Here is a 72089-nt window from a genome sequence, read left to right as displayed (position 1 = left end):
AGTTGTGTGAAAGTTAGTGTATAAGCTAATGATCCATCATGTATGACATTCCTGGGAGTGTGTAAACTAAAATGTTTAATTACCTTATCGTTTTTGTATGTTCTCTATAGTTATGTCCTTGAAAATGTATCAATAGACCAATTCGGCAAATTTTGACAGACTTTATACAAAATTATGTGCCGTATTGTAATGCTCCACTGGATCAATCTGAAACTTTACACACACTGCTGCCATCTAGTGGTCAAAATATGTCACAAACTGCAATATTGTATTATGGCTTTTCGCTTGCATTTCAAAGATGAAGCCCCCCCCCAAAAACACGTTTGTTTATATTATCTTTTCCCAGATCTAATATGTTATATTCTCCTACATTCATTTTACATTTCCACAAACTTCAAAGTGTTTCCATTCAAATGGTATCAAGAATATGCATATCCTTGCTTCAGGTCCATTTTGGGCAGAAATGGGAAAAAAAGGGTCAGACCATTAAGAGGTTAATTGACAATATAGTGAATATTTATTTTCTACACGAAAGAGTAAAGCAGAGCACACAAGATTCATTTTGCATTTCTCTTCTATCAATATTCTCACTTGAATACCTACATGTTTAATTTCTCTCGTCTGAAGCACTTCATTCCAAGGGTCATTTTAAGGATGGACAAGCAAGCTATTTAATTAACCATCCTTTAGGTTGTTAAACAAAAAAAATGCTGAACAGAGGAATCCAGCAGAAAGTAAATAGCAGCTCTTTATTTCACAATCTCATATACCGTGGGGCAAAAAAGTATTTAGTCAGCCACCAATTGTGCAAGTTCTCCCACTTAAAAAGATGAGAGAGGCCTGTAATTTTCATCATAGGTACACTTCAACTATGACAGACAAAATTAGAATTTATTTTCCTCCAGAAAATCACATTGTAGGATTTTTAATGAATTTATTTGCAAATTATGGTGGAAAATAAGTATTTGGTCACCTACTAACAAGCAAGATTTCTGGCTCTCACAGACCTGTAACTTCTTCTTTAAGAGGCTCCTCTGTCCTCCACTCGTTACCTGTATTAATGGCACCTGTTTGAACTTGTTATCAGTATAAAAGACACCTGTCCACAACCTCAAACAGTCACACTCCAAACTCCACTATGGCCAAGACCAAAGAGCTGTCAAAGGACACCAGAAACAACATTGTAGACCTGCACCAGAATTGGAAGACTGAATCTGCAATAGGTAAGCAGCTTGGTTTGAAGAAATCAACTGTGGGAGCAATTATTAGGAAATGGAAGACATACAAGACCACTGATAATCTCCCTCGATCTGGGGCTCCACGCAAGATCTCACCCCGTGGGGTCAAAATGATCACAAGAACGGTGAGCAAAAATCCCAGAACCACACGGGGGACCTAGTGAATGACCTGCAGAGAGCTGGGACCAAAGTAACAAAGCCTACCATCAGCAAGGGCATTGAAGATTAAACGTGGCTGGGTCTTTCAGCATGACAATGATCCCAAACACACCGCCCGGGCAACGAAGGAGTGGCTTTGTAAGAAGCATTTCAAGGCCCTGGAGTGTCCTAGCCAGTCTCCAGATCTCAACCCCATAGAAAATCTTTGGAGGGAGTTGAAAGTCCATGTTGCACAGCAACAGCCCCAAAACATCACTGCTCTAGAGGAGATCTGCATGGAGGAATGTGAAGACTTACAGAAAACGTTTGACCTCTGTCATTGCCAACAAAGGGTATATAACAAAGTATTGAGAAACTTTTGTTATTGACCAAATACTCATTTTCCACCATAATTTGCAAATAAATTCATCAATTCACAATGTGATTTTCTGGATTTTTTTTCTCATTTTGTCTGTCATAGTTGAAGTGTACCTATGATGAAAATTACAGGCCTCTCATCTTTTTAAGTGGGAGAACTTGCACAATTGGTGGCTGACTAAATACTTTTTTGCCCCACTGTACATGACAAAAAAAATAAATCATACAGCATACATTGTGACATATCAACATATGTTACAGTGGAGAGTTGAATAGAGTTCATTTAATGACCGAGTGGCACATCTGTCTTCTCTACGATGTGTTTATCTGAAAACGGTGTCTTGTTTTGACTCCTAACATCCTTGATCAAACCAGTGATGTAACACCTGCAGGAAACACAACAAGACAAGGTCAATTGATTCATAAAATAACTATCTGCAAATCATATTCTAACAGTTAGGGCTCAGAAAAGGATAAATACTAAAGTATATATACAAACGAAAAAACTAAGCATTACACTGAACAAAGCATGCACATCCATGTATTGTGTGGTGTGTTGAAATATGCATAGCCAAGTCAAGTAAATGTGCATAACCAAGCCTAGCCTGATCTTCTAGATCTGATAAATATCCAAATGCATTCCCAATAGCATAATAAAAATAGAACAAGAATGTAAATATCTTCTGGTTATACCACAGAATTCTAGATCACTCCCTTGAGCAGAAATTTTGTAGACATTTATGAGCTGTGTTCGAATACCCATGCTAACATACTGTATACTTAATGAGTATACAGTCCATACTATTGGTTCATTTTAGTATACTGTAAAGGAACAGTATGCTTTCAGTTGAGCGCACTAGCGCTTTGCCCGTCTACCGGAAGTTGATGCTGTTGCTATGCAACCTCTTGCCAGCATAACAAATGACTGGTTAGACATTTTAAGACATCGGGTGTGTTCTTAAATTTAATCTGGAGTTCCAGAGTGTGCTCGTAAATTCAGAGCATTTCGCTTTAGGAGCGCACACTGGACGTTCGGGCCGAGGAGTAGGGCTGATTTGAGTGTTCTGACCTTACAACGGCAGTCAAGCACCCAAGCTAACATTGGCTAGTTTGCTAGCTACTTCCAGACACAAATGAGACCACTCGGACCATTTTACTTGCCCTAGCAGAGCTGGTTAGGCTGTTTTCATGTTATCCAGAGCGTTGGTGACTGTAACTGCTGCTGGCAACAATTTAATTATGCTTTTTTGATGATAACGGCCATATTGAATGGGTGTTGAGCACTCGTAAATTCATTATTCTGCGCTCTGGTACACTCAGACGAGAGTGCTCTTAAATAGGAGTAGATAGCCAGAGTGAATTTACGAAAGCACCCGAATGTCCATTGAGAACGCACAACAACTATACCATTTAGCTAAGCTAAGAATGATGGGAATAATCAAGTCAATAAACGTTGGGTGGTTGATTAAATAGCCTATAGTTAATATCCTGGCAAGTTTGATGTATAAGTAGCTAGCTAACAACATACCAGTACAAACTGCTGTAATGATACGCTATTTGGTTCGTAAGGACAGCGTAGCTAACAAATTGTCAGCCAATAAAATGTAAGGTAACTCATTTGAAAAGTCATTACATTGTTCAACATTTGTCAATTAGTTAAAGGAATGAACTTGTATCCGCTCTAGTTGTACTTCGACTGCATATTTTCCGCCATTTCCTTCAAATCTGTAAAAGACGTGAAGCCACGCCCATTTCCTGAAGAATTGCATTTTGGGCCCTAAAGTACAGAAAGTGTCTAGCTACCGGCACAATCTCACCCTCACAGCACGACAACAGTGTGATGCAAAGGCTATATTGGATGCATTGGAGAATTACTTCAAACCCGCCAGAAACGTAATTTACGAGCGGTTCGTTTTCGGAAGCTGCAAACAGGAAGAGGGTGAGTCAGTACACAACTTTGTAACCCGTTTGAGAAAGAAATCTGCCACTTGTGAATACAGGGGATTGAAAGATGAATTGATTCGTGACAAAATAGTGCTGGGAATTGCAAATGAGGATACACGCCGGCGTCTACTGAGAGAGAGAGACTTAACATTAGTAACTGCCATTGAAATGTGGCGCACTGCTGAAGTCACTGACATGAGAATGAGAGCAATGGAAATCAAAACCCCACGCTCCGACGTTGATACTGTTCACGCTGTTGCTAGGCAGACATTCAGACTAAACCAATCGAGGCAGAGCAATTCACCACGAACGGTGAACACAGAGAGCCCCGTAGCATGTAAATACTGTGGGAATACACACACACACACACACGTGGCAAAGAGCACTGCCCTGCCTACGGAAAACCATGCAGAGCTTGTGGAACTAATAATCATTTTGCAAAAGTTTGTCTCAAAAGCAAAAGAAGGGTGAGTGAGGGCAAAATTCACTGTGTTGATGATGTCACTCAATGTTCAGAGCAGAACAGTGAAAGTGACATTTACATGTATGAATCCATTGGGGCTACACTCAAGAGGGAAGAAATGGTTTGTGACACTACGATTACACAACAAGCAACAACAATGTCAACTGGATTCTGGTGCTACATGCAACGTAATGAGCTACAAAGACAAAATCAATCTGGCACCTGACACACATCTATTGCCCAGCGATACTAGACTAAAGCTGTACTCAGGAGAGCTAATGAGCTCTATGGGCACCTTTGAGACCGAATGTGTTATTCGGGGACGCAAACACAAGCTGGAGTTTGAGATTGTAAAAACCAGTCAACATCCTCTCCTCTCAGGCTCTACATGCGAACGCCTGGGACTGATGCAGTTCACTGTACCAAATGACCTGCACATTGTGGATCATGTCCAGCATGGACCCGTGTCCAAAGAACAACTACTCAGCAGATATGACGATGTATTCAACATGCCCGTTGAATCTGTGCCTGAGGAGGTACACTTTGAAGTGGATGAGAGCATCACTCCAGTCCAGTGTGCTCCTCACAATGTGCCCAGTGCAATGAAAGTGGCTGTGAAGGCCCAGCTGGACAAGTATGAGGCCGATGGCCACATGACATCTGTGACTGAACCAACTGACTGGATCAGCAATATGGTCATAGTGAAAAAAACAGAGAAGCTGAGGGTCTGCATCGACCCAAAGCATCTGAACCAAGCACTGAAACGATCCCACTACACATGCCGACATTAGAGGATGTCCTCTATAAGCTTCTCAAGACCAGGATTTTCACCTTGGTGGATGCCCGAGATGCATTCCTTCAATGCAAGCTGGATGAAGAAAGCAGCCTCATGACTACCTTCTGGACCCCCTGGGGTCGGAAACGCTGGCTCAAGCTCCCGTTTGGTGTCTCAGTGGCGCCTGAAATATACCAATGTAAGCAGCACGAGTTACTGGCTGGGCTCAAGGGCATTGAACCCATCGCCGATGATGTCCTGATCGTAGGCTGTGGTGACACAGACGAAGCTGCAGTTCAAGGTGAAAGACTTCCATGGCCACATTCTCTCGGCAAAAGGCCTGAAGTCGGACCCAGACAAGGTCAGAGCGATCCTCGACATGCCAAACCCGTCTGATGCAAAAGGTGTACAGCGTCTCATCGGCTTTGCAAACTATCTTGCAAAGTTCATGCCACACCTATCAGCAGTCTGTGAGCCTCTGCGCCGGTGGCTAGACAAAAACTCACCATGGCACTGGCTACCCAAGCACGAGGCCGCAGTGCAGGAGATGAAATCTCTGGCTTCATCCATGCCAGTGTTGCGCTACTACGACGTCATGAAGCCTGTAACAATCCAGAGCGACTCCAGCCAAAGGGGACTTGGATGCTGCCTTATGCAGGAAGGCCAGCCCGTTGCGTTTGCCTCGAGAGCGCTCACCCCCACCGAACAAAACTATGCACAAATTGAGAAAGAGTGCCTCAGCATCGTCTTCTCCTGCCAGCGATTCCATCACTACTTATATGGGCGAGACCTGGTCACCGCTGAAACTGACCACAAACCACTCATTGCCATATTCAGTAAACCTTTCCTCAACGTGGCCAAGAGGCTTCAAAGCATGCTCCTGACTCTGCAAAACTACAGCCTGAAGGTCATTTGCAAGCCAGGACCAGAGATGTACATCCGCGACACACTGAGCAGGGCAACAACACAATGTACAGGCAGAGGCACTGTCTATCAGCGGCAGGCCATCTGTTCGCTACAGCAGGAACAACAAGATGTTCAACAGATCAATCAGGCAGACTACTTAAACGTCACAGATCACCGCCTAGCCCAGATAAGGCAACACACTGACAAGGACGAAGTCACTGAAGTCCATGGCTCTCGCAGATTGGCCATACCTGAAAGAGGAGACACCTTTCACAGTGAGAGAATACTGGACCTTTCGAGATGAGATCAGCGTGCAAAATGGCATCTTGTTCAGAGGTCAGAAGGTCATTATTCCCAAATCACTACGTCCAGAGATGCTTACCAGCATACACTCCAGTCACGTTGGAGGTGACGCATGCTACCGCTAGGCTCGTGAAACATTATACTGGCCAAACATGCAAGCAGAAATTAAAGACTTTGTCAGCAACTGTACCACATGCAACGAGTACGCTCATGAACAGCAAAAGGAAACCATGATGTCACACGAACTGCCCACAAGGGCCTGGCAAATCGTCAGCATGGACTTATTCAGCCACAGACAAAAGGACTATCTTCTCATCGTTGATCACTACTCTGACTTTTGGGAAATTTAACTGCTCCCTGACTTGTTTGCAGAGACGGTCATTAAGCGCTGCAAGGCGCAGTTTGCAAGGCAAGGTCAGCCTGACAAGGTAATCACGGACAATGGCCCACAATTCACTGCACAGTTCAAGCGTTTTGCTTCAGAATGGGAGTTCGACTACGTGACCTCCTCTCCAAGACACCCAAAAGCAAATGGCAAGGCAGAATCAGCTGTCAAGATTGCAAAAAACCTGTTAAGCAGGGTCTTGCGCGACAGCAACGACCCATGGAAAGCGATCTTACAGTGGAGGAACACACCCACCGAAAACATGGACAGCAGCCCAGCACAACGCCTTCTGTCCAGACGTCTGAAGACTACCATCCCTGTAGCTATCAAGCTACTTGAGCCCTGCGTCATGGTTGGCGTCACGGACAAACTGCGTCACAGAAAGCAGCTCGCTAAGTGCTTCTACGACCGGACTGCTCGAGACCTACCAGAGCTGGAGGTGGGTGAAACGATAAGTATGAAACCGCTGCCGGGAGACCACACAGGACTTTGGAGGCTGGGCACATGCCTGCAGAGAGTTGCACCACGTTCTTACCTGGTGGATGTTGGTGGCTCCCTCTATCGTCGCAATCGGGTGGATCTGCGCGTAGCAGAGCAGACAAACCAGAACACGCCATACACTCACCTAGATGAGCTGGATCACAGTCCAGGCCTAAGGGTAAGGGGCGCAGAATTGAGACGTGGGCCAACTGAAGGTGAGGCTTCTACCCCACCAAGCTCTCCAGCTCGTGCCCCTAATCCTACCCCTGTCAGAGCCAATACTTACTCACGGGTGGGTCGGCTGTGCAAGCCACCGGACAGGCTTACTCTGTAAGCAAGGGACTGTTAACTTGCCCTCGGTTAATTCAAATATATATTTTTTCTTAAATAATTAAATTAAATTAAAAAAGGAAGATGACAACTGAAGTAAAAATAAAATGTTACGCTTTTTCTATTGTTATGACCTGACTGTTAAGAACTTAATGTTATGCCTTTATGTTTGCACTTTCTATTGAAAGGGATGATGTTACGGAGTCTAGTTGATAGGTAATCGACTAGCCGGACTGTTCCCCGGACTCCAGTTGTAGGGATTTGTACAATGCACAAACAAGGCTATTGAACCTGACATTGGTGTCTGTCTTTATTCCTTTATCCAACATATCATACAGAAACAGTGTCCTCTGCGTCTATACCTCATATTTTGGCGAATGTAGTACGACATCCGGGAACTTTTGGCATACCAACTACATCATACTATGACCAATAAGCATACTATATACTCAATTCACATCACAAATAGTACGGTTTGTATGAGTATTCGAACACAGCTAAGGTCTATTTATTCTACATCACTAATTTAACCCAGTGTCCTGTGATACAACTGGGTGTTCATAACTACCAATCATTAATGAGTACCTTACCGTGTGAGCCTTTGCACTGTTTGAGCACCTCATTGAAACCCTCGCACAAGCTGAGGTCTGCCTGAGTGGTGGCGCAGTTCAGGAACTGTCGCACCTCAAACATGCATGGGCCCGGCTGGGAGGAGACAGGTTGAGCGGCCTCCTGTAATGGCACAGACACACACACACACACTTGTCAAAGATACTGTAGCCATCTGCACTACTGTAAACAAGTATTGATTTGACTTCAGTGTGACAGTCATTATCTCCATGCTAGCTCAGATACATTATGCAACATTTCCACCTGTCCTTTATATCTTTGACATAACAAATCACATTTTATGTCATATGTGCCAAATACAACCTTTCAGTGAAGTGTTCACTTACAAGCCCTTAACCAACAATGCAGTTAAGAAAAAAAACGTTCAATTATTTACTAAAATAAACTGAAGTAAAAAAAAATGAAGAAAAAAATAAATAACTAATAATTAAGGAGCAACAATAAAATAGCAGTAGCGAGGCTATATACAGGGGGTACCGGTACAGAGTCAATGTGCTAGGGCACCAGTTAGTCGAGGTAATTGAGGTAATATGTACATCTAGGTAGAAGTAAAGTGACTATGCATGGCTAATAAACGGAGAGTAGCAGCAGCATAAAAATGGGTGTGGGGACAATGCAAATAGTCCAGGTAGCCATTTCATTAACTGTTCAGGAGTCTTATGGGGTTAGAAGCTATTTAGAAATCGTTTGGACCTAGACTTGGTGCTCCGGTTACCGTTTGCCGTGCGGTAGCAGAGAGAACAGTCTATGACTAGGGTGGCTGGAGTCCTTTTTGGGCCTTCCTCTGACACTGCCTGGTATAGAGGTCCTGGATGAGAGAGCCCCAGTGATGTACTGGGTCGTACACACTACCCTCTGTTGTGCCATGTGTCACGGAGGCCGAGCAGTTGCCATACCAGGTGGGATGCTCTTGATGGTGCAGCTGTAGACATTTTTGAGGATCGGAGGACCCATGCCAAATCTTTTCAGTCTCCTGAGGGGGAATAGGCGTTGTCGTGTCCTCTTCGACTGTCTTGTTGTGTTTGGACCATGATAGTTAGTTGGTGATGTGGACACCAAGGAACTTGAAGCTCTCAACCTGCTCCACGACAGCCCCGTTTTCTGTAGTCCACAATCATCTCCTTTGTCTTGATCACGTTGAGGGAGAGGTTGAACGTGTTCACCCTCGCAAGGCTGCAGGCCCAGACGGCATCCCCAGCCGCGCCCTCAGAGCATGCGCAGGCCAGCTGGCCGGTGTGTTTACGGACATATTCAATCAATCCCTATACCAGTCTGCTGTTCCCACATGCTTCAAGAGGGCCACCATTGTTCCTGTTCCCAAGAAAGCTAAGGTAACTGAGCTAAACGACTACCGCCCCGTAGCACTCACTTCCGTCATCATGAAGTGCTTTGAGAGACTAGTCAAGGACCATATCACCTCCACCCTACCTGACACCCTAGACCCACTCCAATTTGCTTACCGCCCAAATAGGTCCACAGACGATGCAATCTCAACCACACTGCACACCGCCCTAACCCATCTGGACAAGAGGAATACCTATGTGAGAATGCTGTTCATTGACTACAGCTCGGCATTCAACACCATAGTACCCTCCAAGCTCGTCATCAAGCTCGAGACCCTGGGTCTCGACCCCGCCCTGTGCAACTGGGTACTGGACTTCCTGACGGGCCGCCCCCAGGTGGTGAGGGTAGGCAACAACATCTCCTCCCCGCTGATCCTCAACACTGGGGCCCCACAATGGTGCGTTCTGAGCCCTCTCCTGTACTCTCTGTTCACCCACGACTGCGTGGCCACGCACACCTCCAACTCAATCATCAAGTTTGCGGACGACACAACAGTGGTAGGCTTGATTACCAACAACGACGAGACGGCCTACAGGGAGGAGGTGAGGGCCCTCGGAGTGTGGTGTCAGGAAAATAACCTCACACTCAACGTCAACAAAACTAAGGAGATGATTGTGGACTTCAGGAAACAGCAGAGGGAACACCCCCCTATCCACATCGATGGAACAGTAGTGGAGAGGGTAGCAAGTTTTAAGTTCCTCGGCATACACATCACAGACAAACTGAATTGGTCCACTCACACAGACAGCATCGTGAAGAAGGCGCAGCAGCGCCTCTTCAACCTCAGGAGGCTGAAGAAATTCGGCTTGTCACCAAAAGCACTCACAAACTTCTACAGATGCACAATCTAGAGCACCCTGTCGGGCTGTATCACCACCTGGTACAGCAACTGCTCCGCCCACAACCCTAAGGCTCTCCAGAGGGTAGTGAGGTCTGCACAACGCATCCCCGGGGGCAAACTACCTGCCCTCCAGGACACCTACACCACCCGATGTGGTGAAGGCCATAAAGATCATCAAGGACAACCACCACCCGAGCCACTGCCTGTTCACCCCACTATCATCCAGAAGGCGAGGTCAGTACAGGTGCATCAAAGCAGGGACCGAGAGACTGAAAAACAGCTTCTATCTCAAGGCCATCAGACTGTTAAACAGCCACCACTAACATTGAGTGGCTGCTGCCAACACACTGACAGTGACTCAACTCCAGCCACTTTAATAATGGGAATTGATGGGAAATGATGTAAATATATCACTAGCCACTTTAAACAATGCTACCTTATATAATGTTACTTACCCTACATTATTCATCTCATATGCATACGTATATACTGTACTCTATATCATCGACTGTATCCTTATGTAATACATGTATCACTAGCCACTTTAACTATGCCACTTTGTTTACATACTCATCTCATATGTATATACTGTACTCGATACCATCTACTGTATCTTGCCTATGCTGCTCTGTACCATCACTCATTCATATATCCTTAGGTACATATTCTTTATCCCCTTACACTGTGTACAAGACAGTAGTTTTGGAATTGTTAGTTAGATTACTTGTTGGTTATTACTGCATTGTCGGAACTAGAAGCACAAGCATTTCGCTACACTCGCATTAACATCTGCTAACCATGTGTATGTGACAAATAAAATTTGATTTGATTTGATTTTGATATCCTGGCATCACACATAAAGGAGTGCAATTACCTGATAGAATATTTCAAAGTTGCATAATGTTGCTTGTTTACTGACGAATGTCTGGTTTGGCCATTCCAAGTACCATGCTGTATACTTTCATGGAAAATCAAGGCACATTTAAATTATCAATACATTTCTGCATAATGCACCTTTTGAATTAGTACTGCAGAGATTTCATAGAACAGTATCGACAAGCTATCTTTTATGTTCCTTGTTTACTGCATCTAGGGCATTCCATTGCTATGGCTAGGCCACATGATGTTCTGCTTCCAAAACCTCAATGGCAGGCTTATATGATATAATACTAAGTAATCAAATTCATCAACCATAATTGTAGAAATACCAGAACTAATATTGTTGGAGTAATGCCACTTTTGAGACATCCCATGGGCCAGACAATCCTTTAATAATTTGCTTCATCCAAAACTCTTTCTAGCTGTTGTAATACTGTCAGCGCCAGATTCAATTGCCTCAGTCGTCATGTAGTCAATGTCTGACATCAAGGAGTATAATGTGACACTTCTTAGTGAGTGAATGGGTCGCTTGCGTGACCTCACTTAGCTGAAGGGAGGAGTTTGGGCTTTCTAGGACAGGTCTAGTTCCATTTTAAGAAAAGCTTTCAAGAAATCAAACTGTGATATATCAAACTGCGACGTCACATTGTTTAAAGCTTATTTCCTGCAATTCTACACATTTTGTCATGGGGTGCAAAAGAAAATGTTTTAAAGCACGTTTTCTTGCAATTCTATACATTGCAATGTCTAATGTGTGTCATATGATGTGAGTGACAAAAATTACAACAATATCTACGGGCTAAAAAAACATTTTTTTTAGCCGACATGGGCTAGTTGATCTGGAAATTTCTGACAAGTTATAAATAGCTCTAAGGTATGCAATGACTAACATGACAAGAGGAACTGATGATGCACTACCCAATTTCAAAATTGCACCGTGTGCATTTTACTATTACAACTTTCAAGAGTAAGTTTAAAGCCTGGGAACCACTGATCTACATGATCATCACCAGACTCTTCATCAACCATCTCCCTGAACACCTTCCTCTGATCAAGCCATGATTTGTCCCTCTCCATCTTCGGAGAATGCATGCATGCAAAGACTTGGCCTCTATTGGTTAGTAAACAGCTGATCTCTAATCTTATACCTCCACATTGGTTGTTATCACCAAGAACGAATATGTGCAGGAAAACAGTCTGACTGACAATAAGAAACAGCAATTATTTAAAATTGATGGCATAATTTGTTCTTTGGTTTATGCAAACTTTTCGAGCAAATGCTGACCTTCTACCCACTGCCCTTGGGGTCAAGAACTGAAAAATGACCCACAAATGTAGCTAAGGACCTTTGTGATGCAGACAACTATTAGGAAAAGTGTCAGTCATATGGCACTAGTTTTAGGGCTGTGTTTCTAAAACAGCTGTGTGTCATTCAATTACAATTATGCATATACACTATAACCAGGTAACTGCTATACAACCGAGGCTGTTAACATTTTAATAAACCGGCATCTGACCTAGTTTCATTATCGTTCAAAACTCATTACCTGGTTGGTGCCGAAGAACGACTGGCACTGCGACTTCCTCTAGCCATTTTTTTATGCAGATAATATGTTCTTTACAACTTCAAACTGTTTCTGCCAGGATCGTCTGGTCCTCTTCTGAAGCCTCTCGTAAACGCAAATAGAACGTATGTTAGCGCGCACATGTGCCAATGACATTGTGTGGATTGCGCATGGGCAGACATACCGGTAAATTCTCACTCATGAGTAGAGGCGATCACCTATTTAATGAAGTTCATGTACGTTTTTATATCACATAACAAACAAAATATGTAGTTTGTTCATTCTAAAACTCTGACAACAGTTTTAGAGAATGGTAAACAGATTATGAAAATGTTCTACTAGACAGTTCTCTGGCTAATACGATGGCAAGCATGACAATCTTTCAGTGACGTTCCAGTGTCCCCAAATATCTGTTGGACTGCCAATCGTCAACATTTTATGCCGTTACAAACAAAGTGTCTTTCTACATGTAACATTTCAACAGACAAATTGTAGAACAATATGACAATCTTCTAACCAATATCCATCGGTCACTCGCTGATGTATTGCCTTTGGCCACATGATGGCGCTGAAATTCCATCAGAAATTAAGTCAACCCTCAGCAATTGATCGAACTATGATTAGAATGAAGATTACATTTCCAAGTTCTCTGTTATATAATAACTCCCATCAGTTGTTAATGAATTATCATTTATTTTTATATAGACAACTAATTAACTAAACAATTAAACAAATCTGTGAGTTCTGTAAAACCTTAATTGAACGGAATATCATCATCATGCAGATGCAGTCGAGTCAACAATCAGTAAGGTGGTGGCAAGAATACCTCAACTGCACAACTTTAATATGGCCTGACATGTTCCCCAACTTTGGCGACTACTAAATATGCTTCTACTTTCAGAACTACTGACTAAAAAGTATACAAAAGTACTGGAGAACTTGTCTTGTTTATAGAAACCCATAATGAATGTGATGTTTATGGTGTGCTGTACTGCATTCCCCCACATGAAAAAATACTACAGTTTACTATAGAATACTACAGTACTTACAATAGAATTCTATAGTAACATTTTGTATAATGTAGAATACTATACTACACACTGTAGTATCCCTCGATCATGTGTAGTACTTACTATATCATTTCGTAGTTTAATGTAGAATACCAGAGTAAATACTACCTTATAATCGTCAAAAAAACACTGAAGTAAATACTACAGTAATGTCCGCAAAAACACAACACTTTTTAAAACTATGATACATACTACAGTATTTAATTTGCATATACCTCCCCTCCCCCATATCAACATTTGTGCCACCATTAAGTGAGACACCTCCAGGTAACTGATAAAATAAAGGAAAGACCACCATAACTGGCAGCTTCATTAAATAGTACCCACAAAACACCAGTCTCAACGTCATCGGTGAAGAGGCGACTCTGGGATTCTGGCCTTTTAGGCAGAGTTGCAAAGAAAAAGCCATATTTCAGACTGGCCAATAAAAAGAAAAGATTAAGATGTGCAAAAGAATGCAGACACAGAGGAACTCTGCCTAGAAGGCCAGCATCTCGGTGTCGCTTCTTCACTGTTGACGTTGAGACTGGTGTCTTGCGGGTACTGTCCCGCTAGCGGGACAACTTACGGTGAAACTGGAGGGCGCGCAATTCAAATAAATAATCATAGACATTATGGATATTAAACATTTAGGTACATAAAAGTGTCTTATATCGGTTGAAAGCTTAAATTATTGTTAATCTAACTGCACTGTCCGATTTACAGTTGCCATTACAGCGAAAGCATGTAGTGTCTAAAGGACGGCGCCCCACATCACAATGTTTTTCCACCGGCACAAGTTTCATAAATTCACAAATAGCGATTAAATATTCACTGACTTTTTGAAAATCTTGCTCTGATTTGTCATCCAAAGGATCCCAGCTAAAACATGTAGTGTAGTTTTGTTAGATAAAATCCTTCTTTATATCCCAAAAAGTAAATTTAGTTTGCGCCATCGATTTGAGTAATCCACTCGTTCCACATGCAGAGAAAGAATCCGAAAATCTACCGCTGAACTTTGTTTCAACAAGTCAAAATACATTTCTACTTACTCCTCAGATACCCTAAAATGTAGTCAAACTATAATATTTCTTACGGAAAGACATATGTTCAATAGGAAACCAATTTTAGCAGGTGCGTCTTGTCTTCATCACACGCCCAAACACGAATTTCCAAGACTGTGTCCTTGTACTAAAACTCCTATTTATTATTTGTTTTGGAAGTTACAAGCCTGAAACCTTGAACATAGACTGCTGACACCCTGTGGAAGCAACAGGATTTGCATGCTGGGAGCTAGAATTGCGAATGCCCCTATACTTTCCATTGTAAGAGCACGGTCTCAAAAACAAAATTCTGGTTGGTTTAATCTTTTGATTTTCTCCTACCATATCTATTGTGTTATAGTCTCCTACATTATTAACTTGTTATGGATGCAGGGGCAGTATTGAGTAGCTTGGATGAAAAGGTGCCCATTGTAAATGGCCAGCTACTCAGTCTCAGTTGCTAATATATGCATATTATTATTAGTATTGGATAGAAAACACTCTGATGTTTCTAAAACTGTTTGAATTATGTCTGTGAGTATAACAGAACTCATATTGCAGGCAAAAACCTGAGAAATTCCATTTCCTGTTTGTATTTTTTCTGGGGGTGGCAGATTTTCAACCAAGCTCTCATTGAAATTACAGCGAGATATGGCTTAGTTTTCACTTCACTGGCTATGCAAAATCACTTGATGTTTTTGGAACTAGTGAATCTAATACGCCAATGTAAACTCAGATTTTTTTTATAGAAATATGAACTTTATCAAACAAAACATGCATGTATTGTGTAACATGAAGTCCTATGAGTGTCATCTGATGAAGATAATTCAAGGTTAGTGATTAATTTTATCTCTATTTCTGCTTTTTGTGAATGCTATATTTCGCTGGAAAATGGCTGTGCTTATTGTGGTTTGGTGGAGACCTAACATAATCGTTTGTAGTGCTTTTGCTGAAAAGCATATTTGAAATCGGACACTTTGGTGGGATTAACAACAATATTAACTTTAAAATGATATAAGACACATGTATGTTTTAGGAATTGTAATTATGAGATTTCTGTGGTTTGAATTTGGCGCCCTCTATTTTAACTGGTAGTTGCCATATCGATCCCGTTAGCAGGATTGCAGCCATAACAAGTTAACATTTCTACAAACTTCAAAGTGTTTTCTTTCCAATGGTACCAATTATATGCATATCCTGGCTTCAGGGCATGAGCAACAGGCAGTTTACTTTGGGAACGTCAGTCAGGTGGAAATTGAGTTAAAAGGAGCCCTAAGAAGTTATCTTCTTTGGGCTGAGATCCCGCTAACGGGATTGATATGACAACAGCCAATGAAAGTGCAGGGCGCCAAATTCAAAACAACAGAAATCCCATAGTTAAAATTCCTCAAACATACAAGTACTTCACACCATTTTAAAGATACACTTCTTGTTAATCCCACCACAGTGTCCGATTTCAAATAGGCTTTACGGCGAAAGCACCACAAACGATTATGTTAGGTCACCGCCAAGTCACAGAAAAACAGCAATTTTTCCAGCCAAAGAGAGGAGTCACAAAAATCAGAAATAGAGAGAGAATTAATCACTAACCTTTGATGATCTTCATCAGATGACACTCATAGGACTTCATGTTACACAATACATGTATGTTTTGTTCGATAAAGTTCATATTTATATAAAAAAAATCTCAGTATACATTGGCGCGTTATGGTCAGTATTTCCAAAAACATCCGGCGATTTTGCAGAGAGCCACATCAATTTACAGAAATACTCATAATAAATGTTGATCAAAGATACAAGTGTTATACATGGAATTTTAGATCCACTTCTCCTTAATGCAACTGCATTAAGAAGATTTACGGAAAAAGCAAACCATGCAATAATCTGAGTACGGCGCCATAATAAATAGATATGCTGATAGTGGACAACCTTGTTTTACTCCTCTTGACAGTTTTATACTTTCAAAGAAGTAGCCATTATTTACTATTTTCCACTAATGTATGTCATCATGCCCATGTAGTGTTCTGTGCCTGGATGTGCTCCTTACAAACAAGCGTGAAAATTTGTCAACTCTCACCGTTCTACCTACCAGAGATTCATCCCAATTCTGCTAGTGGCTTGTGGCTATCAAGAATGATACAGTGACCAAAGATCATCATAGGGATTGTCAGGCTAAACTTACGGTGAACCCATTTCGACAAGAGCTGAGAAGGGATGCGATACCATTGATTTTTTTCCCCCTTCACAACAAAACGGAAGATTCTCAATTAGAAGAAACTTAACATTAGCTAGCTTGGTAGCCTAGCTGGAATAGCTGGGTAAGTTAACTAGCTAGCTAACGTTACAGTCCTCTATTGAACTCTGAAAGCCATCAGCTAAATCATAAACGGTTGAAGTCGGAAGTTTACATACACCTTAGCCAAATAGATTTAAACTCAGTTTTTCACAATTCCTGACATTTAATCCTTGTAAAAATGTCCTGTCTTAGGTCAGTTAGGATCACCACTTTATTTTAAGAATGTGAAATGTCGGAATAATAGTAGAGAGAAGGATTTATTTAAGCTTTTATTTCTTTCATCACATTCCCAATGGGTCAGAAGTTTACATACACTCAATTAGTATTTGGTAGCAATGCCATTAAATTGTTTAACTTGGGTAAAAACGTTTCGGGTAGTCTTCCACAAGCTTCCCACAATAAGTTGGGTGAATTTTGTCCCATTCCTCCTAACTGAGCTGGTGTAACTGAGTCAGGTTTGTAGGCATCCTTGTTCGCACACACTTTTTCAGTTCTGCCCACAAATTGTCTATGGGATTGAGGTCAGGGTTTTGTGATGGCCACTCCAATACCTTGACTTTGTTGTTCTTAAGCCATTTTGCCACAACTTTGGAAGTATGCTTGGGGTCATTGTCCATTTGGAAGACCCATTAAGCTTTAACTTCCTGACTGATGTCTTGAAATGTTGCTTCCACATATCCACATAATTTTACTCCCTCATGATGCCATCTATTTTGCGAAGTGCACCAGTCCCTCCTGCAGCAAAGCACCCCCACAACATGATGCTGCCACCCCCGTGCTTCACGGTTGGGATGGTTTTCTTCGGCTTGCAAACCTCCCCCTTTTTCCTCCAAACATAGCGATGGTCATTATGGCCAAACAGTTCAATTTTTGTTTCATCAGACCAGAGGACATTTCTCCAAAAAGTATGATCTTTGTCCCCATGTGCAGTTGCAAACCGTAGTCTGGCTTTTTATGGCGGTTTTGGAGCAGTGGCTTCTTCCTTGCTGAGCGGCCTTTCAGGCTATGTCGATATAAGACTCGTTTTACTGTTGATATAGAGACTTTTGTACCTGTTTCCTCCAGCATCTTCACAAGGTCCTTTGCTGTTGTTCTGGGATTAATTTGCACTTTCGCACCAAAGTACGTTCATCTCTAGGAGAGCGTTCATCTCCTTCCTGAGCGGTATGATGGCTGCGTGGTCCCATGGTGTTTATACTTGTGTACTATAGTTTGTACAGATGAACGTGGTACCTTCAGGCATTTGGAAATTGCTCCCAAGGATGAACCAGACTTGTGGAGGTCTACACTTTTTTTTCTGAGGTCTTGGTTGATTTCTTTTGATATTCCCCTGAAGTCAAGCAAAGAGGCACTGACATTGAAGGTAGGCCTTGAAATACATCCACAGGTACACCTCCAATTGACTCAAATTATGTCAATTAGCCTATCAGAAGCTTCTATAGCCATGACATCATTTTCTGAAATTGTCCAAGTTATTTAAAGGCACAATCAACTTAGCGTATGTACATTTCTGACCCACTGGAATTGCGATACAGTGAGGTATAAGTGAAATAATCTGTCTGTAAACAATTGTTGGAAAAATTACTTGTGTCATGCACAAAGTAGATGTCCTAACCAACTTGACAAAACTATATTTTGTTAACAAGAATGTTGTGGAGTATTTGAAAAACGGGTTTTAACGCCTCAAACTTCCAACTTCAACTGCACATTCAAAGTGGAACTGACTGTGTTTGAACTACTTTGCAGATATGAAACAAACAGAATCATAATATCAGTCAAAATATCAAACTACCACATTATGCTACAAAATCAACTTCATAAGTTTAAAATTGAAAAAAAGGGGTGGATCCTTTTAAGCATACATTTAAACAAACAAAATACATCCTTCTGGTGCCTGACATTTCAGCGGTAGAAAATGGGACAATCACCCGGGACAACGAGCGCAGCGGTAGAAAATGGGACAACGAGCGCAGCGGTAGAAAATGGGACAACGAACGCAGCGGTAGAAAATGGGACAACGAACGCAGCGGTAGAAAATGGGACAACGAACGCAGCGGTAGAAAATGGGACAACGAACGCAGCGGTAGAAAATGGGACAACGAACGCAGCGGTAGAAAATGGGACAACGAGTGCATAGGTAGAAAATGGGACAACGAACGCAGCGGTAGAAAATGGGACAACGAACGCAGCGGTAGAAAACGGGACAACGAACGCGGCGGTAGAAAATGGGACAACGAACGCAGCGGTAGAAAATGGGACAACGAACGCAGCGGTAGAAAATGGGACAACGAACGCAGCGGTAGAAAATGGGACAACGAGCGCGGCGGTAGAAAATGGGACAACGAGCGCGGCGGTAGAAAATGGGACAACGAACGCGGCGGTAGAAAATGGGACAACGAGCGCGGCGGTAGAAAATGGGACAACGAACGCAGCGGTAGAAAATGGGACAACGAACGCAGCGGTAGAAAATGGGACAACGAGTGCATAGGTAGAAAATGGGACAACGAACGCAGCGGTAGAAAATGGGACAACGAGTGCATCGGTAGAAAACGGGACAACGAACGCAGCGGTAGAAAACGGGACAACGAACGCAGCGGTAGAAAATGGGACAACGAACGCAGCGGTAGAAAATGGGACAACGAACGCAGCGGTAGAAAACGGGACAACGAACGCAGCGGTAGAAAATGGGACAACGCAGCGGTAGAAAATGGGACAACGAACGCAGCGGTAGAAAATGGGACAACGAGTGCATAGGTAGAAAATGGGACAACGAACGCAGCGGTAGAAAATGGGACAACGAGTGCATCGGTAGAAAACGGGACAACGAACGCAGCGGTAGAAAACGGGACAACGAACGCAGCGGTAGAAAATGGGACAACGAACGCAGCGGTAGAAAACGGGACAACGAACGCAGCGGTAGAAAATGGGACAACGAGTGCAGCGGTAGAAAATGGGACAACGAGCGCGGCGGTAGAAAATGGGACAACGAGTGCAGCGGTAGAAAAAATGGGACAACGAGCGCAGCGGTAGAAAATGGGACAACGAGCGCAGCGGTAGAAAATGTCCATCTCGTTTAGAACCCTTCCTACACCAGTGACAGACCCCTCTTTGGGCACTTTGTACATACTGTGTGGAAAATGAGCTCCACATCTGTGTCCTTATGCTCAGAATTGGTGTCCTCATCATCAGTAATGTAGTCAGGAATAGGGAATAGGTGAGGGAAATCATTCAGTTTACAAATGATAATTAAACCCCAATTAAAATTTGTCAGAGAAATTCTATAGGAAGAGAGAGACTGTAGATTCTTCCAACAACAGCTTAATTATAAGATTTGCAAAAATGAAGCAATCAACATCACCAAGAATGGTTCGGCGTTGAAAGCTTAACAAACATAGCCGGGTGTCTGCTTTTATAGAGAAAATATACATTTACATTTGACATACAGTATATCCATCTTATAACTTTTGTCATCACGGTCTTAATTACAGAGATCAGTATCTCAATGCATTCTTAGTTTAATTTATTATAAATCTCGCAGGGTGTAGACCTCCACAATCAACAATTATACCCCAAATAAACAATTTTGGGGTATCAAGTCTACATCAATTACAGGCACAGTTGACCAACCCCTTCTCCTTCAAGGCACTCATTCTTCCGAACGTGTCTTCATTGTCTTCTTCAGATAGCTTCACAGTTCGTCTTCCCAATGGCATACATGTTCAAAGTGGATGGCCCATGATAATGTCCCGATTTCAATGTCTGAGGAATACTCAGATTTTCCCCAAAATACTAATGTCTCACCTGTGTCTCCACGGCCTCTACCACCCATTATGTTTTGTCCATTTGCCAACCAGTATACCAGCAACATGAGAGAAGTTTGGAACGCATCTCTCTCCATGCTCCCTCCACGTGGACTCATGGCACACTCCTGAGAGAAAAGGCATGAGAGAAAAGGCAGTTGATAGCTCCGACTAGGATGCTGTGTACAGGTTGCTGGCTTGGACTCAGGTCTCACGGCAGAAGTGGTGAAGGACCATACTGAATGCCATTTTCACCATTACTTCAGCCGGTCAGAGGGGGTTGAGGTTCACACTGTTCTCGGCGAATTATCCCTCCCATGCATATAGATAACATCTGTGGTCACCTTTGCCGTAACCTCAAGAGAGGACAGACCAGAACAACAGTTAGGTTTAGGGTATTTCTGATTCAAGAAATCCAGACAGATTATTTACTATATGACAAATGACAAATTATTCACTGTATGACAAATTATTACTACTACCCATATTATTCATACAAATTTCTAAACCAAAAGTCAAAGAGAATAACAACACACAGTTGAAACCATACTTATTTTCTTTCAAATTTGTCACGACTCCTACCGAAGGTGGCTCCCCTTCCTGTTCGGGTGGCGCTCGGCGGTCGTCGTCACCAGCCTACTAGCTGCCACTGATCTTTTTCCTCCCCCTCCTTGTCTGTTTATTAGTTACACCTGTGTTTAGTTAGGTTAATTAGTTGGGCTTTATTATCCAGCCGGCCCGCCTGCTGGGTGTGCGGGATTGTTTTATGTGTACTCGTGTACACGCCTGTAAGTCACGGTTGTTCGTGTACGTGAGTTATTCGGGACTGTTTAGTTCCCCTGTGTTTTGGGGCATTTGTTAAAGTGGCGTCGTTTTCACCTGTGTGGTGAATAAAGTATAGCGCTACTCTGAACTCTCTGTTTCCTGCGTCTGACTTCTTCCTCCATTACACCCCGGGCATTACAAAATTGGCTTTTATTCCCCTATCATCTTGTCGATCTCACTGCAGAGTTACAGGATCAGGGAGTTTAGACCACTAATCCTTAGGAAGAAATTTCAACCATTCAGCAGACCCAATCTGGTGAGATTTGTTATTGAAGCAAAACAGAAAAACAACAAACAAAACAACCAGCCATACACTTCTGCATATATCATTTGACACAGTTCTATATTTCACTCGAGATGGGTAAAACGTAGTACTGTCAAACATTACCAACATCTTTTTGCCTTTTACAGTCAGGAATGTTAAGAAAATCGATTTGCATATTTACCAGTAGGCCTCAGGGGACAGGTGGACACACATTGTGATTCATGCGACCAAAAATAGCAAACATCAGCACTGCCTGTTAAATTAAAATAACAAATCAAATTTGAACCCTTGATAACTCCATCTTAACTTAATTGTTTCCCATAAGGTAATTCCAAGGAATCGTCAAATTGACTAGCGACAGTTGTCCCTCATTCAGGGGTAGCGCACCCTCTTAGTCCTTGTCATGGTCCACTCATAAAATAAGAACTTCAGAAAATTCAATTTGTGTGCCCTTTAAGGTGTATCCTTTCTAACCTGTGAAAAACCCACTAAACCAAATGAAATAGACTCCATACAATAGATTAAACAGAGTGTTAACAGCACTAACAAATATTCAAAACGTAGGGTAAAAACAAACAAAGGCCTTACTTAATTTGGGAGCTCCCTTAACAACTAGTAGACTTCCATCAGTCTTGGAAGAAAAATCCTACTTAAGACACATCAGTGTCCCATTAAGTGGAATAAACACCTTTAAAAACAAAACAAATCCCAGAATCCCTTTCCGGTAACCATACCAATCTTATTCTTACCTGTTGCATTAATGTAGTCAAAAAATAAAACATGTTGTTTAACAAATCTGTTAGAACCTTCCATTTTTCTTTGCTGGTTTATCAGCTTAATATCAGTACTAAAACGTTTATATGGATCTACCTTAATTTTAAACACTGTTCCTCGTAGATTGTTTTAAATGACATGACCTTCTTGCTTAAATTCAGTGGTGTTACCCAAACTATAAAATGTAGTCATAATAATTGGAAATTGTAAAAAAAAAAACATCTCCACTCAACAATTCATACTTCTGCTTCAAATTTTCCATTTTGACCATTACAGTCTGTTTGAGTTCAGTGAGCACTACTCACTTTCACTTGCGGCTGACCTATTTTGTCAGTCTCAAGGCTCAACCCCTCTATTCATCATTTAACCTTGTATGGAAACCTCTTCTTCAATTTACTAAAACATGTCATTATTAGAGTGCTATCCAAAAACCACTAATAACATAATACCATTCATATACTGTCAACACTCAAAAGTTCACATCAACCATCTCTATCAATGTCTTTGCCACTGTCACTTTGTAAGGTTTGTTTAGTTTTATTTTCTAAACATGATAATTCTCTCCTTATTACTGTTAGTTATTAGTGTTATTCTATATTGTATTACCAACCTCTGTTGGAAATTCACTTTCTGCTTATAACTTCAATTTAATGTTGTTGTAGCCTTGTTTTATTATGCATTTATTAATGGCCATGTTTAGTTAATTAAATTAAAAGTTATCAATTGTGATCATGGTCACAGCTCTATCGCAATTGCCAATCAGCTATTATTTGAATGCATTCGATTTAGGGAACAGTCCGTCAGATTAGGCTACAGGTAATAAAACAAACACTGGCTGTTGTTGACAAGCATATATTCAGTTCATATCCATATCATTAATATTTGATTCAGTGATTGAAATTACAACCCCATTCTCTGTAGCCTATTCCAGCAGGCTATTGGGCAACACAAGATTGGAAACAATACAGGTCTATTCTGTTCGTCAAGTTTATCTTTATCCTATGTGCTTGACAACACGCCTAGACCAGCTGCGGGAACTGAACGTGGAAGAGAGGAACCATCCTTTTTCAGAAGCACATTATTGGTAGAGTAGAAATGTCTTACTATTGGTAAGCATATAATTGTTAACTAATAATATTAAACAAATCAGGTAAATACGTAATTTTTCTCTCACACCGGTAAAGTTGAAACCGGGATTCATACATGAAGAGCCCACTTCTCCAGTGTGCCAGAGGCCATCGAAGATGAGCCTTTGCCTACTGAAGACGCCGAACTGCAGTCAGGTAAAGAACCTGGTGAGGATGACGAGCACGCAGATGAGCTTCCCTGAGACGGTTTCTGACAGTTTGTGCAGAAATTATTTGGTTTTTGGTTGTGGAATCCCACAGCTTCATCAGCTGTTCGGGTGGCTGGTCTAAGACGATCCCGCAGGTGAAGACGCTGGATGTGGCAGTCATGGGCTGGTGTGGTTACACGTGATCTGCGGTTGTAAGGCCGGTAGGATGAACTGCCAAATTCTTTAAAACAAGTTGGAGGCTGCTTATGGTAGAGAAAGGAACAGTAAAATCTCTGGCAACAGCTCTGGTAGACATTCCGGCAGTCAGCATGCCTATTGCACGCTCCCTCAAAACTTGAGACATTTGTGGCATTGTGATGCATGACAGAACTGCTCATTTTAGAGTGGCATTTTATTATCCCCAGCACAAGGTGCACCTCTATAATGTTCATACTGTTTAACCAGCTTCTTGATATGCCAAACATATCAGGTGGATGGATTATCTTGGCCAAGGAGAAATGCTCACGGACAGAAATAAGCTTTTTGTGCATATGGAACATTTCTGCGATCTCTTATTTCAGTTCATGAAACATGGGACCAACACTTTACATGCTGCGCTTATATTTTGTTCAGTATGTATTTCCACACTATGAGGGTGGAATAATGATAAAATTGCCCTTTTAGTATAAGAGCTGTTTGAAAAGACTGCCTGAAATTTCTGCCTATTTTGGAGGGATGGAGTTTTAGCCTGCTTGGTGGTGTTCATAGACCAATAAGAAAGAGGGTACCATACCTCTCTACCAATAACAACTAGATTTCAGTTCCCCCCTCCCGACTCAGACCACTCTCAGACAGCCCTAGCAAAGTTTTTGCTTGAGAAATTGGCTTTGCTAAAAAGCAATTTTGTTTATTTTTGACCATTTTAATTGTTATCAATCACAGTAAGGTACTGTACTTCATTGTTACACAGAAATGATTTAATAATGAGATAAAAACGGCTGCATTGGACATTTAATAGGCTAACCTAAAAACTGGAAAAAGTATCTTTGCAAGTAAACATCTTGAGTTACAAAAACAAATCTCCATCAAAGTAATCTATAAATCAAGGGTAATAAACTTGTTATTAATAACATGTCTCCAACCTATCAAACTCTACAGCCTGGTCTCAGACTAAACATAACATAGTAAATGTAAATCTGGGACAATCAAATGAGTATGATATGTTACGTTTGTTATGATTACTTAAGACAGAAGGTTACTTAAGGCAAAATCAAAAGGATGATGGTTTTTTCGGGGTGGATGGGTAGGTGTATAATGCAAACATCTAGCAGCCCAAAGGTTGCATGTTCGAATCTCCTCACAAACAACTTAGCTAATTAGCAACTTTGCGACTACTTACTACTTTTTAGCTACTTTGAAACTACTTAGCATGTTAGCTAACCCTAAACCTAACCCCTAACACTTTTAGCTAATCCTTCCCCTAACCCTCTAACCTTAAATTTAACTCTAACTCCTAGCCTAGCTAATGTTAGTCAGCCAGCTAAAGTTAGCCACCTAGCCACCTAGCTAACGTTAGCAAAAACAAATTGGAATTTGTAATACAAATTATACAAATGGTGGTCTCAAATGAATACATACCATACGGAACCTAACATCATACTAAATGGAGTGTCTCGGATTTACGTACAGAATAATATGAAATGCTCTGAGACCAGGTTGTAACTCTAGTGGTCTGTTAGCCTAGAGACTACATTAGCACACTGCGTTTATGCTTAAGGTATTTTAAAAGAGAAGGTTCAGAAAGCGCTTGAGGACATGGAGCAGCTGGCAAGGGGTTAAATCACGTGGGCACCTGTGAATTTATCACTTAGGGCCATAAAAACGTGTAATTTGAAGAAAGAGAACAAAGAAATGAGGGAGTATAAAATCCCCTTGCGAGACACTTCTCCGTCATTCATTTCTTCTGCGCTTGCTATCCCCCAAAGTGTGCTCCAGCCCAGTCAAACTGCGAGTCTGCTCTGAATCAAAACACGATGCTGCTTCCTTGGGTTTACTGTAGCGTCTTGGCATATCACCTCTTGCTCTGCATTCATTCTATGCCAGTACTGGAGGGGAGAGCCAGCAACAGGTATAAAGCAGTGGCGGTGAGTGAATTACGATATAAATGCAGATGATGTGGAATTCTTTACATTTTGCAGAGCAGTCGCGTTTTATGAGTTGATATTATGGAGTCTGTATGTGGGTCCAGAATCACTCTCCGTGTGTGTTTTGAGAGGGAGAGAGAGAGCACATGCGTAAATGTGCACAATGCACGCACTATTTTCTTGTGAAGGTCTTTAGTAAATCAGTGACTTTGTTGTGCAATTTACAGGTATTCATGGCAAATTATTTTGTTCAAATTATTTGCAGATATAGGCTACATGTCAATCAACTGGTACTGAAATACGATAGAACAGGTGTGTGTGTGTGTGTGAAGCTGAGGGCGACCTTGGTGGAATGTTGATAGAGATTGTATGCCAATGTATGAATAATTAAGGATGCAACCTATTTTCCCAGTGATTTGTAACAGACCATTAGTGACACGCTAATGACATGGTAACAAACTGGGTCGAGCCTTTACACCTTGATAGCCCTCAATATTTTCAATTGGTGGACAGACATGACAAAGGAGAAGCCCTAGACACAATACTTGCCTCTCAGATTTCACATTGGAGCTGGGCTTTGTGTACAGTTAATGGCAGCATTAAGTGGCCCTTCGCTGAGAGAGAGATAACATAAGGACTATGAGTTATTCATACAGAAGGAGTGTGGGAGTGGTTTGGAATGCTTCAGGCCAATCAGGTGGAAAGATACTTGGGTCTGAACTCTGAAGATAAATGCTTTAATTATTCAATTTAATTTAATTCTTGGCTATTGTAGGAGGTGACTATGCACACTGAGTTTGCAAAATATTAGGAACACCCTTTCCAGGTGAATCCAGGTGAAAGCTATGATCGCTTATTAATGTTACTTGTTAAATCCACTTCAATCAGTGTAGATGAAGGGGAGGTGACAGGTTAAAGAAGGATTTTTAAGCCTTGAGACAATGGAGACATGGATTGTGTATGTGTGCCATTCAGAGGGTGAATGGGCAAGACAAAATATTTAAGTGCCCTTGAACAGGGTATGGCAGTAGGTACCAGGCACACCGGTTTGAGTGTGTCAACAACTAAAACGCTGCTGGGATTTTGAAGCTCAACAGTTTCCCGTGTATCAAGAAGGGTCCACCACCCAAAGGACATCCAGTCAACTTCACACAACTGTGGGAATGATTGGAGTCATCATGGGCCAGCATCCTTATGGAATGTTTCTGACACCTTGTCGAGTCCATGTTCTGACAAATTGAGTCTGTTCTGAGGGCAAAAGGGGGTGCAACTCAATATTAGGAAGGTGTTCCTAATGTTTGTACACTCAGTGTATGTGACAAGATATAGACAAGGTGCATTTCACCCAACGATAGACAGAGAGCTGCTTCCTGTAGAAAAAAGTGGTATGTGGGGGAAGAAGTCAAACCTGAATAGAACACTGCTACTCATGGGGCAGGAGTTAAGAGTGTCTCACCATGAGCCCAACATGAGGGGAGGCCTCCAGCAGTATGACATGATTTATGTTGTAGCCAATTGGAGATAACACGTCACTTCTCCTATTTCTTACATGCTGACCAGACCGCACGCGTGCCTGTTGATTTTGTCCACCCACACCAGATGCGATTAGGACACGCAGGTTGAAATATCACAACAAACTCTGAACCAACTATATTAATTTGGGGACAGGTCAAAAAGCATTAACCATTTATAGCAATTTAGCTAGCTAGCAGGGTACCGTACTAAACCACAAATTACCTCTAAGTCCCGCGGCGTAAGCTCACAATTTTTAAAGGAGGAATCACTGTAGGCCTGATCACAGACAACGATGAGACAGCCTTTAGAGAGGACTTCAGAGACCTGGCCGTGTGTGCCAGGACAACAACCTCTCCCTCAATGTGATCAAGGCAAAGGAGATGATTGTGGACTACAGGAAAAAGAGGACTGAGCACGCCCCATTTTCATCGTTGGGGCTGCAGTGGAGCGTCCCACCTGGCCAAAAGCCAGGGATTTTTGGCGAAAGAAAACGATGCTATTATCTAAGGATAGCACCTCCGTAAACAAAGAGAGAAAAGCATATTTCAACCCTGCAGGCGTGACACAAAACGCAGAAATACTCCAATATGTCCCATAAACATCACAAATGGTCCTTTTGTTCGATTAATTCCATCTATATATATCCAAAATGTCCATTTATTTGTTTCAACTTGCGCAACGTCACTACAAAATATCTCAAAAGTTACCTGTAAACTTTGCCAAATCATTTCAAACTACTTTTGTAATACAACTTTAGGGATTTTTTAAAGTAAATAATCGATAAAATTGAAGACGGGCTGATCTGTGTTCAATACAGGAGGAAAACAAACTGAAGTATGCTTTCTGGTCACGCGCCTCTATCTAACAGTACACTTCAAGTGACCCTCGTTCAAGATGGCTGTACTTCTGCATTACACAAAGGAAAAACCTCAACCAATTTCTAAAGACTGTTGACATCCAGTGGAAGCAATAGGAACTGCAAGAAGGTCCCTTAGAAATCTGGATTCCCAATGAAACCCCATTGAAAAGAGAGTGACCTCAAAAAAAAAATCTGAATGGTTTGTCCTCTGGGTTTTGCCTGTTAAATAAGTTATGTTATACTCACAGACATGATTCAAACAGTTTTAGAAACTTCAGAGTGTTTTCTATCCAAATACTATCTATCCAAATACTAATAATATGCATATCTTATCTTCCGGGGATGAGTAGCAGGCAGTTGAATTTTGGCATGCATTGCATCCGGACGTGAAAATACTGCCCCCTGTCACCAAGAAGTTAAAGGACGAAATTACCAAGAGTCTCGCAATACAGACAACTCTTCGTGTCGATCCTGTATTGCCGTTCCGCTGGCGACAGCCCAGCTCTGCCTAGTAGCATAGGCTCAGGAAGTGGTGACTCGGCCGTCTTCGGCAGCCCTCGGGGCAGGTTGGGAAGCCTCGGGTTCTCTCGGTAATGAGATCATTGGGAGCTTCTGGGATGACTCGGCAGCATGGTGGCATCCCTGTGCGTGCGAGCTAAATCTAATTTCCTCTCCCTTCGTCGTTCCCTTAATCGCCCATCAAATGGTCAAAGCGATGAGGGAATCGAGCTCTGTTGGTAACTCCTGGGCTGCAAGCTCGTCCTTGACCACCTCCGAGACGCCGTGCAGGAACATATCAAACAGTGCCTCTTGATTCCAAGCAATCTCCGCTCCCTGTCCATACAGCCAGCTGGGTTCTCAGTACATTGCGCAGACAGGAATAAAGAACTCTCCGGGAAGAAGAAAGGAGGTGGTGTATGTTTCATGATTAACCTCTAGTAACTCCCCATCCCGGGTGCGGGAGCGTAATCATCGACTGACACTAATTAGCATAACGCAACGGACATAAATATTCCTAGAAAATATTCCTATTCATGAAAATCACAAGTGAAATGTATTGAGACACAGCTTAGCCTTTTGATAATCACCCTGTCATCTTAGATTTTCAAAATATGCTTTACAGCCAAAGCTAGACAAGCATTTGTGTACGTTTATTGATAGCCTAGCATAGCATTTTGTCCAGCTAGCAGCAGGTAACTTGGTCACGGAAATCAGAAAAGCAATCAAATTAAATTGTTTACCTTTGATGAGCTTCGGATGTTTTCACTCACGAGACTCCCAGTTAGATAGCCAATGTTCCTTTTTTCAAAAACTATTATTTTTGTAGGCGAAATAGCTCCGTTTGTTCTTCACATTTGGCTGAGAAATCACCCGGAAATTGCAGTCACGAAAAGTCGAAAAATATTCCAAATTAGCTCCATAATATCGACAGAAACATGGCAAACGTTGTTTATAATCAATCCTCAAGGTGTTTTTCAAATATCTATTCAATAATACATCCACCGGGACAATTGGTTTTTCAGTAGGACCGATTGGAATAATGGCTACCTCTGTATTTTACGCGAGAATCACTCTGGGAGCCATCAGGTGACCAGTTGCGCAATGAAGCCGCCTACGGGTATTCTTCAACATAAATGCGTAAAACTACGTCACAATGCTGTAGACACCTTGGGGAATACGGAGAAAAAGTAATCTGGTTGATAGCCCATTCACTGCTCAATAGGGACGCATTGGAACGCAGAGCTTTCAAAAGATGAGTCACTTCCGGATTGGATTTTTCTCAGGCTTTCGCCTGCAATATCAGTTCTGTTATATTCACAGTCACAGACAATATTTTTACAGTTTTGGAAACTTTAGAGTGTTTTCTATCATAAGCTGTCAATTATATGCATATTCTAGCATCTTGTCCTGACAAAACATCCTGTTTACTACGGGAACGTTATTTTTTCAAAAAATGAAAATACTGCCCCCTAGTCACAAAAGGTTAACGACTCATGGTGTGATTGTGATAATGTACAGGAACTGAAATACTTTCAGAATGCACTGTGGATATGGTATTCTAGTCAATGCCACACCGACACTGCTCGTCCTTATATTTAAATATTTCTTAATTGCAATCTTTTACTTTAAGATTTGTGTGTATTGTTAGATACTACTGCACGGTTAGAGCTAGGAATGCAAGCATTTTGCTACACCTGCAACAACATCTGCTAAATATATTCATTTGACCAATAAAATTTGTTTTACTTTGATTTGGCGGCCTATTTTTCTCCGACATAGTCAATCAAATTTATTTATAAGCCGATGTCAGAAAGTGCTGTACAGAAACCCAGCCTAAAACCCCAAACAGCAAGCAATGCAGCTGCAGAAGCACGGTGGCTAGGAAAAACTCCCTCGAAAGGCTAGAGCCTAGGAAGAAACCTAAAAAGGTACCAGGCTATGAAGGGTGGTCAGGGTGGAGATTATTACAGAACATGGCCAAGGTGTTCAAATGTGCATAGATGACTAGCAGGGTCAAATAATAATAATCACAGTGGTTATCGAGGGTGCAATAGGTCAGCACCTCAGGAGTAAATGTCAGTTGGCTTTTCATAGCATCTCTACCGCTCCTGCTGTCTCTAGAGAGTTGAAAACAGCAGGTCTGGGACAGGTAGCACATCCGGTGAACAGGTCAGGGTTCCATAGCCGCAGGCAGAACAGTTGAAACTGGAGCAGCAGCACGGCCAGGTTGACTGGTGTCATGACGTTGGCCTGTGGGTAAGGTTTATGACCCCCCCATAAATACCTTTCTCACTTCCCTCTCTCTTGACTCTACAGAGGGAGTCTTGAATAGCCTTTGTTAAACAGAGTCTGGGTTTATCAAACAAGTGGAGGAAAAGGAACCATATTTCGGTAATAGAACCAGTTTGAAATATGTGTTGGTACTTAATGAATATGATGTCAGTTCGGTTGTCATGCGCTAGGAAAGGACGGACATAGTATCCCGTCTACCACACAACGACGACACTACAACGTTTCCCGTTCACCACCAGAGACGCTCTTCAAAGGACAAAGGACTCTGTTGGGCAACACGGCCTTCCATCTACCACCAACCTATTGAAGCACTGCTCAGAGTAAATATTTATTGCGTTTTCCTTTTCCAAATGGGTGGTATTTTATAATGCATAAGATTCTGTATTTACGATAGAGTAGCTGTCTACGGCCCAATAGAGACATCACTTCTCCCTTTGTTCTTCAGTCTTCCCGCTCTTTCACTTCAAACCCAGCCCCCTTTTCTTTGTGTAACCAGCTGTCATATTTGTTTCGTCCGCCAGGGACGTTTTCCTTTATGACATCATTTGCAATCAAGGTATGATTCATTCTGTGTATATGTAATTCTGTGTGATTAATTATTTATTTACTAAATACCTAACTAAACCCAATTTTGTATTGCTGATTCAACTTGTTAGCCAGGGTTTGTGAAGATAACCAAGAATTTACAACTTTCAGATGAGACTGAAATAAGGTGATGATTAATATTGACTGCTATTGATGTAAAATATTACTAGGTCTTTAAGAGTTAATTCAGAAGATAACAGCTCTATAAATATTATTTTGTGGTTCCACGACTTTCTAGATAACTACATTTACATGATTAGCTCAATCAGGTAATATTAATTACAGCCAAAGACACGACAATGGGGACAGCAAAGAGTCACCGTGTTCACCATGTTTCATCGAAATTTACAGCTGTGTGTCATCCACATAGCAGTGAAAGTTAACATTATGTTTCCGAATGACCTCACCAAGAGGTAAAATATATAGTGAAAACAATAGTGGTCCTAAAACAGAGCCTTGAGGCACACCAACATTTACAGTTGATTTGTCAGAGAACAAACCATCCACAGAGAGAAACTGATATCTTTCCGACAGATAAGATCTAAACCAGGCCAGAACTTGTCCGTGTAGACCAATTTGGGTTTCCAGTCTCTCCAAAAGAATGTGGTGATTGATTATTTCAAAAGCAACACTAAGGTCTAGTAGCACGAGGACAGATGCAGAGCCTCGGTTGGACACCATTTAAAGGTAATTTACCACCTTCACAAGTCTAGTCTCAGTGCTATTATGGAGTCTAAAACCAGACTGAAGTGTTTTTGTTTTTTACATTGTTTTTCTTCAGGAAGGCAGTGAGTTGCTGTGCAACAGCTTTTTCAAAATGTTTTGAGAGGAATGCGAGATTTGATATAGGCCGATTAGTGTTTTATATTTTCTGCGTCAAGGTTTGGCTTTTTCAAGAGAGGCTTTATTACTGCCACTTTTAGTGAGTTTGTCAGGATAGTCTCATCAGGATGCCGCCTCATCTGCTTCTCTTTCACCGCCGCTTCCTCTTTCGAGTCCCGGGGATTAGGGCCTGGTCCAGAGTGAGCAGAATGTCCAGAGCTGCTGATTTGTTGAAGCAGACATTTTCATCCAATTTGAGGTTAGTGATCACTGTTCTGATGTCCAGGAGCTGTTTTCGGTGATAGGAAATGATGGAAGTTAAGATCGTAAAAAAACATGCAGAATTGGTCAGGAGCCCGTAAGACGGCTGCTATTCACTGCAGTGGCATCTTCAATTCTTGTTCCCTATTGAATGACATCTCACTCCCCAGGGTGCAATTGATAGGTTTCTCACATCTTCCTTGTTTTCTTTCAGTCACTTATCTTTCCCACTAGTTTTCGCAGTCTTCATCAACAACTGAGGCGTGCTACAGAAGAGTCTGCACTTTCTTTTCAAACGACTTTGCTGACTTTAACTGAATGATAAACAGACAAGAGTTACCATGGTAAAGCATAGATTAACGGTCAGAGGGCAGCCACAGACATGCTGTATATCGAAAAGGGAGCATGCCGATGCTCCTTAAAAAACCTGTCAATTGAGAAAGAAATATGGTTTAAAGCAACGCTGACAGCTCCACTTTGAGAGATACTACTGAGTGTTATCTAGTGATCATCAGTGATATCTCAACATGTAGATGCTTGTGCAGATAATTGAAGCTTAAGAGGAGCTTTACTGGAGCTTGGCACTTGGCAACAAGTCTACACTCTTATGCCATAATTTTTCAGAGGTAAGAGATCTCCACATTTCAACAGACTTATTAGGGAGATTCCAAACCTTAAAGCTTAAGGCACTTTAAGAAATAAGAGATACTTACATAGGGTTTTACAATTCAAGCCAAGAGAATCTTTATCGAACAAAACAAACATTTATTGTGTAACTGGGAGTCTCGTGAGTGCAAACACACCAGGTGGATTAACAATAAGTTACGCTGTGTTTTGGTATATTGCACTTCTGATTTCATGAATATGTAATATTTTTAGTAATTTAATTTGAATTTGAACTCTGCAATTCACCGGATGTTGACGAAAATGATCCCGCTAAAGGGATCTGTGCGCCAATAGGTTAACCACATCTGGATGGATCCATAATGATTTGCTATGGGAGTAAATATCACCGAATGACAGAAATATTGGAATAATGTAGGCTAATGAAGGCAACAAATTGTTGCTTACTGGAACACCCAAAGTCATCCAATTGTTATAATAGGATTTGAAGCAATAGCCTTCCTCACTTAACCCTAAATCTTGTAATAAATCATGTGGAAAATGAGCAAGTTGACGTGACTAAATTGCTTGGAGTAACCCTGGATTGTAAACTGTCATGGTCAAAACGTATTGATATAACAGTAGCTAAGATGGGGAGATGTCTGCCCATTACAAAGCGCTGCGCTACCTTCCTCTTTGGGATAGGGGGCAGCATTTTCACTTTTGGATAAATAGTGTGCCCAATTTCAACTTCCTGCTACTCATGCCAAGAATATAAGATATGCATATTATTAGTAGATTTGGATAGAAAACACTCTGAAGTTTCTAAAACTGTTTGAATCATGTCTGTGAGTATTACAGAACTTATGTAGCAGGCATAACCCCGAGGACTAACCATTCAGATTTTTTTTGTTTTTGAGGTCACTGTCTATTCAACGAGTTTTGAGTTCCTACCGCTTCCACTGGATGTCACCAGTCTTTGGAAATTGGTTGAGGTTATTCCTTTGTGTAATGAAGAAGTACGGCCATCTTGAATTTGTGTCATTTGAAGTGTATTTTTTGAGAAGGCGCATGACTAGAAAAGTAGTGTGAGTTTGTTATCTTCCTGTATTGAACACAGATTGTCCCGTCTACAATTTGATTGATTATTAACGTTTAAAAATACCTAAAGTTGTATTGCAAAAGTAGTTTGAAATGTTTTGGCAAAGTTTATAGGCAACTTTTGAGATATTTTGTAGTGACGTTGCGCAAATTGGAAGCTGTGCTTTTCTGGATCAAACACAAATAAATGGACATTTTGGATATATATGGACAGAATTAATCGAACAAAAGGACCATCTGTGATGTTTATGGGACATATTGGAGTGCCAACAAAAGAAGCTCATCAAAGGTAAGGCATGATTTATATTTTATTTCTGTGTTTTGTTTCGCCCCTGCAGGGTTGAAATATGCTACTCTCTCTTTGTTTACTGTTGTGCTATCATCAGATAATAGCTTCTTATGCTTTCGCCGAAAAGCCTTTTTGAAATCTGATGTTGGCTGGATTCACAACGAGTGTAGCTTTAATTTGGTATCTTACATGTGTGATGTAATGAAAGTTATATTTTTTATAGTATTTTATTTGAATTTGGCGCTCTCTGCATTTTCCCTGGCTATTGGCCAAGTGAGACTCGACTGTCCCGTCTATTCCAGAGAGGTTTAACAGCACTATCAACAAGGCAGGTCCTACAGGCTCTAGTTTTGTTGCAACTGGACTACTGTTCAGTCGTGTGGTCAGGTGCCCCAAAAAAGTGACTTAGGAAAATTGCAATTGTCTCAGAACAGGGCAGCACGGCTGGCCCTTGGACACAGAGCGCTAATATTAATAATATGCATGTCAATCTCACCTGGCTCAAAGTGGAGCAGAGATTGACTTCATCACTACTTGTATTTGGGAGAGGTATTGACATGTTGAATGCACTGAGCTGTCTGTTTGAACTACTGACACACAGCTCAGACACCCATACATACCCCACAAGACATGCCACCAGAAGTCTCTTCACAGTCCCCAAAGTCCAGAACAGACTATGGGAAGCGCACAGCACTACATAGAACCATGACTACATGGAAATCTATTCCATATCAAGTAACTGTTGCAAGCAGTACAATTAGATTTAAAAATCCAGATAAAAATACACCTTATGGAACAGCGGGGACTGTGAAGTAACACAAACATAGGCACAGACACATGCATGTAGATCTGTGGTAGTGGCACAAAGTGTGTTGTGAAATATGTGAATGCATTGTAATGTTTTTGAAATGGCATAAACTGCCTTCATTTTGCTTTGATCCCAGGAATAAATATAAATACATGCAATTTTGTCTAAACAAAATTTACTTTCTTCAAACGGTACTTAGTTGCATATACCTCTGTTCACAGGGATGGCCTCAGACGACCCACAACTATGACCTGAAGAAGAGGGGCAGGTTTAGCCATACTCAGGACATGCTGAAGGAACGATCGCGCCCGTCAGGAAGTGTCTATCCAGAGACTGTGCTTCCAGGGAATGGAACAGAGTTGGTCTGGAACCGGCCTCGCTGTGGCGTTCCAGACTATCCTACTCAGAAGCAAGGTGGTGTCTTGGACTACCACATGCGGAAGGGGGAATCCTTTGGAGGAAAGCAGCGGCAGAAGCGATTCGTTCTCTTTGGGGGGCGCTGGGACAAGACTGACCTCACCTACAAGTAAGGGTCTTCTTTGGTCGCTCTAGAGTCTAGACACACTCATACATTTCTTTTTCAATGGGGTATACTATTTTGGGGAAGCTTTCTGGGGAACTTTTATACGCGGCGGGCACACTCAATATGTCACTGATGTCTTAGTAGTTTAGCCAGCATGCACAGAGATAGAAAGGCAATCCCTATCAAGATAGACTGGTTCACTCCTACATTACACTGGCTGACAAAGGCCGCTACAGGGGTGTATTTTCTTCTGAATGAAAGGTGGGTGATGGGGAAATATGTATCATGCTGGTCCCCATCTTAACTTCTTTTATATGCTCAAAAACAGTCATTATTTGGGTGAGATCACCCAGGTTACAGCTACTGTGAGGAGGGAGGAGCCTTTACATTTTATGGTCCAATGCAGCCATTTTATTTCAATAGCACATCATTTCTGGGTAACAATTCAGTAAGTTAGTGATTATTTTCAATTAAAATGGTCAATAAGAAACAAAAATAGCTTCTTAGCAAAGGGCATTTTTTCAAGCAAGACAAGAATATTGCTAGGACTGTCTGGGAGCACTCAGAGTGAGGAGGGGAAAACTAGCTGTTCAAATCAAATCAAATGTATTTATATAGCCCTTCGTACATCAGCTGATATCTCAAAGTGCTGTACAGAAACCCAGCCTAAAAGCAATGCAGGTGTAGAAGCACCATGGCTAGGAAAAACTCCCTAGAAAGGCCAAAACCTAGGAAGAAACCTAGAGAGGAACCAGGCTATGTGGGGTGGCCAGTCCTCTTCTGGCTGTGCCGGGTGGAGATTATAACAGAACATGGCCAAGATGTTCAAATGTTCATAAATGACCGGCATGGTCGAATAATAATAAGGCAGAACAGTTTGAAACTCCAAAGGCCAAACCAAGCTGAAATCATAATTTTCACAATTGCACAGTATTATTCCAACCTCATAGTGTGGAAATATACAGTGCATTGGGAAATTATTCAGACCCCTTCACTTCTTCCACATTTATCCGCAGCGTTGAAGGTCCCCAAGAACACAGTGGCCTCCATCATTCTTAAATGGTTGAAGTTGGGAACCACCAAGACACTTTCTAGAGTTGTCCACCAGGCCAAACTGAGCAATCGGCGGAGAAGGGCCTTGGTCAAGGAGGAGACCAAGAACCCGATGGTCACTCTGACAGAGCTCCAGAGTTCTTCTGTGGAGATGGGAGAACCTTCCAGAAAAACAGCCATATCTGCATCACTCCACCAATCAGACCTTTATGGTAGTGTCTAGACAGAAGCCACTCCTCAGTAAAAGTCACATGACAGTGCACTTGGAGTTTGCCAAAAGGCACCTAAAGGACTCTCAGACCATGAGAAACAAGATTCTCTGGCCTGAATGACAAACGTCACATCTGGAGGAAACCAGGCACCGCTCATCACCTGGCCAATACCATCCCTACGGTGAAGCATGGTGGTGGCAACATCATGCTGTGAGGATGTTTTTCAGCAATAGGGACTGGGAGACAGGTCAGGATCAAGGGAAAGATGAATGGAGCAACGTACAGAGAGATCCTTGATGAAAACCTGCTCCAGGACCTCAGGCTGAGGTGAAGTTTCACTTCCCAACAGGACAACGACCCTAACCACAGCCAATACAACTCAGGGGTGGCTTCTGAATGTCCTTGAGTGGCCCAGGCAGATCCCAGACTTGAACCCGATCGAACATCTCTAGAGAGACCTGAAAATAGCTGTGCAGCAACACTCCCCATCTAACCTGACAGGACTTGAGAGGATCTGCAGAGAAGAATGGGATAAACTCCCCAAATACAGGTGTGCCAGGTTTGTAGCGTCTCGAGGCTGTAACGGCTGCCAAAAGAGCTTCAAAGTACGGAGTAAAGGGTCTGAATACTTATATAAAAAAGGAAATATATTTACGCATATAAATTTGCAAAAATCGCTAAAAAACGTTTTTTGCATTGTCATTATGGGGTATTGTGTATAGATTGATGAGGGGGAAAAAACAATTGATCAATTTCAGAATAAGGCTCTAATGTAACAAAATGTGGAAAAAGTGAAGGGGTATAAATACTTTCTGAATGCACTGTATATAAATAACAGGGAAATCCATTTTTTACTGCACTGGGCCTTTAATCCAAAACGAAAGACATTTCAGTGATGGATAACTGACTTTGTTGTAGACTTGCAACTGCTGTCTTAAGCTCTGCTGTAGACATCAATAATATAATACATGTAACCCGTTTCAAGAAACTAGGCTATGTCGCGGGTCTCTACTTCACAGGAGAGCCATTTGAACATAAAAAAAAGGTTATCAAAATGTTTTTTTTTTGGCAGAAATGTATTTTCGAACATGTGAACATTCATTTGCCTTAATAACAAACTTGTATGCCATCTGTAAATACGAATACAATTGTTAAATTACGAGCCTAGTTGGTTTAACCACAGATTAGCCATGATTGGCTGAGACATGCCGAGAGATGAGTTTGGATTGGTGCCATATCGCATGCTTCTGTCTATTTGAGCTGGTCAGTATGTGTAGGTAATCCTGTCTAACGCAGCTTTACATTTTTTTTATTGCGTAGTAAAACTGCAGAAGCGCTGCTCTCCACTTTCTGGAGTACTGAGTTTTGAAATCAGTAGAATTCGAGTGATAGCTAAGGAGATGGAAAAAAAAACCTGTCTCCAGATTAAGTCTTCAAACTAAGGGCAACCATGGCATCCGTGACAGGAGACGGATCCATCTATGATGGGTAAGATAGTCTAGCTAGCTATATTTTAAGATATTATGCGTTTCTAATTTTGAGTGTACTGTTAGCTAGCTAACGTTAGCTGGCTGGCTCGCTAGCTAATGTTACTTGTATGATCTTATTATTCGTATCTCAGAGCCATTTGCTTGGCTAGTTATAGCCTAATGTTAGCTAGCTAACATTGAATTTGGTTGGTTAGCTACCTGCAGATTCATGCAGGGTAGTAACGTCATGAGTTGGGATTATGGTTCATTATTTAGCTAGCTGCATGTCACTATGCAAGTAATCATTTCGGGTGAGTTTGTCAATTAAGTCTGGCCATCTACTCCGATTTCAGAGCACACTCGTCCGAGTGTGCCAGAGCACAGAATAACTAATGAATTTATGGACGCTCAACAAACATTGAATATGGCCGGTGTCAGTAAACGTCAGCAAAAAAGTGTAAATAAATTGTTGCCAGCAGCACAGTTAGTAACCAACGCTCTGGATAACATGAAAACAGTCTAACCAGCTCTGCTAGGGCGAGTAGAGTGGTCAGAGTTTGGATGGGGGCTAAAGCTTAAGAGGGTGTGAACGATGATGAATGGGTGTAGACAAAGAAAAGCTCTCCAGTAGGTACCAAAACATTCAAAGGCCATTTTCTCAAAAGTGAGGTTATAAGTTTATCAACTTTCAAAGCAGAATTACTTTTCCATTGTTCCTCAAATGCAGTGTATGATATACCACTTTGTAGCTCCATGTCTCTGCTTTTATCCAATGTAAAAAACACAATTTCAAATGTTGCTACATAAGACTGAATCAAGGCGGTCGGTAGGTCACATATGCAATTTAGCAGACACCTTTATCCAAACCGACTTAGTCATGCATGCATACATTTTACGTTTGGGTGGTCCGGAAATCAAACTCACTACCCTTGCGTTACAAGTAGAGGTCGACCGATTAATCAGAATGGCCAATTTAATTAGGTTTTCATAACAATCAGAAATCTGTATTTTTGGGCGCCGATTTGCCAATTTTTTTACACCTTTATTTAACTAGGCAAGTCAGTTAAGAACACATTCTTATTTTCAATGACGGCCTAGGAACGGTGGGTTAACTGCCTTGTTCAGGGGCAGAACGACAGATTTTCACCTTGTCAGCTCGGGGGACCCAATCTTGCAACCTTACAGTTAACTAGTCCAACGCAATAACGTTCTGCCTCTCTCTCGTTGCACTCCACAAGGAGTGCAGTAAGCCAAGGTAAATTGCTAGCTAGCATTAAACTTATCTTACAAAAAACAATCAATCATAATCACTAGTTAACTACACATGGTTGATGATATTACTAGATATTATCTAGCGTGTCCTGCGTTGCATATAATCTGACTGAGCATACAAGCATACAAGTATCTAAGTATCTGACTGAGTGGTGGTAGGCAGAAGCAGGCGCGTAAACATTCATTCAAACAGCACTTTCGTGCATTTTGCCAGCGGCTCTTCGTTGTGTGTCAAGCATTGCGCTGTTTATGACTTCAAGCCTATCAACTCCCGCGATGAGGCTGGTGTAACCGAAGTGAAATGGCTAGCTAGTTAGCGTGCGCTAATAGTGTTTCAAACATCACTCGCTCTGAGCCTTCAAGTAGTTGTTCCCCTTGCTCTGCATGGGTAACGCTGCTTCGATGGTGGCTGTTGTCATTGTGTTTCTGGTTCGAGCCCAGGGAGGAGCGAGGAGCGAGGAGAGGGACGGAAGCTATACTGTTACACTGGCAATACTAAAGTGCCTATAAGAACATCCAATAGTCAAAGGTTAATGAAATACAAATGGTATAGAGGGAAATAGTCCTATAATTCCTATAATAACTACAACCTAAAACTTCTTACCTGGGAATATTGAAGACTCATGTTAAAAGGAACCACCAGCTTTCATATGTTCTCATGTTCTGAGCAAGGAACTGAAACGTTAGCTTTCTTACATAGCACATATTGCACTTTTACTGTCTTCTCCAACAGTTTGTTTTTGCATTATTGAAATCAAATTGAACATGTTTCATTATTTACTTGAGGCTAAATTGATTTTATTGATGTATTATATTAAGTTAAAATAAGTATTAATTCAGTATTGTTGTAATTGTCATTATTACAAATACATTTTTAAAAATCGTCCGATTAATCTGTATCGGCTTTTTGGTCTTCCAATAATCAGTATCGGTGTTGAAAAATTATAATCGGTCGACCTCTAGTTACAAGCATCATGCTCTACTAACTGAGCTACAAAGGACCTCAAAGGAGAGGGTGCCCAGTCTATGTGTATTCAGTGTTTAGCTGTGTTTATGTTTATGATGTAATTTCAAACCAAACGTAACAGAAAACTAGGAGGCACAACTTCAATTTAGTTTGGTGTTTCTTTGCCTTTGAAGCATCTTTTGATTGACACGATGAACCCTGTGCCCTCAGGGTCGTTTGGTCTCTTCCTTTTGTTTTGACTGCCTCGGCTCTTCCATTACAGTTAAAAGACAGGCCTAGCCAGACATTGGCCACCCTCCTTCTCTGTCATTAGGAGTCTGGCAGTCATGACCTGAAAAACCACAGCCATTTACAAGAGTCAAAGCACTCAAGCATGTTACAGCGGAGCAACCCAAATATTTCCCAACATCTGCACATACAGCTCAGCAGGGAGGGGGCTGGAGAGTGGAAAGGTCAAGCTAATAGTTACTTCCAGGAGAGTGTTATCAGAGCAGAGCCAAGAAGAATAAGTCTTTGTTGTTGCGGAACTCAATTTCCTTTTCAACATTACAGTAAGTGTCACTCTTGAGAAAAAATCTAGACGATGTAAAAACAATGAAGAGAGAAATAATGGTGTGGAATAGAAAATAGAGAGCTCATGTTTTCATGTGAAACAAGGCATAAGTATTGATCAAACTGCTGAGTACAATCAACCACCCTTCGCCAAACACCAAAATATTGCCTCATTAGTCATTACTCATGTTCCCTTAGAGGTAACCACTTACTAAGTATCCCTAAATATAGCTTCATGGTCATTTTGCTGATTGTCAATAGGCACAGAACCTCCCGTGCCCTTTACTCCCTCTCACACGCAATCATTTCTGCACACACAGCTGGGTGGCCTCTTTTCAAGAAATAAATGATTTACAGCACAGTAAGGGTGTGTACTGCACTCTGCTGGCTCATCACATTTTCACCTCAGGAGACACACAACATCACAGAGCGGGACCTGCAACGTTTGCCCCTCAAGCCAGAAATCAGCACTGTTGTTCCCAGTCTGGTTCCACTCCTCTTCTCCCATAGTGGCTGCCTGTGGTGAGGAACAAGTCGAGCGACTGACTGCAGGGGGGGGGGGGGGGGGGGGGCATTACCAGGCCAGTGTTTTGCTGTCTTCTCTGTGTTGACTTTGTTGTAATAATAACGGACTGTAGCATTAGCAACACATTGACTGTTCCATAGTAGTCTCTTACTCCTCCCAGAGCACAACTTTAAAGTGGAACTGACAGTGTTTTAATTACTTTGCAGATATGAAAAACACAATCATCATATCAGTCAAAATATCAATTTCACAGTTTATGCTACAAAACCAAAACCAACCAATTCAACAATACATTTCTTGGTAGTCCCAAAAATATTGCAGGTTGTAAATCAAAGCTGGCCTGGTACATTGTTTGCTACCTCCACCCATTTGGAATGCACTGTTTCAGTTTCAATGACTCAATATTTTGAATAAACGGAGGACTGTTACCTAGGCTGGGAATGTCAATACAAGTCCCAGCAAGCACTGACAATGAATGACCAAAAAACTACATCTGCAACAAAACACCATGCACACCAATGCACACCTATTTCAGCAGTAGCCTAGGCTGGCTACTCAACTACAATACATCTTGAGTGCACCATACATCAATGCAGCATTCATTATTTATTTATCAAGCTAAAAACACAGAGCCTAACATTAGCTATCTACTAGGAGGATGTCATGTCATTGGAGGAGTGGGTAAGTGAACGACTTGTCCCCCTCATCGTTTTTCAGTGGCTAAATATACAGCTGTCATTTGCTACTGACTGAAAACACAAACTTCAGTTCAAAGTGCAGGCCCGTGTGGCAAATAGCTTATTTGCATATAGGCCTAATGTAGCTCTGATTGGCTATGGCACGTTTTATTTACGGCAGTGTCTATTAATTGTCCAAACCCACGGCCATCTTCCCACTCTATATTGCTATAGAATTTTCACAAATGCCTTAGTACACAGTACCAGTCAGAAGTTTGGACACACCTACTCATTCCAGGGTTTTACTTTATTTTTACTATGTAGAGTAATAGAGAAGACACTACAACTATGAAATAACATATGGAATCATCTAGTAAGCAAAAAACTGTTAAACAAATATATTTGAGATTCTTCAAAGTAACCACCCTTTGCCTTGATGACAACTTTGCACACTCTTGGTATTCTCTCAGCCAGCTTCATGAGGTAATCACCTGGAATGCATTTGAATTAATAGGTGTGCCTTGTTAAATTTGTGGAATTTCTTTCCTTCTAAATGCATTTGAGCCAGTCAGTTGTGTTCTGTATACCACCCATATTTGGTTAAAGATCAAGTCCATATTATGGCAAGAACAGCTCAAATAAGAAAAGAGAAACAACAGTCCATCATTACTGTAAAACATGAAGCTCAGTCAATCCGGAAAATGTCAAGAACTTTGAAAGTTTATTAAAGTGCAATCGCAAAAACCATCAAGCCCTTTGATGAAACTGGCTCTCATGAGGACTGCAACAGGAAAGGAAGTCTGAGTTACCTCTGCCACAGAGGATAAGTTCATTAGAGTTAACTGCCTCAGAAATTTCAGTCCAAATAAATGCTTCACAGAGGTCATGCAACAGACACAGATCAACAGCAACAGAGAAGACTGCGTGAATCAGGCCTTCATGGTTGAATTGCTGCAAAGAAACCACTACTAAAGGACACCAATAATGTCAGGCTGGTATGAAGGGATCGGGAGACACATAATAGGGTTTTTTATTTCCCCAAATGACAGCTTGCCGTGTAAAGGCACGTGGAAGATGACCAAACAAACACGTATACAAAACAGGGGAGAAACCCAAACAAAAGAGCGAGGAGTACCTCGAATAAATACACAATTGCACAATGATTATCACACGGGACGAGACCCGTAATCTGCACAATATACGTGGCACGAAAGCCAAAACAATATAGCACAGGTACTCACACGACCAATGGACATTGGACCAATAATCAACAGGACAATGGTGAACAAAGGACACACTTACACAATTACTAATCAAATGGGAATAGGGACCAGGTGTGCGTAATGACAGTTCCGGAGGGATCTGTGAAAAATTTGAAGAGACTTGCTTGGGCCAAGAAACACGAGGACATTAGATCGGTGGAATTCTGTCCTTTGATCTGATGAGTCCAAATTCGAGATTTTTGGTTCCAATTGCCATGTCGATGTGAGACGCAGAGTAGGTGAATGGATGATCTCCGCATGTGAGGTTCCCATCGTGAAGCACGGAGGAGGAGGTGTGATGGTGTGGGGGTGCTTTGCTGGTGACAGTTGGTTATTTATTTAGAATTCAAGGCACACTTAACCAGCAAGGCTACCACAGCATTCTGCAGCGATACGCCATCCCATCTGGTTTGCGCTTAGTGGGACTATCATTTGTGTAAGGGCTGTGTAAGGGCTATCTGACCAAGAAGGAGTGTGATGGCGTGCTGCATCCGATGACCTTGCAATCACCCGACATCAACCCAGTTGAGATGGTTTGGGATGAGTTGGACCACAGAGTGGAGGAAAAGCAGCCAACTTGTGTTCAGCATATGTGGGAACTACTTCAAGACTGTTGGAAAATAATTCCAAGTGAAGCTGGTTGAGAGAATGCCAAGAGTGTGCAAAGCTGTCATCAAGGCAAAGGGGGGCTACTTTGTAGAATCTAAAACATAAAATATATTTTGATTTGTTGAACATTTTTTAGTTTACTACATGATTCCATATGTGTTATTTCATAGTTTTGATGTATTCACTATTAGTCTACATTGTAGAAAATAGTCCAAATAAAGAAAAACCCTTGAATGAGTATGTTTGTCCAAACTTTTGACTGGTACTGTACGTCATTCCCCAAAACGTCATACATTCATGAAAATGTGAAAATGACCATATCTAAGTGCTTGATTGTCATATTTTTTTTAAAGGTGGCATATTCTTTCTGAAGGTGTATATGATTGTAATAAGATTTCATGTTGTTAAAACGCTATCAGTTCCACTTTAATGCGAGTCTGCTCCAGGCGTCAGGTGCTGTAGGTGGAATCGCGCCCCGGCATGCATCGCCCTCGTAGGGTTAGGGAGTTTTCATTTAGGTAGAGTGGGGTTATAGAGTGACAGCACAACCTGGCCTCTCCTGTCTGGGCATGCATGTAGGGCCTAAACACAATGAGACACAATCAATTTCTCTAACGCACCCAACTACCCACACAACTACCCCATGAAATCTAAAATGAAGAATGAAAGTGATAGCCGCCATGGCTGGTATCAAGGGGGGTAGAAGAGAAAATGTCTGCAGGGCAGGGGGGTAACGGAAGAGGTGGTGGATAATGGCACGAGATGGAGATTGAGACAAAACATGTCACGGTTGTTTAAATGCCCTCCATAGGGGGAAACAAGTGCTGCCCTTTCTGTCTGTCAACGCCTGTCATAATAATGCAGGTCTTAGTGTTTGGAAGCACAAACAACCACTGTCAACTCTCCCTTTAGCCTTCTCTGCTAATCCACATCAGCTGTGAACAAGTGAAGTTATGTTACGGCACATGACCTATGCCTTGAATAACAAGTATGAATCCGAATACATGATTCTGAATAAAGAGTGTTGGTTGGTTAGTTGGGTTAGTATGCAAGCACCTCTATCTCATAGTCTTTGTTCATGTTGCTGTATACGAACCATGCCATCATGGTGTCAGTTGATCTGCCATTGTGCAGACAGTTGAGCTAATCCATAGATCCCATTCAGCAACATATGATATCAGATTCCTTTGTCAGCTCCAACCCACCAGTCAAGCTGGGCAGCATCAGACTGGGCTTTGCACCCACTTTACTGCAGCCTCTCTCACAACAGCCAGATTATCCCGGGCCGAGGCCAGGGTCACCTCGTGCCCATAAAGCAACCAGAGAAATGCCCCCTGCAAAAGAGGATTATGGGTAGAACACAAAGATGCCAATCACACCGGTGGTCCCTGACACAAGTGTGTGTGTGTGTATGTGTGTCGCAGGATTATGCGCTTCCCTTGGCAACTGAGTAAGGAGAAAGTGCGTGGAATCCTACAGGAGGCGCTGCTTGTGTGGAGTGACGTCACACCCCTGAAGTTCACCGAGGTCAGCAGTGGGAGAGCTGACATCATCATCGACTTCACCAGGTAATAATCATACTAGATGATAGATGTTCTAAGTTTGTATTTGGGCATTTTGGGCATTGTGGTCAGAGGCAAAAACAACTTGTAACTGCTAACACTATGAGAACCTGAGGCATCCCAAGTGCCAGGCTTGAGATCAAGATCAACTCTTTTTCAACTCACTTATTTCAGGAAATCAATAGAAAGTTTAGGAAATTAAGACAAAAATGCAAAAACTTATCCTCTATAGCAGAGCTAACTTTGGGTCTTCTTTTCCTGTGGCGGTTCTCATGAGAGCCAGTTTCATCCTAGTGCTTGATGGTTTTTGCGACTGCACTTGAAGAAACTTTCAAAGTTCTTGACATTTTCCGGATTGAATGACCTTCATGTCTTACAGTAATGATGGACTGTCGTTTGTCTTTGCTTATTTGAGCTGTTCTTGTCATATCTGAGCTGTATGAGCTGTTATTTTACCAAATAGGGCTATCTTCTGTATACCACCCCTACCTTGTCACAACACTACTGATTGGCTCAAATGCATTAATACTGAAATATACTTTTACCAAGGCACACCTATTCATTGAAATGCATTCCAGGTGACTCATGAAGATGTTTGAGAGAATGTCAAGTGTGCAAAGCTGTCATCAAGGCAAAAGTTGGCTACTTTGAAGAATCTCAAATATAAAATATATTTAGATTTGTTTAACACTTTTTGGGTTACTACACGAGTCCATGTGTGTTCTCATAGTTGATGTCTTCACTATTATTCTACAATGTAGAAAATAGTCAAATTAAGATAAACCCTGGAATGAGCCCTGGAAGATAAAGATAAAGATAAACAAGATAAACCCTGGAATGAACTTTTGACTGGTACTGTGTGTATAGTTGAGGCCAGATGTTTACATACACCTTAGCCAAATACATTTAAACTCAGTTTCACAATTCCTGACATTTAATCCAAGTAAAAATTCCCTGTCTTAGGTCAGTTAGGATCACGACTTCATTTTAAGAATGTGAAATGTCAGAATAATAGTAGAGAGAATGATTTATTTCAGCTTTCATTGCTTTCGTCACATTCCCAGTGGGTCAGAAGTTTACATACACTCAATTAGTATTTGGTAGCATTGCCTTGAAATTGTTTAACTTGGGTCAAATGTTTTGGGTAGCCTTCCACAAGCTTCCCACAATAAATTGGGTGAATTTGAATAATTTCCTCCTGACAGCGCTGGTGTAACTGAGTCAGATTTGTAGGCCTCCTTGCTCGCACACGCTTTTTCAGTTCTGCCTACACCTTTTCTATAGGATTGAGGTCAGGGCTTTGTGATGGCCACTCCAATACCTTGACTTTGTTGTCCTTAAGCCATTTTCCCACAACTTTGGAAGTATGCTTGGGGTCAATGTCCATTTAGAAGACCCAAACTTTAACTTCCTGACTGATGTCTTGAGATTTTGCTTCAATATATCCACAATTTCCTCCCTCTTGATGCCATCTATTTTGTGAAGTGCACCAGTCCCTCCTGCAGCAAAGCACCCCCACTTGATGCTGTCACCCCTGTGCTTAATGGTTGGGATGGTGTTCTTCAGCTTTGATGCATCACCCTTTTTACTCCAGACATAATGATGGTCATTATGGCCAAACAGTTCAGTTTTTGTTTCATCAGACCAGAGGACATTTCTCCAAATAGTACGATCTTTGTCCCCATGTGCAGTTGCAAACCGTAGTCTTTTTTTTATGGCGGTTTTGGAGCAGTGGCTTCTTCCTTGCTGAGCGGCCTTTCAGGTTATGTCGATATAGGACTCGTTTTACTGTGGATATGGAGACTTTGTACCTGTTTCCTCCAGCATCTTCACAAGGTCCTTTGCTGCTGTTCTGGGATTAATTTGCACTTTTCGCACCAAAGTACGTTCATCTCTAGGAGACAGAACGCGTCTCCTTCCTGATCGGTATGACGCCTGCGTGGTCCCATGATGTTTATACTTGTGTACTAGTGGTTGTACAAATGAACGTGGTACATTCAGGCATTTGGAAATTGCTCCCAAGGATGAACCAGACATGTGGAGGTCTACAATCTTTTTTTCTGAGGTCTTGACTTATTTCTTTTGATTTTCCCATGACGTCAAGCAAAGAGGCACTGAGTTTGAAGGTAGGCCTTGAAATACATCCACAGGTACACCTCCAATTGACTCAAACAATGTCAATTATCTGTATCAGAAGCTTCTAAAGCCATGACATCATTTTCTGGGATTTTCCAAGCTGTTTAAAGGCACAGTCAACTTAGTGTATGTTAATAACCTCTTTGATAGGGTCTAGTTTACTGAATTTCCGCCTGACTGACTTTCCCAAAGTAACCTGCCTGTTTTTCAGGCCCAGAGGCCATAATGTGCATATAATTGGTAGCATTGGATATAATACACTTTGACGTGTCTAAAACTGTTAAAATAATGTCTGAGTCTATGACAGAATTGATATGGCTGTTGAAAATCCAAAGAAAATCCAACCGGGAAATATACATTTCTTTGAGTTCCCAGTCTCTTATAATGGAAACCTATTGTTTCTATATAAATCTGTCTCCCATATTGCAATTCCTATGGCTTCCACTAGATGTCCATCTTTATTCAAGGTTTCAGTCTTATTTTTTGAAAAACAAGTTTTGGTGAGAAGAGCACCGGAACAATATCAATCTTTCGGCTTGCGATATTTCTTTCCTATTGAACATACTACTTTCCGTATGAAATATTAGAGTTTATTTACATTTTAGAGTACCTGAGGATTAAATAGAAATGTCGCTAGACTTGTTTGGACGAAGTTTAGCTGTAGCTTTTTGGACTTTTTGGGATATAAAGAAGGATTTCCTCTAACAAAACAACCATTCATGTTGTAGCTGGGACCCTTGGGATTGCAAACAGAGGAAGATCTTCAAAAGTAAGTGATTTATTTAATTGCTATTTCTGATTTTATGAAGCCTGTGCTGGTTGAAAAATATGTTGATGTGGGGTGCCGTCCTCAGACAATCGCATGGTCAGCTTTCGCCGTGAAGCCTATTTGAAATCGGACAATGCAGTTAGATTAACAAGAATTTACGCTTTTAAATGATATAAGATACTTGTATGTTCATGAATGTTTAATATTACAATAATTTATTTGAATTGCACGACCTCCAATTTCCTTGGATGTTGTCGGCTGATGTCCCACTAGCTTCAACTGTATGTCTTATATCACCTGACTCTGAGCTGTGAAGCATTCAACCATCACAACAACTATTGACAGCACATAGGAGACACAGAAGGCAGATGGTTTGAGTCTCTGATATTTTTTGTACAACAAAGGGGCAGGCAAGAGGCAGGTCGAGGACAGCCAAAAGTTCATAAACCAGGTCAGAGTCCAATGGTACAGGGCGGCAGGCAGGCTCGAGGTCAGGGCAGGCTGAATGGTCAGGCAGGACGGCTTAGTGTCATGGTAGGCAAGAGGTCTAAACCGGGAGGACTAGAGAAAAAAAAACAGGAACTTGGAAAACACGCTGGTAAGCTTGACAAGACGAACTGGCAACAGACAAACAGAGAACACAGGTATAAATACACTGGGGATAATGGGGGAAGATAGGCGACACCTGGAAGGGGTGGAAACAAGCACAAAGACAGGTGAAACAGATCAGGGTGTGACATAGACAGGTGAAGCTGTCATCTTATTAGACAAAATCACAAGGGCTTTTTTTAAAGGAGTTAAGTGATTAGAGATGGTTGGACAGATAACCTGCTCCTCTGTTGGACATTCATACAGCTGTGTGAAGGTGAGATAGGTTATCTGTTTAGAAAACTGGTGGGAAATAAGGGAGGGGTATTACAGCTAGTACAGGTGGAAAATGTGTAACAGGCAAACACCAGTGTTCTGTTGTCTCAGTCAAATCACCAACCTTGGGTACGATTTATATTTACTCAAATCCAATCCAAAAATGTGATACATGTACTATGTGTATGAATTGGTGAATGGTCAGTTATTTTCAAATAAAGTTTCTATAATGCCTGAATTGAATTTCCAATCCAGACCCTGAATTCACCAACTCAGTTAAACTGATGTTAATTGACCCCAACCCTGCCCGTCACTCACCCATGTCTACAATACAGATGTAGGATCTTAATATAACAACTGTTTTGTTCCTAAGAATTGTCCTGCACAGCCAGAAATGCAAACATGTAGTGTGTTCAATGTTTAAAAAGCTTCTAAAGTTTGTAATTTCAACTTCAAAATGTCCATTAATTATAGTCCATATATAAATTCACATTTCTTGCTGTGGCAGGATTATTTTCCTGCTGTAGCAAACTGGCTCTAATTAATATCCTAGGTCTGTAAGCCATGCTTCAGGGTGGATCCCCCGCCCCCCCTTCAACCTGCACTTGAATGTTACAAAGCAGGACTTGTTTGCTGCGGTTTATGTGAATGAACGTCCTCAGGGCAAACTTTTTCCACCCGATTTTTTTGTTCTGGCACGAGCACAACAGAATTATATTCCCTTGTCTTAAATGACTGTAGTTTTACAGTATCCACCTACACACCAGAACTACAGTGCCTTCAGAAAGTATTCATACCATTCCACTTATTCCACAGTTTGTTGTCAAAAGGCAAAATGGTTTAAATATTTTTTTTTCACATCCATCTACACATAATACTCCATAATGACAAAAAGGAAACAGGTTTTTCAACATTTTTGCAAATGTATTAAAAATACAAAACAGAAATACCTTATTAACATAAGTATTCAAACGCTTTGCTATGAGACTCGAAATTGAGCTCAGGTGCATCCTGTTTCCATTGATCATCCTTGAGATGTTTCTACAACTTGATTGGAATCCACCTGTGGTAAATTCAATTGATTGGACATGATTTGGAAAGGCACACACCTGTCTATATAAAGTCCCACAGTTGAAGACAAGAGTGCATGTCAGAGCAAAAACCAAGCCATGAGGTTGACGGAATTGTCCGTAGAGCTCCGAGACAGGATTATGTCGAGGCACAGATCTGGGAAGAGTACCAAAAAATATCTGCAGCATTGAATGTCCCCAAGAACACAGTGGCCTACATCATTGTTAAATGTAAAACGTTTTGAACCACCAAGACTCTTCTTAGAGTTAGGCTGCCCGAGGAAAACTGAGCAATCGGGGGAGAAGGGCCTTGGTCAGGGAGGTGACCAAGAGCCCGATAGTCACTCTGACAGAGCTCATCTGTGGAGATGGGAGAAACTTCGAGAAGGACACCCATCTCTGCAGTACTCCACTAATCAGGCCTTTATGGTAGGGTGGCCAGACGGAAGACACTCCTCAATAAAAGGCACATGACAGCCCACTTGAAGTTTGCCAAGCATCACGTCTGGAGGAAACCCTCACTGCTCATCACCTGACCAATACCATCCCTACGATGAAGCATGGTGGTGGCAGCATCATGCTGTGGGGATGTTTTTCAGGGGCAGGGACTGGGAGATTAGTCAGGATTGAGGGAAAGACGAACGGAGCACAGAGAGATCCTTGATGAAAACCTGCTCCAGAGCGCTTAGGACCTCTGGGCCGAAGGTTCACATTCCAACAGGACAACGACCCTAATCACACAGCCAAGATAACGCAGGAGTGGCTTCAGGACAAGTCTCTGAATGTCCTTGAGTGGACCAGCCAGAGCCCGGACTTGAACCCGATCGAACATTACTGGAGAGACCTGCAGCAACGCTCCCCGATCCAACCTGACTGAGCTTGAGAGCATCTGAAGAGAAGAAAACTCCCCAAATACAGGTGTGCCAAGCTTCTAGCATCACACTCAAGAAGACCCGAGGCTGTAATCCCTGCCAAAGGTGCTTCAACAAAGTACTGAGTAAAGGGTCTGAATACTTATGTCAATTTTATGGTTCAGTTTTTTATTTGTAATAAATTTGCGCACATTTCTATAAACCTGTTTTTGCTTTGTCATTATGGCGTATTGTGTGTAGATTGATGAGAATTAAAAATAAACCCATTTTAGAATAAGGCTGTAAATTCCAAGTGAAGGGGTTTGAATACTTTCCAAATCGACTGTAATTATTCATACCCCTGAGTCAATACATGTTAGAATCATATTTGGCAGTGATTACAGCTGTGAGTCTTTCTGTTTTTTTTTCTATAAGATCTTTTCACACCTGAATTTTACAATATTTGTACATTAGTCTTTTAAAAATCTTTTGTTCCCTGTCAAGTGTGTTGTTGATCATTGCTCGACAGCCATTCTCATGTTTTGCCATTAAAAACTAATTAAGGCAAAACTCTAACTAGGCCTCTCAATGTCATCTTGGTAAGCAACTTGTGTTTTAGGTTATTGTTCTGCTGAAAGGTGATTTTGTCTCCCAGTGTCCGACTGAACCAGGTTTTCCTCTAGGATTTTGCCTGTGCTTAGCTTTATTCCATTTATTTAATCCCAAAAAACTCCATAGTCCTTGCCGATGACAGGCATACCCATCACATGATGCAGCCACCACCATGCTTAAAAATATGAAGAGTGGGACTCAGTGATATGTTGTGTTGGATTTGTTTTTTACAGTTTTACTTTAGTGCGTTAATGGAAACAGGATGCATGTTTTGGAATAATTTGATTCTATACAGTCTTCCTTCTTTTCACTATTTTAGGTTAGTATTGTGGAGTAACTACAATGTTGTTGATCCATCCTCAGTTTTCTACTATCACAGCCAGTAAACTCTGTAACTGTTTTAAAATCACCATTGGCCTCATGGTGAAATCCCTGAGCGGTTTCCTTCCTCTCCGGCAACTGAGTTAGGAAGGACGCCTGTATCTTTGTAGTGACTGGGTGTATTGATACACCATCCAAAGTGTAATTAATAATTTCACCATGCTTAAAGGAATATTCAATGTCGTCTTTTTTATTTTTACCCATCTACCAATCGGTGCCCTTCTTTGCGAGACATAGGAAAACGTCCCTAGTCTTTGTGTTTGAATCTGTGTTTGAAATTAACTGCTCAACTGAGGGACCTTACAGATAATTGTATATGTGGGGTACAGAGATGGGGTAGTCTTTTAAAAATCATGTTATACACTACTATTAAGTGAGTCCATGCAACATATTATGTGACTTGTAAAGCACATTTTTATTCCTATTTAGGCTTGCCATAATAAAGAGGTTGAGTACTTATTGACTCAAGACATTTGAGATTTTCATTTTTAATTAATTTATAAACATTTCTAAAAACATAATTCTACTTTGGCATTATGAGGTATTGTGTGTAGGCCAGGGACACATTCTAAATTGAATCTATTTTAAATACGGACTGCGATGACAACATTACTTTGATCAGTTACTGTACAAAAGGTCCAATGGAGCCTACTTGAATATCTGAGACGAGAACCCAGCAAATAGTCAGTGTCAATTACCACTTCAAGTGAATCTTAATTCTTCTCAAAATGGATACATCCCTGGTACGTACAGTACAAACTTAATAACAAACACGTGAATCAGATTTGTACGGAGCCCCTAAAGTGATGTTATGACTTTTGAAGTGGTCATGAGGTGAACTTTGTCTTAAACAAATCACCTTGCCTTGTGCCTCTGTTTGTTGTGTAGGTACTGGCATGGTGACAATCTGCCCTTTGATGGTCCTGGAGGCATTCTGGCTCATGCCTTTTTTCCCAGAACCCACCGGGCAGGCGACATCCACTTCGACTATGACGAGAGTTGGACTGTGGGCAACAGCATGGGTGAGTGAATAGCATAAATAAGCGATTTACGAGCCTATAAGTACAGATGTAGGATCTTATTTTGACCACCCTGTTGCAGGATATTTTTCCTGCAATGCAGGACATTTAAAACGTGTAGTTTATTTGAGGTTTAAAAAGGCTTCTGAACGTTGTAATTTCCACTTCGAAATATTTGACTTGATTTTACAATATGACAACCCCTACAAAAATGTCCATAGTGGTTAGAGCATTGGACTAGTAACCGGAAGGTTGCAAGTTCAAACCACCGAGCTGACAAGGTACAAATCTGTCGTTCTGCCCCTGAACAGGCAGTTAACCCACTGTTCCTAGGCCTTCATTGAAAATAAGAATTTGCTCTTAACTGACTTGCCTAGTTAAATAAAGGTAAAATAAAAAAAAATATCAAAATAATAATTAACATTTCTTGTTGCTGCAGGATTATCTTCTTTCCGTTGCAAAATGTATCAAATTAGGATCCTACATCTGTAGTAGTTTATACGGGAAGATACTGAATAAACATTGCCAAAGATACTGTAAAGTTACTGCCTAAATCTTGCTCAGGAAAGTTTGGTTAAAGCCCTCTGTCTCACAGTCACTGTCCCTTGTCCTATGTCCCATGGTGGTCCCTCAGGCACGGACCTCTTGCAGGTGGCGGCCCATGAGTTTGGCCATGTTCTTGGCCTCCAGCACTCCCTGGTCGACAGAGCCGTCATGTCCCCCTTCTACAGCTTCTCATACCCTTTGGAGCTGAGTGACGATGACAAGCAGGGCATCCAATACCTGTACGGCCCACCGCGGAAAGCCACGCCTGTCATCACAGAGACCAATGAGATCGAAACCACTGTGGTGAGGAAACATGAATAGAAGTTCAACTTATTAGTGATCACATCCATTGTTGGGAGCATATACAGTGCCTTCAGAAAGTATTCACACCCCTTGACTTTTACCACATTTTGTTGTGTTACAATGTGGGATTAATAAAAAAAAATAAAAAAAAATATTGTCAATGATCTACACAATATACTCTGTAATGTCAAAGTGGAAGTAACATTTTAACAAAATGAAAGTCAAGGGGTGTGAATGCTTTCTCAAGATACTGTAGTTAGACACTGAAACATTATTAAGTTTATATGCCCAATTCAATCTCTTGACAAAAGTTAAGATTCAAGAAAGTGTCTTGCCTTCCAATATTGCTTTTGCATGACAACCTGTGCTCACTGTGGGTCTCTCTCGCCATGACTTGGCCACAGCCGGACCCCTGCAGGACTAACTTTGATGCAGTGTCCATGATCAGAGGTGAGTTGTTCTTCTTCAAGTCCTGCTATGTGTGGCGTATCCGCGACGGTAAACTGCAGGCGGGGTACCCGGCGCTAGCAACGCGCCACTGGAGGGGGATCCCCGACAACATCGATGCGGCCTACGAAGACAAGACTGGAAACAGCTGGTTCTTCCAAGGTGGGTTCCACCATAAAAACAGAATAACTGCCATGCTCTGGGGGTCTTCACCCATTCGAGTAAGCCTATGTCTATGGACGCCACTGCTCTGTTGGTAGCGGTTGCTTTTAAGCTCTGATATTTGGAAGGCATGGTAAGGAGTACAGAAGTAGCTCGTCCAAGTTGTCCTGATGGTGGCACTGAACTGCCATTGGGTTTGAAACAAGGCTGCTTGCAGTTATATACACTGCCTTGCGAAAGTATTCGGCCCCCTTGAACTTTGCGACCTTTTGCCACATTTCAGGCTTCAAACATAAAGATATAAAACTGTATTTTTTTGTGAAGAATCAACAACAAGTGGGACACAATCATGAAGTGGAACAACATTTATTGGATATTTCAAACTTTTTTAACAAATCAAAAACTGAAAAATTGGGCGTGCAAAATTATTCAGCCCCTTTACTTTCAGTGCAGCAAACTCTCTCCAGAAGTTCAGTGAGGATCTCTGAATGATCCAATGTTGACCTAAATGACTAATGATGATAAATACAATCCACCTGTGTGTAATCAAGTCTCCGTATAAATGCACCTGCACTGTGATAGTCTCAGAGGTCCGTTAAAAGCGCAGAGAGCATCATGAAGAACAAGGAACACACCAGGCAGGTCCGAGATACTGTTGTGAAGAAGTTTAAAGCCGGATTTGGATACAAAAAGATTTCCCAAGCTTTAAACATCCCAAGGAGCACTGTGCAAGCGATAATATTGAAATGGAAGGAGTATCAGACCACTGCAAATCTACCAAGACCTGGCTGTCCCTCTAAACGTTCAGCTCATACAAGGAGAAGACTGATCAGAGATGCAGCCAAGAGGCCCATGATCACTCTGGATGAACTGCAGAGATCTACAGCTGAGGTGGGAGACTCTGTCCATAGGACAACAATCAGTCGCATATTGCACAAATCTGGCCTTTATGGAAGAGTGGCAAGAAGAAAGCCATTTCTTAAAGATATCCATAAAAAGTGTTGTTTAAAGTTTGCCACAAGCCACCTGGGAGACACACCAAACATGTGGAAGAAGGTGCTCTGGTCAGATGACACCAAAATTGAACTTTTTGGCAACAATGCAAAACGTTATGTTTGGCGTAAAAGCAACACAGCTGAACACACCATCCCCACTGTCAAACATGGTGGTGGCAGCATCATGGTTTGGGCCTGCTTTTCTTCAGCAGGGACAGGGAAGATGGTTAAAATTGATGGGAAGATGGATGGAGCCAAATACAGGACCATTCTGGAAGAAAACCTGATGGAGTCTGCAAAAGACCTGAGACTGGGACGGAGATTTGTCTTCCAACAAGACAATGATCCAAAACATAAAGCAACATCTACAATGGAATGGTTCAATAATAAACATATCCAGGTGTTAGAATGGCCAAGTCAAAGTCCAGACCTGAATCCAATCGAGAATCTGTGGAAAGAACTGAAAACTGCTGTTCACAAATGCTCTCCATCCAACCTCACTGAGCTCGAGCTGTTTTGCAAGGAGGAATGGGAAAAGATTTCAGTCTCTCGATGTGCAAAACTGATAGAATCGCAGCAGCAAAAGGTGGCGCTACAAAGTATTAACTTAAGGGGGCTGAATAATTTTGCATGCCCAATTTTTCAGTTTTTGATTTGTTAAAAAAGTTTGAAATATCCAATAAATGTCGTTCCACTTCATGATTGTGTCCCACTTGTTGTTGATTCTTCACAAAAAAATACAGTTTTATATCTTTATGTTTGAAGCCTGAAATGTGGCAAAAGGTCGCAAAGTTCAAGGGGGCCGAATACTTTCGCAAAGAGTCCAGAGTCGGGAGTTTAGACTGCTATACCAGACTCTGGCACTTTGGTAGCAGTTCTGAGTAGAACCGAAAGTGTGCACTTTGAGAGCCATTTGTATGAAAGTTTAGTTAGGTCAAACTTCTAAAATGAAAGTATTGGACAGCAGATCACCAGGGGGGAAATATGCAGAAGGGCTAAGACAGTGTTTGCGTGGGTAAAAACACAGCAGTAGGTCCATTCACCAGGTGAAGGTTTCAGCCTGGTTCATGTGACCCACCATCTGCTTAGCACAAAAGTTGCCCCTACAAACTGATACAGGGTCAGATATTATTCCATCCCACAAAAAGTTGACATTACAATTGGGAGTGGACTAATCGGTTCCTAGATCTGTTTCTTAAAAGACATGGGCAATGTCTGGTGTGTTCTCATTTGTGTCCCCTGTGTGTGACATCTTTAACAGGTGACAGTTACTGGGTGTTTGACGCAGAGAGGAAGATCACAGGGCCGGACTCGTTGAGTCGGCTGGGCCTCCACGTGTCGGACATCCAGGCAGCCCTCATGTGGGGCGAGGGCAAGGCCCAGAAGACTTACCTTTTCAAGTCGGGAACCTACTGGCGCTTCAGCCCCCTGGAGAACCGGGTGGAGACAGCCCACCCACGCAGCATGCAGGACTGGGGGGGCATCCCCATGGACATTGACGCTGCCTTCCAGGACCAATATGGTGAGAGTCGTACTTCCATTACTGTAAGAAGAAAAGATAAGTTAATAATGTTTTTTCAGCAAACTTAACATGTGTAAATATTTGTATGAACATAACAAGAATCAACAACTAAGACATAAACTGAATGAGTTCCACAGACATGTGACTAACAGAAGTGGAATAATGTGTCCCTGAACAAAGGGGGGGGGGGGGGGGGTCAAAATCAAAAGTAACAGTCAGTATCTGGTGTGGCCACCAGCTGCATTAAGTACTGCAGTGCATCTCCTCCTCATGGACTGCACCAGATTTGCCAGTTCTTGCTGTGAGATGTTACCCCACTCTTCCACCAAGGCACCTGCACGTTCCTGGAGATTTCTGGGGGGAATGGCCCTAGCCCTCACCCTCCGATCCAAAAGGTCCCAGACGTGCTCAATGGGATTGAGATCCGGGCTCTTCGCTGGCCATGGCAGAACACTGACATTCCTGTCTTGCAGGAAATCACACACAAAATGAGCAGTATGGCTGGTGGATCTGTCATGTTGGAGGGTCATGTCAGGATGAGCCTGCAGGAAGGGTACCGCATGAGGGAGGAGGATGTCTTCCCTGTAACGCACAGCGTTGAGATTACCTGCAATGACAACATGCTCAGTCCGATGATGCTGTGACACACCGCCCCAGACCATGACGGGCCCTCCACCTCCAAATTGATCCCGCTCCAGAGTTCAGGCCTCGGTGTAAAGCTCATTCCTTTGACGATAAACACGAATCCGACCATCACCCTTGGTGAGACAAAACTACGACTCATCAGTGAAGAGCACTTTTTCAAATCAAATCAAATTAATTTATATAGCCCTTCTAACATCAGCTGATATCTCAAAGTGCTGTACAGAAACCCAGCCTAAAACCCTAAACAGCAAGCAATGCAGGTGTAGAAGCACGGTGGCTAGGAAAAACTCCCTAGAAAGGCCAGAACCTACTAAGAAACCTAGAGAGGAACCAGGCTATGAGGGGTGGCCAGTCCTCTTCTGGCTGTGCCGGGTGGAGATTATAACAGAACATGGCCAAGATGTTCAAATGTTCATAAATGACCAGCATGGTCAAATAATAATAATCACAGTAGTTGTCGAGGGTGCAACAAGTCTGCACCTCAGGAGTAAATGTCAGTTGGTTTTTCATAGCCGATCATTAAGAGTATCTCTACCGCTCCTGCTGTCTCTAGAGAGTTGAAAACAGCAGGTCTGAGACAGGTAGCACGTCCGGTGAACAGGTCAGTGTTCCATAGCCGCAGGCAGAACAGTTGAACATGGAGCAGCAGCACGGCCAGGTGGACTGGGGACAGCAAGGAGTGATCATGCCAGGTAGTCCAGAGGCATTGTCCTATAGCTCAGGTCCTCCGAGAGATAGAAAGAGAGAATTAGAGAAAGCATACTTAAATTCACACAGGACACCGGATAAGACAGGATAAGTACTTCAGATATAACAGACTGACCCTAGCCCCTGACACATAAACTACTGCAGCATAAATACTGGAGGCTGAGACAGGAGGTGTCCGGAGACACTGTGCCCCCATCCGATGATACCCCTGGACAGGGCCAAACAGGCAGGATATAACCCCACCCACTTTGCTGAAGCACAGCCCCCACACCACTAGAGGGATATCTTCAACCACCAACTTACCATCCCGAGACAAGGCCAGTATAGCCCACAAAGATCTCCTCCACGGCACAACCCAAGGGGGGGCGCCAACCCAGACAGGAAGATCACGTCAGTGACTCAACACACTCAAGTGACGCACCCCTCCTAGGGACGGCATGGAAGAGCCACAGTAAGCCAGTGACTCAGCCCCTGTAATAGGGTTAGAGGCAGAGAAACCCAGTGCAGAGAGGGGAACCGGCCATGCAGAGACAGCAAGGGCGGTTCGTTGCTCCAAAGCCTTTATGTTCACCTTCACAATCCCGGGCCAGACTACACTCAATCATATGACCTACTGAAGAGATGAGTCTTCAGTGAAGACTTAAAGGCTGAGACCGAGTCTGCGTCTCTCACATGGGTAGGCAGACCATTCCATAAAAATGTAGCTATATAGGAGAAAGCCCTGCTTCCAACTGTTTGCTTAGAAATTCTAGGGACAATTAGGAGGCCTGAGTCTTGTGACCGTAGCGTACGTGTAGGTATGTACGGTAGGACCAAATCGTAAGGATTGGTAGGCTCAAGACCATGTAATGCTTTGTAGGTTAGCAGTAAAACCTTGAAATCAGGGAGGGAGGCTAGCACTGGAGAAATATGATCACATTTTTTGGTTCTAGTCAGGATTCTAATAGCCGTATTTAGCACTAACTGAAGTTTATTTAGTGCATTATCCGGGAAGCCGGAAAGTAGAGCATTGCAGTAGTCTAACCTAGAAGTAACAAAAGCATGGATTCATTTTTCTGCATAATTTTGGGACAGAAAGTTTCTGATTTTTGCAATGTTACGTAGGTGGAAAAAAGCTGTCCTTGAAACAGTCTTGATATGTTCATCAAAAGAGAGATCAGGTTCCAGAGTAATGCCGAGGTCTTTCACAGTTTTATTTGAGACGACTGTACAACCATCAAGATTAATTGTCAGATTCAACAGAAGATCTCTTTGTTTCTTGGGACCTAGAACAAGCATCTCTGTTTTGTCCGAGTTTAAAAGTAGAACGTTTGCAGCCATCCACTTCCTTATGTCTGAAACACAGGCTACTAGCGAGGGCAATTTTGGGGCTTCACCATGTTTCATTGAAATGTCCAGCTGTGTGTCATCAGTGAAAGTTAACATTATGTTTTCGAATGACATCCCCAAGAGGTAAAATATATAGTGAAAACAATAGTGGTCCTAAAACGGAACCTTGAGGAACACCGAAATTTACAGTTGATTTGTCAGATGACAAACCATTCACAGAGACAAGCTGATATCTTTCCGACAGATAAGATCTAAACCAGGCCAGAACTTGTCCGTGTAGACCAATTTGGGTTTCCAATCTCTCCAAAAGAATGTGGTGATCAATGGTATCAAAAGCAGCACTAAGTTCTAGGAGCACGAGGACAGATGCAGAGCCTCGGTCTGAAGCCATTAAAAGGTCATTTACCACCTTCACAAGTGCAGTCTCAGTGCTATGTGTCATACATCGGTTTAAAGATTAACGTCTTGTTAATCCAGCCACCGTGTCAGATTTCAAAAAGGCTTTACGGCGAAACCATGTGATTATCTGAGGATAGAGCCCCGCGTACAAAACCATACAAACATTTTCCAGACAAGTAGAGGACTCACAAAAGTCAGAAATAGCTTTAAAATTAATCACTTACCTTTGATGAGCTTAATTTGGTTGCATTCACAAGACTCCATGTTACACAATAAATGTTTGTTTTGTTCGATAAAGTCCCTCTTTAAAAAAAACTCTGTTTTTTTGGCATGTTTCGTTCAGAAAATCCATTGGCTCAAAGTCGGTCACAACAGGCAGATGAAAAATCCAAATCGTACCAGTAAAGTTCGTAGAAACATGTCAAACGATGTTAATAATCAACCCTCAGGTTTTTTTTGTCTAAATAATCAATAATAATCAATAATATTTCAAACGGACAATAGCGTCGTCAATATGAAGGAAAAAAAACGAAAGGCGCGCTCTCGGTCGGGCTCACCAAACAGGTCTAGGACCTTCCACTGTCCACTCATTCAAAGTGGTGATTTTCCTTAGTTTTTCCGAATTAAAACCTGAAACAATGTCTAAAGACTGTTCACATGTAGTGGAAGCCATAGGGAACGCAATCTGGGTCTTATCCGTTTATATGGTGGATAGGCTTTCAATGTAAAAACTTCCTGGATGGATTTTCCTCTGGTTTTTGCCTACCATATCAGTTCTGTTATACTCACAGACATTATTTTAACAGTTTTGGAAACGTTAGTGTTTTCTATCCAAATCTTCCAATTATATGCATATCCTAGCTTCTGGGCCTGAGTAACAGGCAGTTTACTTTAAGCACGCTTTTCATCCGGGTGTGAAAATACTGCTCCCTTTCCCAAACAGGTTTAATGACCATTCCACAGGTGCATGTTCATTGATTGTTTTCTGTTCATTGAACAAGCATGGGAAACAGTGTTTACACCATTTACAATGAATATCTGTGAAGTTATTTGGATTTTTACGATTTATCTTTGAAAGACAGGGTTCTGAAACAGGGACGTTTCATTTTTTGCTGAGTTGAGTAGTATGTACAGGATACACATGGTATACACCGCCCAGCGAAACGCTTACTTCCAGGGTCCTTCTCGACAATGCAATAACAATAAGAAATATAAAATATAAGTATATGAACATAAAGTAAATGGCTCAGTAAAATATAATATATATTTTAGCATAAGTGTAATACACGAAGGCACAATTTATAGTTCAATATTTACGTGTGTTTTGGGGAAGGGTGGTTGGGGCAGGTGTGTAAATTGTAGTCTGGTCGCAGCAGTTTTGATGTGTGTGTAGAATGAATGTGTGTGGATGAGTGTATGTCTTTGTGCATGAGTGAGTGCGGAGAGTCAGTGCAGGTGTTGAGTCCAGTTCAAGTGTTCAGCAGTCTGATAGCTTGTAGATGGAAACCCAGTTAGCACATTTGGTTCCTTGGAAGTTGTGGAAATGTCTGTTTTTGGTTTCCCATTGGTTCTGGGAAAGAAGCCATACGTTTCCTGACTGGTAAAACGGAACGTTTTTTAAATGTTCTGAGAACGAAAGTGACAATATCACCGGTTTTGGGAAATTACATTTTTAAGTTGCATGGAGGTTCTGAGAACATTTTATCATGGTTCCTTGAAAGTTTTCCTGGGAGGTTTTATTAACGCTCTGAGAATGGAAATTATAGGCTATTTAGATTTTTGTTTATAACTTCCTTAACATGTTCACTGAATGTTCAAAAGACTTTTAATAACACTGCTAGCTTATTTTGAGTTAACTTTTTTGAACTCCAAGCACAAGTCAATTAATTTCATTAGGAATTTATCATGCAAACACATTCATTTTTTTATTGTAACAGATTTAAAACTATTATCTTCTGTTCTCTAGCCATGGAATTAGTCCACTGCACCACCAGGAAGGAACTTAAATACCATGTTTTTCTATGCATACAAAGCTGTTCATTTTAGTCTATTGAAACAGACCCCATTTAAAAGGAAACTCACTAAGACACTTAACAAGATTGAGGACAGAGAATATTTTGTTGATGTTGAGAAAGGAATGTATATGTTTTTAAATACCATTCTTAGAATGTTCTCTAAACGTTACTTACGTTTTCTCAATGGTTTAAATAGGACCAAGAGGAAACATTTAGAAACATTATGCTGAAGTACTGAAATTCCTACTGAAGAAGGTTGTTTTTTAATGTTCTCTGAACCAATGTCAACCCAATTGGAGAATGTTCCCAGAACATTACCAAAATATACATGAATGAAAACGTTCTGTTAAAGTAATGAAATACCCCAAAAATAAAGTTGTTTGGTCAAGTTCCTTAAATGTGCTGAGAATGTTCCAAAGCGAACCAACTATCCTGCACCATCCTCAGAAAGTTGTGAGAAGGTTTTGTCATTGAAATTACCACTATTAAATGAATAATTCTTTATTATCAGCAAGTTGGAGATGTTCCAAAAAACTTAATGCACCATAGTACATGTCGGTCTGGAGCTCCCGGGGCAGTCCCGTTAGTTCTCTTATATACAGCTATACAAAAAAGTCATATAAGCATGATTTACATTATTCATCATTAACTTTAGCTCCTTAGTGACTAACCAATACCTCACGAGGCTTCTTCTCTTCAAGCTGAGACCTTGAAACTGTCACAACTTTCACCGAAGGTGGTTCCTCTCCCTGTTCAGGCGGTGCTCGGTGGCCGGTGTCGCCGGCCTACTAGCCATCACCGATCCATGTTTCCTTTTCTGTTTGTTTTGTCTTTGGTTCATTCACATCTGGTTTTCATTTGCTTTAATTTCTTATATTTACCCCTGTTTCCCCCGCTTAGGTTTGTGCAGGATTATTTTTCTTGTTGCTTGTGGAGGCCTTCCTCAGTGTATTTCGTGTGTGGTTATTATAGTAAAGTGCGTTGTGTCTTTGTGCCTTACGGGAGTACTGTTAGTTCCCATTGCTTTGGATGTTGTTTTGGGGAATTGTACTGTACCGTGTTTTTTGGACTTGCCCTGATTAAATATACGCTACAATGACATTTCTGCTCTCCTGCGTTTGACTCCTCACCAACCTTCAGTGCGGAAACGCAACAGAAACTGAGATGCCCAAATTTCTTCATCCGCCTTAGAAAGTAGAGACGCTATTGCACCCTTTACGTTGTTTCAACATAATTTGTCAATGTATTGTGACAGAATCAACATGGAAAATACATTGGATTTGAAAAAGTGATTAACCAGCACTGATTTTATTTCATTTCAACCAGTGTAGTGAACATTGAAATTAGGGTAAAACTTGAATACATTGATGTCATGTTCTGACCATAGTTCTGTTATTTTATTCTTTGTTTTAGTATGGTCAGGGCGTGAGTTGGGGTGGGCAGTCTATGTTTGTTTTTCTATGTTGGTTTTTGTGTTCAGCCTTGTATGGTTCTCAGTCAGAGGCAGGTGTCGTTAGTTGTCTCTGATTGAGAATCATACTTAGGTAGCCTGGGTTTCACTTTTGGTTTGTGGGTGTTTGTTTCTGTGTGAGTGTTTGGGCCACACAGTACTGTTTCGGTTTTGTATATTTCACGTTTATTATTTTGTTCCAGTGTTCAGTTGTGTTTTTGAATAAATCAATATGGACACTTACCACACCGCGCTTTGGTCCGATCCTTACTCCTCCTCAGACGAAGAGGAGGATATCCGTTACAGAAACACCCACCACCAGAGGACCAAGCAGCGTGGTAATGGGCAGCAGCAGGAGAGGCAGCGATATTTGGAGAACTGGACTTGGGAGGGAGATTCCAGGGGAATATCGCCGCCCCAAATATTGCCGGTTTGAGGAGGCAGCACGGCAGCGCGGCTGGAAGCCCGAGAGGCAGCCCCAAAAATGTATTGGGGGGGGCACATGGGGAGTGTGGCTAAGTCAGGTAGGAGACCTGAGCCAAATCCCTGTGCTTACCGGAGAGCGAGAGGGACCGGGCAAGCACCGTGTTATGTGGTGGAGCGCACGGTGTCCCCCGGTGTGTGTGCATAGCCCGGTGCGGTACATTCCAGCTCCTCATATCGGCTGGGCTAGAGTGGGCATCGAGCCAGGTGCCATGAAGCCGGCTCTACGCATCTGGTCTCCAGTGCGTCTCCTCAGGCCGGCGTACATGGCACCAGCCTTACGCATGGTGCCCCCGGGTTCGCCAGCACAGCACAGTGCGGGCTATTCCACCTCGCCGCACTGGCCTGACTACGGGGAGCATTCAACCAGGTAAGGTTGGGCAGGCTCGGTGCTCAAGTGCTCCAGTGCGCCTGCACGGTCCGGTCTATCCGGTGCCACCTCCACACACCAGCCATCCGGTGGCAGCCCCCCGCACCAGGCTGTCTCTGCGTCTTCTCCCTACAGGTGCTCCCGCCTGTCTAGTGCCGCTAGAGCCTTCCTCCTGCCCAGCGCCGTCAGAGTCTCCCGTCTGTCCTGAGCCGCCGGAGTCTCCCGTCTGTCCTGAGCCGCCGGAGTCTCCCGTCTGTCCTGAGCCGCCGGAGTCTCCCGTCTGTCCTGAGCCGCCGGAATCTCCCGTCTGTCCTGAGCCGCCGGAGTCTCCCGTCTGTCCTGAGCCGCCGGAGTCTCCCGTCTGTCCTGAGCCGCCGGAGTCTCCCGTCTGTCCTGAGCCGCCGGAGTCTCCCGTCTGCCCTGAGCCGCCGGAGTCTCCCGTCTGCCCTGAGCCGCCGGAGTCTCCCATCTGCCCTGAGCCGTCGGAGTCTCCCGTCTGTCCTGAGCCGCCGGAGCCGCCAGTCAGCCAGGAGCCGCCGGAGCCGCCAGTCAGCCAGGAGCCTCCGGAGCCGCCAGTCAGCCAGGAGCCTCCGGAGCCGCCAGTCAGCCAGGAGCCTCCGGAGCCGCCAGCCAGCCAGGAGCCTCCGGAGCCGTCAGCCAGCCAGGAGCCGCCGGAGCCGTCAGCCAGCCAGGAGCCGCCGGCGCTGCCGGAGTCTCCCGCCTGTACGGCGCTGCCGGAATCTCCCGTCCATTTGGGACCCGTGGCGAGGGTCCCCAGTCCGAGGTCGGAGGCGAGGGTCGCCGCTCATAAGAGGCCAAGGGGCGGTTGATGAGGCGGACAAAAACTATGGTGAAGTGGGGTCCACGTCAAGTCCTCTGTGATGTGGATTCCAATGAATTTAATACTGCTGACTTTCTACTGCAGTCCCAATGATGTGGATCAGGGCATGTCAATGAACAGCATTCTCACATAGGTGTTCTTCTTGTCCAGATGTGTTAGGGCTGTGTGAGTAGCGATGTAAAGTGGATCCAGTGTGCCCGGCATGCTGGTCTTGATGTGGCCATGACTAGCCTCTCTCTCGAAGCACTTCATGATGACCAGGGTGAGTGCGACGGGGCAATTAGTAATTTGGGCGTCACCTTGTTTTTATTGGGCACTGGGACGATGGTGGTCTCCTTGAAGCAGGAGGGGACTACAGCCTGGGACAGGGACAGGTTGATTATGTGCGAAAAGACGCCAACCAGCTGGTCAGCACACTGAGGATGCGGCCAGGGATGCCATCCGAGCTGGCTGCTTTGTGTGTATTCACTCTTTTCAGAGTTTTCCTCATGCCTCGGAGAGCGAAAGCACTTGGTTGCCCGTAGCAGCAGGAGCATTGCTGGATGCCTCGACGCGAGCATAGAATGTGTTAAGCTTGTCTAGGACGGAGGCTTCGGTGGGCACCACACAGCTGGATTTGCCTTTAGTCCGTGATAGTCTGTAGTCCTTGCCACATGCATCTCGAGCCTGTGTTGCCTTCAAGTTTGAGACTGAATTGTCTTTTTGCTTCCCTCGTGGATTTGCAGAGCTCGTACCTGCTTGCCTTGTACGTGTCGCGAGCCACCGAGTCATCAGGGTTCATTTTGCTGTCATTGAATGCATTTAAAGTGACACTGACATTGAAAATGTGTGTGTGTGTGTGTGTGTGTGTACAAATCATGATAATTCTGTTGAACTGCAGTGGACTAAATGTTGACCCTTTGTCCTCTTGACAGGATATGCTCATTTCCTGAGTGGGATGCAGTATTGGAAGTTTGACCCGGTGGAGGTGACGGTTCTGGAAGGATACCCACGCTATATCGGCATGGACTTCTTTGGCTGCCCACTTCCTATTATCGATAAAGCCCATGAAGAGTCCATATCGCCCGAAGAGGTGAATGGAATATCACGACCAAATTAATTTGTTTGCTCTTAAGACTGATGTCATTACAATGGGACTTTAGACTGATTATAATTACATCATTGCGGAACATCAGCAGGTTGACTGCAGCTGTTGGTCTAATAGAGGTGAGGACTTGGTTGAAACTTTCATTATGAACCCAGTCTGAGGTCCGTGGCTGTCTGAAGACCACTAGAAATTGAGGTCATATTTCAACAGATGAATTGGGTATATTTCATTCTATCATCATCCACAATATGATATTTTCTGGTGTAAAATCAATGCACAGGCTTTCAGAGATACGTTAAAGAGCACACGGACAGCTCTGCTGAATATATATATATATATTTACTTGATGTATAGCCTTGATTCTTATTTATAGTTTTTTTTTTGTCAAATGTTTTTTATCCACAGATGAGTCTCAATAATGTTTCTGTGCAGTCCCTCTTTCTTTCATGCCATTGTTTATCAGGTGTAGCCGTGTAAACCTATTTGACAGGGACCCACATTTTCTCTCCAGCCTCATTGAGCTTTCTATTTCACACACAGGTGCTCAAACAGACTCAACGAGGAAGGTACATTTGTACCTCAAATAAAGTGCTTTGCCTTTAACAGTTAAAGGTTACATTACACTCCAAAATCAAAGTTTGTCAGATGTTTTGATACCTTAAAAGTAGTGTCCTAGGTCATCCTAGAACATCTGTTTTGTACATCCCGCTATACGCCACAATTTATTTGGGTTTGACGCATATTTTTATTTTACCTTTAACTAGGCAAGTCAGATAAGAACACATTCTTATTTACAATGACGGCCTACCCCTGATGACGCTGGGCCAATTGTGCGCTTCCCTATGGGACTCCCCATCACGGCCGGATGTGATTCAGCCTGGATTCAAACCAGGGACTGTAGTGATGCCTCTTGCACTGAAATGCAGTGCCTTAAACCACTGTGCCACTCGGGAGCCAATATAGCTACAGGGTTGTGAATTCATCCTGACTTTAGACAAACTTTGAGGCCTGAAGACATGACAAAGTTTATTTTGGAGTGTAATGTCCCTTTAACACAACATTGATATGATGATTTTACAGTGGTGGAAGCCAAGCATCGCATATCAGTTTTCACAGTGATACCTCATCAGGTAAAACGTCCTTCATGTTCTTCTCTGACTACTCCAAGATGGTCCTGTAAACTTTTTTCATGTTGTTGCGTGTAGCCATTTGTCATGCAGCTAGCGTCATTGAAAAAGCCATTGGTGTTGCAGTGTACCAGTGCAGGCCACTGATACCATTTCCTCACTTTTTTATACACTGTGATCAATCAATCAATCATATTTATTTACAAAGCCCTTCTTACATCAGCTGTCAGAAAGTGCTGTACAGAAACCCAGCCTAAAACCCCAAGCAGCAAGCAATGCAGGTGTAGAAGCACGGTGGCTAGGAAAAACTCCCTAGAAAGGCCAGAACCTAGGAAGAAACCTAGAGAGGAACCAGGCTATGAGGGTGGCCAGTCCTCTTCTGGCTGTGCCGGGTGGAGGTTATAACAGAACTTGGCCAAGATGTTCAAATGTTCATAGATGACCAGCAGGGTCAAATAATAATAATCACAGTGGTTGTAGAGGGTGCAACAGCACCACAGGAGGAAATGTCAGTTGGCTTTTCATAGCCGATCATTCAGAGTATCTCCACCTCTCCTGCTGTCTCTAGTAGAGGTCGACCGATTAATCGGAATGGCCGATTAATTAGGGCCGATTTCAAGTTTCCATAACAATCGGAAATCGGTATTTTTGGACGCCGATTTTGACGATTTTTTAAAATATATATTTTTACAACTTTATTTAACGAGGCAAGTCAGTTAAGAACACATTCTTATTTTCAATGACGGCCTAGGAAAGGTGGGTTAACTGCCTTGTCAGCTCAGACAGATTTTTACCTTGTCAGCTCAGACAGATTTTTACCTTGTCAGCTCAGGGATTCAATCTTGCAACCTTACGGTTAACTAGTCCAACGCTCTAACCACCTGCCTCACGAGGAGCCTGCCTGTTACGCAAATGCAGTAAGAAGCCAAGGTAAGTTGCTGGCTAGCATTAAACATCTTATAAAAACATCTTATGTAAATATGATGAGAGCACCCTTCAAGCTAGGATGGAGCCCGTCACTCCTCAACAGGCCAGGCTTGGTCCTGTTTGTGGTTAAGTCCCAGAAAGAGGGCCAATTATCTACAAATTCTTTTGGGAGGGGCAGAAAACAGTTTTCAACCAGCGATTGAGTTGTGAGACTCTGCTGTAGAGCTCATCACTCCCCCTAACTGGGAGGGGGCCAGAGACAATTACTCAATGCCGACATATCTTTCTAGCTGATTTACACGCTGAAGCTATGTTGCGCTTGGTGACCTCTGACTGTTTCATCCTAACATCATTGGTGCCAACGTAGATAACAATATCCCTCTACTCTCTACACTCGCCAGTTTTATCTTTAGCCAGCACCATCTTCAGATTAGCCTTAACATCAGTAGCCCTGCCCCCTGGTAAACAGTGTATGGTCGCTGGATGATTCGTTTCAAGTCTAATACTGCGGGTAATGGAGTCGCCAATGACTATGGTTTTCAATTTGTCAGAGCTAATGGTGGAGGCTTCGGTGTCTCAGACCCCGTAACGGGAGGAGTAGATCAGAGAAGGCTCGGCCTCAGACTCCAACTCGATGCTTAATGGGGAAAACCGGTTGAAAGTTTCTGCCGGCTGAATGAGCAACACCGGTTGAGCATTCCTACAGCATTTTCCTCCAGAAGCCATGAGAAAGTTGTCTGGCTACAGGGACTGTGCGAGGGGATTTATACTATTTATACTACTATCTGTACTACACTTAAATTACCCTTGCCTAACGATTGTGTCTGAAGCTGGGCTTGCAGCACAGCTATCCTCGCCGTAAGGCAATTGTTCTCCTGTATATTACGAGTACAGTGACTGCAATTAGAAGGCATCATGTTAATGTTACTACTTAGCTTCGGCTGGTGGAGGTCCTGACAAACCACGTCCAGATAAAGCGTCCGGGGTGAAAAAGTTGAATGAAAAAAGTAGAGCGAGGAAAAAAATGTAACTATAAAACGGTAATTAAAAAGTAAAAACTGTAAAGTTGGCAGGTAGCAACAAACCGCACAGCAGCACGTAAACAAGTCTACAAGCTGTGACCGGATTTGTCACTGATTGCAAGATAACTATTTCACATAGCTGAGGTGAAAGAGCCCTCACTTGCACTGGTTGTTTTTGGCTGCAGAGCATTGTCTGTTGAAATGTCCCCCAAACACAGTATTTTAACCATGTGTATGTAAGTATCCCGGATATCAATCTAACAATCCACCTTTCCTTTTTTTTTACTTGAATATATTTTTACTTATGTAAATAATTTTGTATTAATGCTGTATAATACTTTGGTACCAATAAAACATACACTGAATGTACAAAACATTAGGAACACCTGCTCTTTCCATGACAAACTGACCAGGTGAAAACTATGATCCCTTATTGATGTCACCTATTAAATCCAATCAGTGTTGAGGAAGGGCAGGAGACAGGTTAAAGAAGGATTTTTAACCCTTGAGAGAATTGAGAAATGGATTGTGTATGTGTGCCACTCAGAGGGTGAATGGGCAAGACAAAATATTTAAATGCCTTTGAATGGGTTATGTTTGTAGGTGCAAGGCGCACCGGTTTGGGTGTGTCAAGAACTGCAATGCTGATGGGTTTTTCATGCTCAACAGTTTCCCATGTGTATCAGGAATGGTCCACCACCCAAAGGACATCCAGCCAACTTGATACAACTGTGGGAAGCGTTGGAATCAACATGGGCCAGCGTCCCTGTGGAACGCTTTCGACACCTCGTAAAGTCCATGCCTCGACGAATTAAGGCTGTTCTGAGAGCAAAAGGGGGTGCAACTCAATATTAGTAAGGTGTTTCTAATGTTTTGTGTACTCAGTGTACATAATACTACATAATCTCCTGCCTCTGCCTCATGCTTTATAAACAGGAGATGGCTCTTCACAGTCCACATTGTGCCTTAAGGTTATTTTCTGTTATTTTAAATATAGTTTTATTGCTAGCTTCAGTTACCTGGGGTAGCAGAGAGTTCCATGTAGTCATGGCTTTATTTAATACTTTGTTTGCCAGCCTCTGTTCTGGACCTGGGGACTGTGAAGAGACGTCTGATTACATGTCTTGTGTTGCACTGATGAGTCTCCGAACTGTGTGCCAACTGCTTGAACAGACAGTGCAGTACCTTCAACACCTAGCACAAAAACAATAGTGATGCAGTCAATCTCTCCTCAACTTTGAGCCAGGAGAGATTGACATGCATGTTACTGACATTCGCCCTCCGTGAACATCTAAGTGCGATACGTGCTGCTCTGTTCTGGACCAACTGCAATTTACCTAGGTCCCTCTTTGCCGCAAATGACCACACAACTGGGCAGTAGTCCAGGTGCGACAAAACTAGGACCTGTCTGTTCGACTGAGACGTTAAGAAAGCAGAGCAACGCTTAATCATGGACAGACCTCTTCCCATTTAAGCAACCATTGAATATATGTTTTGACCATGACAGCTTGTTACCTAGGGTTACACCTAGCAGTTTAATCTCAACATGCTCAATCACCACATTATTCAATGATAGATCTAAATTGAGTGGGTGATTTGTCCCAAAAACAATGCCTTT

At 42.4% G+C, this 72089-nt stretch overlaps 1 protein-coding gene across 1 annotated transcript; it reads left to right on the top strand.

Annotated features, from left to right (window-relative positions):
- The first annotated feature begins 25988 nt into the window (after positions 1-25988).
- Positions 25989-67800, top strand: LOC139388516 (stromelysin-3-like). The gene is made up of 8 exons (XM_071135214.1): positions 25989-26071; positions 35929-36233; positions 46254-46397; positions 53963-54096; positions 54728-54942; positions 55347-55551; positions 57808-58068; positions 67223-67800. The coding sequence occupies exons 1-8, from the start codon at positions 26024-26026 to the stop codon at positions 67405-67407; spliced, it is 1497 nt and encodes a 498-aa protein (XP_070991315.1). The 5' UTR covers positions 25989-26023; the 3' UTR covers positions 67408-67800.
- The last annotated feature ends 4289 nt before the right edge of the window (positions 67801-72089 follow it).

This window comes from Oncorhynchus clarkii, chromosome 29 (genome assembly GCF_045791955.1).
Source record: "Oncorhynchus clarkii lewisi isolate Uvic-CL-2024 chromosome 29, UVic_Ocla_1.0, whole genome shotgun sequence".
Lineage (NCBI taxonomy): Eukaryota > Metazoa > Chordata > Actinopteri > Salmoniformes > Salmonidae > Oncorhynchus > Oncorhynchus clarkii.
Note: the sequence above shows the minus strand (reverse complement) of the source record. Positions and strands in the feature narration are given on the sequence as shown.

Bases quoted from the DNA above. Each gene is read 5' to 3' on its own strand.
- LOC139388516 (XM_071135214.1), top strand. From the start codon at position 26,024: ATGCCAGTACTGGAGGGGAGAGCCAGCAACAGGTATAAAGCAGTGGCG. The intron at 55,552-57,807 runs GTGGGTTCCACC...CATCTTTAACAG, and splicing joins AAACAGCTGGTTCTTCCAAG to GTGACAGTTACTGGGTGTTT. The intron at 58,069-67,222 runs GTGAGAGTCGTA...TCCTCTTGACAG, and splicing joins TGCCTTCCAGGACCAATATG to GATATGCTCATTTCCTGAGT.